Source organism: Podarcis vaucheri (assembly GCF_965113315.1).
Source record: "Podarcis vaucheri genome assembly, chromosome: 6".
NCBI lineage: Eukaryota > Metazoa > Chordata > Lepidosauria > Squamata > Lacertidae > Podarcis > Podarcis vaucheri.
In genome coordinates, this window is record NC_138764.1 from 10,773,669 (window position 1) to 10,832,267 (window position 58,599).

At 47.4% G+C, this 58,599-nt stretch overlaps 1 protein-coding gene across 3 annotated transcripts; it reads right to left on the reverse strand.

Moving 5' to 3' along the window:
* Positions 1-1,317: 1,317 nt before the first annotated feature.
* LOC309535690 (ADAMTS-like protein 2) lies at positions 1,318-45,145 on the reverse strand. 3 transcript variants are annotated; one of them, XM_082229053.1, is made up of 18 exons: positions 44,834-45,145; positions 39,031-39,173; positions 35,607-35,682; positions 31,846-31,948; positions 30,583-30,728; positions 28,890-29,013; positions 23,210-23,290; positions 21,836-22,011; positions 20,184-20,595; positions 18,545-18,968; positions 17,050-17,156; positions 15,257-15,383; positions 13,077-13,290; positions 9,952-10,107; positions 8,712-8,882; positions 6,335-6,511; positions 3,140-3,284; positions 1,318-2,578 (listed from the first exon to the last, which is right to left on the reverse strand). In XM_082229053.1, exons 1-18 carry the CDS (start codon positions 44,918-44,920, stop codon positions 2,460-2,462), a joined length of 2,988 nt encoding a protein of 995 aa, XP_082085179.1. In that variant the 5' UTR covers positions 44,921-45,145; the 3' UTR covers positions 1,318-2,459. The 3 variants fall into 3 exon arrangements, with proteins under 3 accessions (XP_082085179.1, XP_082085181.1, XP_082085180.1); XM_082229055.1 differs by having other exon boundaries at positions 39,031-39,168; positions 44,834-44,931; XM_082229054.1 differs by lacking the exons at positions 1,318-2,578; positions 3,140-3,284; positions 6,335-6,511 and having other exon boundaries at positions 8,718-8,875.
* Between the last annotated feature and the right edge of the window lie 13,454 nt (positions 45,146-58,599).

Here is a 58,599-nt window from a genome sequence, read left to right on the forward strand (position 1 = left end):
CTCAGGTATCAAAGTCCTCTTCAGCCACAGAAGGGAAACTTAAGTGTGCAGCATCAACTGCTTTGACTGTGAAGCCTTTGGACAGACTAGATTTGGTGTAAATACTTAGGGCCTGGCCTCTTCTTGCCTGAGTCAACAGAACCATACTTTCGACCAGGTCTACTGTAATTGCAAGGGATGCGGGTGGCGCTGTGGTCTAAACCACTGAGCCTCTTGGGCTTGCTGACTGGAAGGTCAGCGGTTTGAATCCCCACGACAGGGTGAGCTCCCGTTGCTCAGTCCCTGCTCCTGCCAACCTAGCAGTTCGAAAGCACGTCAAAGTGCAAGTAGATAAATAGGTACTGCTCTGGCGGGAAGGTAAACGGCGTTTCTGTGCGCTGCTCTGGTTCGCCAGAAGCGGCTTAGTCATGCTGGCCACATGACCCGGAAGCTGTACGCTGGCTCCCTCGGCCAGTAAAGCGAGATGAGTGCCGCAACCCCAGAGTTGGCCACGACTGGACCTAATGGTCAGGGGTCCCTTTACCTTTCTTCAATTGTCAACTAAAGCTTACACTCCAGTTACACCAACTGCCCTCCCGGATTTGGGAAACCCACTTCTGGATTGGGGTAATCTCTTTTGTTCAACATAAACCTGGCAGACTTAAAATAAGCCAAACACTGTAACAGACTTGCATCTAAACAGGTGGTGCAGACATGGGCACGTCAAGCTGTGTTGGAGAAAGCAAGTATGGCCTTCTCACCTGAGGTTTCCACATGATCGTCAACCATGTCCTTATTGGCTTACTTCCCTTTGTACAAATTCCCACAAATCTTTCACAGGAATGATGGATACTGGCAACTGAAAGGAAGAATGCACAGCCTCCGGTCTGTGGGGTTGGGATGAAACAATGCTTGCAAAAAAAGTGAGGCGTTTCTGTAGGGGATCCTTCCAAGGAATATTTTTCAAGAGGCCTCAAAGAGGGATGTTAAGCTGCTTGTAGATGCCCTGTGTTCTCCCGATGACCTCTCCCAAGGTCACAGCTTCATCCTTGGAAAAGCCCATCTCAAAAGGCTCATCCTTATCAAGAAGCGTAGTTGCGCATGTCTTGAGCCTACCTTGGGGTGCGAGATATGTCCCCATCATTCCAGGCCAGAATCCCACCCAGCAATTTCACAGAAACATTGGAAAGCTTCTCCCCTTCCCTCAGATTCCCAAGTTAGCCACCTCCCCACTCCTGCTGCTTCTTGTCACGGACGCGCAACTTCCATTGCGCGGGCCCTTTCCATCTACCACAAGTCTCCTCACATTGTGAAAGCACAGATGTGTTTTTTCCCCCTCTCTCTTTATTGTAAAGTGATCTAAAAAATTTTTTTGTAGATTAATCACAGACAACCTGCTATATCTATAGGATGGAACATTCAAAGCATCCCCCTTCTCTCTCCCCCTTTTGTTTATTCATGCTGTGACATAACTTTCCTCCAAGCATATGTCTGCACATGAGATTTCTGTGTACCAAGTTCTAAGACTGACGCTGGGCAGAAAACTTGATGTACCCTAACCAAAGAATGTTTTTGAGCAATGCACTGCTTGTCCTGCGCTGTATGGGTTGCGCCTCTCGCCACCATGAATTCCAAACTGCCATGCGCAACACCAGAGGCATCGTATGGGTGGTATAGATGGATACTACGCAGCTTGCAAAAAGACTGGGTTGTGCAGAATTGTTGCACTGGCACCGCTCCGAAAAACTCAGAGAGCACATGCTCCCGTTTTCCTTTTGGATTCATGAACTCTCCAGGTGGCCTTCAGCAAAGAAGGAAAGTCCTATCAGGTGGTACTAGCTACAACAGCTAAATTAAATGTCTCTGGAGACCCAGAGCAACAGCAAGAGGAAGTCATCATGTCCAGTTGGTGAGCTTCCCAAAAGGAATCTGTTGCCCAATGTGAGAAGTAGAATGCTGGACTAGCTGGACTTTTTGGTTGGATCCAGCAGGGCTGTTCTTTACATCTGAATGACTGCAAAATGCTTCTTACAATCTGATGCACTACATAAATGCAAAGGCCTGAATTCACCTAAATGCCAATATCAGCAGAGGACCGCCTACAGGCTAAAGGAATGGGAAGGGGTGGCAGTTTATTAAGCCCCTGGTGTTCCACAATATGGGGGAGGTCAAGGATTTTAGCATTTCACGTAGCATGATAAAGTACCTGCGAGGGGCACTCTGAAGTCTGATAGTTACATGTTGGTACTGTGGTATCTAGAGACCTGATGTCTTTTTTTGAAAGGCCGTGTAAACAGGGTCCTTTTGACTGCTACATGAAAAAAAAGACTTGCTAGCTGGCTAGGATGTTCTCTAGAGTTGTTGCAAGTCAGGAACCATGGCTTCCGGTTTAGAATGCAGATTTCATTAAAGTCTTCTGGCGCTTAAGGACATTTTGTTCCTTGTTCTGGGCAGGGAAGTTGCAACAGCCAGATGTGGAATCAGGGGGACTTGCTCCTGCAAGATCTACAGCAAGCCTTCCTGTAGTACCAGTGTGAGCAGAGCTTCACTTTTAGGACCAGCACACAGTTAGCTGTCGTTTTGTCTTCACAGTCTTCATCTAAAGAGTGGAAATAGGACAACAGGCGTCAGTAAGAGAGTTGCTTGATCCTTCCCTGGCCATCCCACAAGGACTAGGCTAATTTATTTCCAATATGTGGCTGACTTCAAATTTATACGGGGACTGTGGTCTTCCTTATCTCTGCAGTTCTTGGCCAACATGCACCCTTTATTCCATTCTCTTCCCTAGTTTCCCTCCTCCTCCTCCAATCCTTTCCTCTGGCCTTCCCTTCTGCTCATTTGTCAAGACCACCATTCCACAAATCCTGCCATCCTGGACCCAATGTTTCACCACTGCCCCATGCTTTTCCAGGCACCTGCCTGCCCTGTCTCTCTCTCTCTCTCAGAGCTAAACCGGTCCTCCAATGGCAACCACAAATCCTCCTACTCGCATCACCCTTCTGTGACATCACAGTCGGTCAGCCAATTGTTAGCAGAGCCAGTCGTCGTTGCCGTTCTGCTTCTCTGCCTCACAATCCCCACGTGTATTACAAAGCAAAAATAGCTGTGACCCTTCTCTTCTCTCTCAAGACTGAGCCCGCAAGGAAATTGTCCCCCTTACCTGGGGCATCTGTGGGACACAACTGGAGCTGGCATGTCTGCTTGGCTTCAGGCTTGGAAGCTGACTCACAGCCTTGCCCCAGGACTTCTCCTTGGTAGCATTTCACCTCACGAAAACGCAGGCCTGTGCCACAGGTCTTGCTGCACTACGGGAGGCACAGGGGGGCGGGGGTGTGTGTTAAAAATCAAGATAACTAAATGTTCCCCAGTGGCGGGAAAGGGGGATACGGAGTGCAGCGTTTATAGCAACAGAGGCGGCATGTCAAAAGGGATCCCTGGAGGCTGTCCTGAAATGATGGAAAGCTCTTGCCCTAAAGGGACTTGCTCTCTCGGCTGAATTCTGGAGAGCTGGCTTAAGCTGGCAAAAGGCTGTTGTAGCAAAGCAGCACTGTGAAATGTAAATTAATATTTGGAGCAGGGGTTCAGTGTGCACAGAAGCCAGGGTGGTTTGCAATGTGGGCCTGATCAAATCAAATCTGATTGTGGCCCGGGAATGACTCTAGCCCAGGGGTAGGCAACCTAAGGCACGGGGGCCGGATGCGGCCCAATCGCCTTCTCAATCCGGCCCACGGACAGTCCGGGAATCAGCATGTTTTTACATGAGTAGAATGTGTCCTTTTATTTAAAATGCATCTCTGGGTTATTTGTGGGGCCTGCCCGGTGTTTTTACATGAAACAAATGAAATGCCGTGAAAATCCTGCTCTTGAGTTTGTTTAAAATCATTTAAGATTTTTAATTTCTTTATTTCCTTCTGAGGAAACTGATTAGTTCAGTGAAACGGGTTTTGTAGCTGGCATCTCGTTAAGTCTTCCTTTAATTCTTGTTAATTTTTTCCCCTTAAACTTTTTGATTTTTGTTATTTAGTTTAACTCTATAATCGATTACTTCTCGTTTCAGGGATTTTCACGACATTTCATTTTCTTTGTGTAAGTTCTTGGTTCCGTGACTGTCTTTTTCCCACTGGTGTTTTTACATGAGCAGAATGTGTGCTTTTACTTAAAATGCTTCTCTGGGCTATTTGTGGGGCATAGGAATTTGTTCCATTTATGTGTATATATATATATATATATATGCAGGTTTTGGTGTCTTCGGGTGTCTTCCCGTGTAAGAGTCGGGGTGTCTGTCTCTTACACGGGAAGACACCCGAAGACACCAAAACCTGCATTCCTGTACCCGTGAAAATCTACGAAAGCATATATATATATATATATATATATGCAGGTTTTGGTGTCTTCGGGTGTCTTCCCGTGTAAGAGTCGGGGTGTCTGGGCGACGTTTCGACGAGGTCTCACTCGTCATCTTCAGGCTGGTGCTTTCGGCTTCTTGTTACTGGAACAGAGCTCTGTTCCAGTAACAAGAAGCCGAAAGCACCAGCCTGAAGATGACGAGTGAGACCTCGTCGAAACGTCGCCCAGACACCCCGACTCTTACACGGGAAGACACCCGAAGACACCAAAACCTGCATTCCTGTACCCGTGAAAATCTACGAAAGCAAATATATATATATATATATATATGCTTTCGTAGATTTTCACGGGTACAGGAATGCAGGTTTTGGTGTCTTCGGGTGTCTTCCCGTGTAAGAGTCGGGGTGTCTGTGCGACGTTTCGACGAGGTCTCACTCGTCATCTTCAGGCTGGTGCTTTCGGCTTCTTGTTAATGCAGGTCACATTTTAGCACTTTATACATGGAGTGGATGGATGATAGCGTCTGGCTCCCAAGACAAGACCGTACGATTCTGGGATCTCAGAGTACCTAGTTGTGTTCGCGTTGTTGGAACAACTTTTCATGGAACTGGTAAGGTTGCTGATGATGAAGCCAAGAAAAAATCCTTGCCATGGTTGGCCAGTAGAGTTGCTGCTTGGAAAATAGCGAGTTCTTATCTAGAGAAATGGTACTGATTTCATTTATGGGATTTCTCCTTGCAGGCAGTGCTGTGGCATCAGTAGCTGTAGATCCTAGTGGTCGTCTTCTAGCTACAGGCCAGGAGGATTCCAGCTGCATGCTGTATGATATTCGTGGAGGGCGAACCATTCGCCCTCCACGAATATCATACAGCATGCAGCTGGAATCCTCCTGGCCTGTAGCTAGAAGACGACCACTAGGATCTACAGCTACTGATGCCACAGCACTGCCTGCAAGGAGAAATCCCATAAATGAAATCAGTACCATTTCTCTAGATAAGAACTCGCTATTTTCCAAGCAGCAACTCTACTGGCCAACCATGGCAAGGATTTTTTCTTGGCTTCATCATCAGCAACCTTACCAGTTCCATAAAAAGTTGTTCCAACAACGCGAACACAACTAGGTACTCTGAGATCCCAGAATCGTACGGTCTTGTCTTGGGAGCCAGACGCTATCATCCATCCACTCCATGTATAAAGTGCTAAAATGTGACCTGCATTAACAAGAAGCCGAAAGCACCAGCCTGAAGATGACGAGTGAGACCTCGTCGAAACGTCGCACAGACACCCCGACTCTTACACGGGAAGACACCCGAAGACACCAAAACCTGCATATATATATATATATATATATATATATATATATATATATATACACAGTGGTGCCCCGCAAGACGAATGCCTCGCAAGACGGAAAACTCGCTAGACGAAAGAGTTTTCCGTTTTGGAGGTGCTTCGCAAAACGAATTTCCTATGGGCTTGCTTCGCAAGACGACAATGTCTTGCGAGTTCCTGCTGGTTTTTTCCCCTCCCCCACTTTCCTAAGCCGCTAAGCCGCTTATCAGCTGATCCAATCAGCAGATAAGCCGCTAAAAGCTGCTAATAGCGCTAATAGCGCTAATCCGTCAATGGGCTTGCTTCGCAAGACGAAAAACCCGCTAGATGAAGAGAATCACAGAACGGATTCTTTTCGTCTTGCGAGGCACCACTGTATAGTTCAGTCCACCACATGGTCTGAGGGACGGTGGACCGACCCACGGCTGAAAAAGGTTGCTGATCCCTGCTCTAGCCCCTTACTTAAGGGTGCTCCTTTTGGTGATCTGTCAAGGCTGGGTGATGAACAGGATGAGGGTTCCTCATCTACCGAGTGGATGAGACCCATAGTGGGTCCATCAGCTAAGAAGGCAGTTTCTCTAGGGCCTGTAGAGGGAAGTGAGGGGCAGAGGGGCTCACCTACCCTCTTTTCGTCCCCATCGTAAGCCCCACCACAGAACTGCCCCCCTTCCTCTACCTGGGACCAAGCGGTGGAGAACCACGTGGAGCAGGGTCTCTTGAAGCAAGACGCCTGAACTTCTGGCTTGGGGAGAGCGTCGCAGCGCTTCTCAGGGTACTCCTTGTAGAGTCCATTTTCCAGCCCCACACACAGCACTGTCCGCATCTTGACGCCTCGGCCACATGTCGCATTGCACTGGAAGGGAGGAAGAGGGGTTTCATTCAGTCGTCAGCCTAGAATCTTGCATGGGGTTATGCTGGGCAGTTGCCCCGTGGAATCGCCCATCATGCTTCTGACTGATGCCAGTTACCAGCTCAAGACGTGCTCTGGCGAGGCAGGTGTTGGAAGGCAAAGGTACAGTTGCCTCGTTTAAATCTAGCACATAGCAAAAGTTAACTTTTATTGATTCGAGACTCGATCTATTCCCATTTTCATTATGTCTACCCTTACTGCAAGGATGCAAGTTATTTTATTTTCATTATAAAATTTCCAATCCACTCAGCAAATATTTTTTAATAATGATTTTAATCAAATCTTCCAAGTTATTACCCAACTCCAATAATATAAATAGGGGTGCTTTGCATTGCACATTTTCATTTGACTTCCCACCCCACCTTTGTTGATGTTTTTATTCCACCTTAATAGCTGTACCCCACCAAGGACTCAGCTACACTGGCAAAGAAAAAAACACTTTGTGTGTGTTGTTTGTGCAGACTACCACTGGGACGCCAGATGGCGCCGTGGAGTTCCTTTTTTGCCAACCCGATTTCTCATGCAAAGTTTGCAAAGCATTTAACCGAAACACTTCTTTGATGTGTCTAGATCCGTTCTCAGTAAACTATAGGTTCTGTAGTTTTGCTTTCTGTTTTGTTTGCTTTTTTCATAGCTATACCTCTTTCTTCACTAAAAGGAAAAACGGAGCCAGTTATCTCAAGAAGCATGAAATATAAACAGCAGTCTCTCTCAGCAAGCCAGTGGGCTGATGGGTAGGGCTGGCTTTGGCGGGGAGGGGGGAGGAGAGAGGATGGCAGAAAGGGAGAAATTAAAGCACATCTAATACATATTTGGACACGGGTGGCGCTGTGGGTTAAACCACAGAGCCTAGGACTTGCCGATCCGAAGGTCGGCGGTTCGAATCCCCGCGACGGGGTGAGCTCCCGTTGCTCGGTCCCTGCTCCTGCCAACCTAGCAGTTCGAAAGCACATCAAGTGCAAGTAGATAAATAGGTACCGCTCTGGAGGGAAGGTAAACGGTGTTTCCGTGCGCTGCTCTGGTTCGCCAGAAGCGACTTAGTTATGTTGGCCACATGACCCGGAAGCTGTACACTGGCTCCCTCGGCCAATAAAGCGAGATGAGTGCTGCAACCCCAGAGTCGGTTATGACTGGACCTAATGGTCAAGGGTCCCTTTCCTTTTTAATACATATTTAAAGCACATGACATCCCTCAAAGAATCCTGGGAACTTTAGTTTCCCCCTCACAGAGATACAATCCCCAGCACCCTTAACAAGCCACAGTTCCCAGGATTCTTTGGGGGATGCAATGTGCTTAAAATGTGTGTTAGATGTGCTTTAAATTTAAGGTGTGGCTCTGCCCAGAAAGAAATTCAGTTTTTGCTCTGACGTGCAGCTACCCGCAATAGTTTACTCCCAAAGCAATGCAGCCCTGGATAGGCGGGGGAAGCGCCTCCCCTTTAGCTTAGAGGCAGGCAGATGGTTTAGCAGAAAAGCAGCCTATGAGCAGCAGAGACTGAGGAACCATCAGTAGCTGTACAGTGCCAGAAGGGATACCACTGACTGCAGGGGGACTGAGAGCTGTGGTGACCTGCCTTATGCCCCCCTGCAGATGTGGTGATGGTGCTTGGAGCCAAAGCCATATTGATGCTAGTGAGGTTTCTCCTTAACTATGGAAGCTACCTCAAATCCTGGTTTCAAATCTTGGTTAGGAGGGAACCCTAGTTGAGGTTGGTGAATCGGGGACCAGGGAAGGGAAGAAGGATGCAATCCCATGGCTCGCTGTCATCTGCTTATAAAAGGGTGGTTTATTTTTAAAGTTGCTATTTCTCCCCCTAAATCTTGTTTTGTGGTGTGCTGATTTTATGCAAGATTTATCCCCCTAAATCTTGTTTTGTGGTGTGCTGATTTTATGCCTTGTGTCCTTTTATAGAAACTGGGGGGGTGGGGGTTATAAGAGAAACAATGAACCCTCCGCCTTGACACCTCTGATACCCTACAAAGAGAAAGCTCAAGGGAGATCAGAAGCAGAAGGCAACGGCAAAGCACAGAACTGAGTTAATGGTTAGTCAAGAAACACACGCAACAGTAGGCAAACCTATTGTGGGTGGTGTTGGCAAGACCATCCTGTTCGTATGGAGGGCGTGACCAAGCGCGGACTCACCTGGTCCCATTCCTGCTTAACCCAATGCGCAGGGCAGTTCTTATCTCCACAGGGATAGATTGCTAGAGGCTTGGTGTTGGGGTTGCACAGGGAGTCGGAGATCACCTTCCTCTCCAAATTGCGACACGTGACAAAGCGGCTCATTCGTCCCTCGCCACACAAACCTGAGCACTTGGAGAAACAAAGAGGCCTTTCAATGTAACAGTGGCTGAGCATCAGTCTCTAATCAGGAAGGCATTGGGGACATCTGTAAGACTTTGGACACATTTATGTATTCCATGCAGCCACAAGTACTATGGACGGGATGCAGAAACTGCCTTCTTTTTTTTAAAAAAAGTACCTAACTAAAGTTACCAGATGTCCCCGTTTCCCGGGGACAGTCCCCGGGTTTACAAACCAGACCCCATACAAAATCTATTGAAGTTGAAAAGTGTCCCCAGATTAATTGGGGGGGAAACCTTAACCTAGACCTCACAATTGCAGGATAATTTCTAAAAATATGCATGCAGGGTCTGATCCAGGTACAGGGCTCCCAGGCTAAGAAGATCTTATTACATGAGCACTGTTCCACGGCATTTGATATTTTCATTTACATACATTCATTCAAAATAAGATGGGTTTATGAAGCAATTCTATATCCTCCCACCAAGCTGACGAAGAATTCTACGAAACAGTAGTCAATATTTGGAATCACTGTTCAGTGTTGGACATCATATTTGCTGAATACACAAAGCTTCACAGCTTGTCTTTCATCGTAGAAAATCTGTTACCTCGCTTCATTTACAGATATTCAGAGACATTGAGACTAAAGATTTTATTTTGTACATGTTATGGTTCGAAGGAATTCTATAAGGATTGTCTGTTGCGTATGTACATGGTCATCGTGTTGCCTAGACATTGCTGACGAAGCTTCCCAGAAAGACAGTTGTTGTGCTTCTGCCAACCTTGCCCAAAAACGTATACAGAAAAAAGCTGAAAGCATACTCTCATTCCAGGGAGGCAGCAAGTCTGACCGGGAGCTGAGTTTGCGACACGCTGGGATCCTTTGCCAGCCTATTTTCTTGGTTATGCAAGCATGCAGCAAAGAGACAGGAATTGGTATGAGTCGCCGGCTGCCCACCTCAAAACCCACAGGCTCCACACGGATGACAGACCTGTCACCTCCATGCCCTCTTAATCCGACCCTCTAAGATGGGGAGGGGAGAGGAGGAGAAAATAGAAAGAATGTTCTGTGACTCACCGGCCCCCAGTCAGAGGCAGTCCAATGCCAGTCGCAAGGGGGGCCTGAGCATTCCCGCTCACCGACAGGCCTCAATGACTCACTGCACAGATTGGGCTCTACAGAGCAGCGCACCTCCCTCTTCATTGTCCCCGGGCCGCCACATCGAGCAGAACACTATAAAGATGGGAACAGGGTGATATGGGAGAGGGAAAATGAAAAACAGCGTCAAGGATGCAAGCCCCAAGTAGGCAATTATTCTTCTGTGGACAAGCTTGTTCCTTCGTAAACAGTATGGGATCACCCTTTCCACTCAGGAAAGCGACCTAATATTCCCAAAGTGATTAATATCGCAAACAATTTATGTCAGCTCAGGGTCAACATGCATGCCTTCCTAACAGAATCATCTGTCCCGAGCAGCAGAATTTAAGTACGGTTTAAAAAAACAAATGGTAACAAATTTATTCACAGTATAGTTTATTGTGGGGAGGGGAAGTTGGGTTGTTGTTGTGTTTTGCCTCAGATATTGAAATAATAATAATATTAAATAACAATAACTATTATTATTATTATTTCTACCACACCCATCTGGCTGGGTTTCCCCAGCCACTCTGGGCGGCTTCAAACAGGAGGTTAGAAATACCGTATTTTTTGCTCTATAAGACTCACTTTTTCCCTCCTAAAAAGTAAGGGGAAATGTGTGTGTGTCTTATGGAGCGAATGCAAGCTGCGCAGCTATCCCAGAAGCCAGAACAGCAAGAGGGATTGCTGCTTTCGCTGCACAGCGATCCCTCTTGCTGTTCTGGCTTCTGGGATTCAGAATATTTTTTTTCTTGTTTTCCTCCTCCAAAAACTAGGTGCATCTTGTGGTCTGGTGCGTCTTATAGAGCGAAAAATACGGTACATTAAAACATAATTCTAGATACAGGTAGGTAGCTGTGTTGGTCTGCTGTAGTCCAAACAAAATTTTAAAAAATCCTTCTAGTAATACCTTAGAGACCAACTAAGTTTGTTATTGGCATGAGCTTTCGTGTGCATGCACACATGTATCTGAAGAAGTGTGCATGCACATGAAAGCTCATACCAATAACAAATTTAGTTGGTCTCTAAGGTGTTACTAGAAGGGTTTTTTATTTTATTAAAACATCAGTCATTAAAAACTTCCCTAAACAGGGCTGCCTTCAGATGTCTTCTGAATGTCAGATAGTTGTTTATTTCTTTGACATCTGATGGGCGGGCGTTCCACAGGGCGGGTGCCACTACCGAGAAGGCCCTCTGCCTGGTTCCCTGTAACTTCGCTTCTCGCAGTGAGGGAACCGCCAGAAGGCCCTCGGCGCTGGACCTCAGTGTCCGGGTTGAACGATGGGGGTGGAGATGCTCCTTCAGGTATACTGGACCGAGGCTGTTTAGGGCTGTTTAGGGCCGAAACGTTTGGGTCTGGCCTTGCTTACATGAACTGGTACCATAATCCCTCAGTTTCATGCGGTGAGGCATTCGGCTGAAACTCGTCTTGGAAATGAGCCCCCTCTGCTGTGGAAAGTTTCACCATTTCCGCCAGGAGGTTATGCCATGCAAAAATCCCAGCATGTGAAATGTGAGGGTACCACTGGAGTAATAAAGTTAGGGTGTCACTCAGGTTTGTGTGTGTCCCAACCACTGCAGCCAGTTTCCAGCACTTTGCACCCATTAGCACTCTGTATCCTCACACAAGGCCTTCAGAAAAGTGTGCCCTCCAGCCTAGAATTCCAGCCCAAAGGAATCCAGCCAGCTTTCCAGTGTCTGCCGGATGCCCAACTTCCAGCTGACCTGCAACCGTGTCCTCATCTGCCCAGGTCCCAACTGGACTCCAGCTATAGCCGGCCTTGGAGCTAGGCCAGAGCCCAATACTCTACATAAATACAGTGGTACCTCTAGTTATGAACTTAATTTGTTCCGGAGGGCCGTTCTTAACCTGAAACTGTTCTTAACTAGAGGCGTACTTTCGCTAATGGGGCCTCTTAATGCCGCTGCGCCGCCGGCACACGATTCCCGTTCTCATCCTGGGGCAAAGTTCTCAACTTGAAGTAACTTTTCCAGGTTAGCGGAGTTTGTAACCTGAAGCATTTGTAACCTGAGGGGTTTGTAACTCGAGGTACCACTTTAATAGTTGCTGTGTAGTCTAAGATATCACAGTTCTAGCCCCTGCCCCCCACCCTGGCAAGAGCATACTGGAAATTATGGTCTAGATTTCAGATTACAGTGGTACTTCAGGTTACATATGCTTCAGGTTACATACGCTTCAGGTTAAGAAATAGTGCTTCAGGTTAAGAACTTTGCTTCAGGATGAGAACAGAAATCGTGTTTCAGCGGCGCGGCGGCAGCAGGAGGTCCCATTAGCTAAAGTGGTGCTTCAGGTTAAATACAGTTTCAGGTTAAGAATAGACCTCTGGAACGAATTAAGTACTTAACCCGAGGTACCACTGTACTCAGAAAAAGCAAAAAGGGGCTGAACATGTCTTTCTTTTATTCCTTAGATGGGGAGGGGGCAGGCAGTACAGATGGATGATACGCCAGTAGACTAAACTTGCTTTTCCTTGGCTTTCTGAATACTTGTGCTAACAACTTGCAGGGTTGAATTGTGGAGCCACTGAGCACTCATTCCGAGTGAAATGAGACATTAGGTTATTACCACCACTGATTTATTAATTGTTTGCTATGCACTGATGTGCAAGGAGCAGTCCCTGGGTGGGGAAATATAGAAAAGGTGCCATAAGGGGCTGTGAACATGGTTGAAACAGAAGCAGAAATGCTTGGAGTGCTTTACTCTTTCCTGGGAGTTTGTGCTGTTGAGCAACGAAATTTACTGATGGAAATAAAAATAAATGAAAACAGATAACACCAGTTTGACTCTCACACTTGAGCCCACCCTGCTTCAAACGATAATAATACGCTAAGGCTGCTATCTTCCTTAAAACGGATTTCATGCCCGTGATTCTATTGCGGAAGATGAAGGTAATCAGGGTTAAAACATCACAATTCTCTTCTTTTCCTCCCCAAGTGCCTAAAAAGGACCTTTGTCTTTGCGCTTGCAGAGAGGCTCGCTTAGCTATTTCCCCCGGCCCATGCTGTAAACCTTTTTTTGCTTCACTTGCCAAAGAACCACATACCTCAGACCACTCTGACAGCTCCCACTGTGGTCCACAAGGTTTGTTCTTGCAAGATTTCCGCTCCATGGGCCTGGCTAGCCCAGCCGACTCGCACATGTCATCGTAAACAGAGCTGTCAAAGCCCGGAGCCAGGATCTTCCAGCAGCGCACCGTTCGGTACTGATAGCCTTCGCTGCAGGTCCTGGAACACTCGCTCCACCGACTGGTCTCCCACCTCCACGCAGGCGCCAAGGGCGAGAGAGAAGAGAGAGCAACCATGGCTTAGTCTGAGGGAACTTGGAAGGTCAGAGCAGTAGAATTACCCGAGTCAAGAGGGAGAAATCAGAAGAGGCTTCCAAGCTTCCTAACTGCATGAGGCTCTATAACAGGAGTCGGCAAGGCTTACCGGGCATGGGCTGGATCACTCCCGCAGAGATCCTCCGTGGGCCGGACTGGCGCAGCGTGACGCCGGAGATCATGTCTGCACGTCTGCGGCGCTGGAAATCGCTTTTGCGCATGCCCAGACGCTGAAAATCATGCCTGCACAGAAGCAGTTTCCAGAGCCACGGAAGAGAGCCCCCGTGCCACGCTGCGCCGATTTAGCGCAGCACGCAGAGACTCGCCGAGCAGGAAGCTCGGTTCGGGGGCGGCTCAGGGGCTGGTTAACCGGCCCCCATGGGCCGCTTCCGGTCCATGGGCCTTAGATTGCCAACCCCTGATTTATAACCACACAAGAGTGAAATGCATTTCCCACTAAAAATATCAACTGTACAATTCATTATACAGTGGTACCTCGGGATGCGAACGGGATCCATTCCGGAGCCCTGTTCGCATCCTGAATAGAACATAAGATGAGACTGCGCGTCTGCACATGCGTAGGTTACGTTTTGCCACTTCTGCGCATGCGCGTGACTTCATTTTGTGCGTCTGTGCATAAGCGAGCGGCGAAACCCGGAAGTAACGCGCTCCGTTACTTCCGGGTTGCCGTGGAGTCTAACTTGAAAATGCTCAACCTGAAACACATTCAACCCAAGGTATGACTGTATATCATTTCCCAGTAAGCTTTAACCTTACTGCAAGACCAACACATGTGCAGTGGCGTAGCCCAAGGTATGACTGTATATCATTTCCCAGCAAGCTTTAACCTTACTGCAAGACCAACACATGTGCAGTGGCGTAGCGTGGGTTGTCAGCACCCGGGGCAAAGCAAGTAATTTGCGCCCCCTAACCCGTGGATTTGCGCCCCTAACCCATGGATTTGCGCCCCCTAACCCGTGGATTTGCGCCCCTAACCCTAACCCCCAGATGTTGCGCCCAGTGCGGCCGGGGCCCCCCCTGCACCCACCACGCTACGCCACTGAACACATGTGATAAAAAGAACCTTCTTTTTACATAATGAATTGAAAAGGATGTTCAAAATAACGTTGTTGTTGTTTTTAAAGAAAACCCAGAAGCTTTTCTTTTGGGAATTATAGGGACAGAACTACCCAAATTGTATAGAAATTTATTTAGGTATGCTACTACACCAGCAAGAATGCTACTCGCCCCAAAGTGGAAAGAACCAGACGTCCTAACAAAGGAAGAATGGATACAAAAACTTACGGAATATGCAGAAATGACAAAACTTACCGGAAGAACAAGAAATCAAGATAACAAACTTTTTATAAAAGAATGTAGATGGTTTTTTGAATATTTACAGATAAATTTCAAACAGATAAAAGCATTGGCAGGATTATTGCAATAACCTGCAGTTTCATAAGAGTATATATTTAAAGTAGATAATTAAATGAATTTGGATATGCAGAAGATATTTAAAAATAAATTAAAGGAACTGCAGAAAGAGGGGGAAGGAAGTCAAGTTTAGAAATTTAAAATTGATTGTAAAACTAATAAAATGTATTAACTTGAAAAGTATAAATATAAATTTTATATATATAAACTCTGCAAGCTGATTTTGGTTTACCAATTAAGTAAACAACCACAAAGCAGACCCGTTATAATGTCCTGCAGTTGTTTATAATTTCCCCAGCATTTTGCAAATGTAAAGTTTTTGCATTTTGTAAAGGAAGACAGAAGACCATTACAGTTAACCACCTTCCACCAGCCTCAAACTACAGATTTCATATTCTGGTTCAGGATTAAGATTGCACACCTACAATCCCACCCCAGTCCCGTTCTGGGAACTGGCTCCTTCCACTCACCTAGGCTGGCAGTCTCTGCCTGTGCAAAACTCATGGGTGGGCTCAGGGCGCGTCAGGGCGTCACAATATGCTTCTTCCACTTCCACGCCGTCATAGCGGACGCACATGGCGTAGGAGCTGCTGATCCCTGGGTGAACAACCAAAAGTGTTTCTTTTTAGTCCCTGTTCGTTAAATGGCCCCTAGCAGCTTCCCTGACGGCTGCTAAGCAGCCTAAGCGACTGATATTTTCCCAGTGCCACAACCAGCACTTTTCCAGACCTCATCTGATGGGAAAAGATGGCTTTGCCTCCACAGGGAGACCCTCATCCTGTCCCCACAATGCCCATCTTGCCAGAGGGACTTTGTAGACCTCTGTTTTCCAGAGAAGATCCAGAAACATGGGAGGGCAAGCTACTCGCGTTTCCTTTCTCATTTCATCTCATCTCTGGAGAAGAGAAGGTTAAGGGGTGATATGATAGCCATGTTCAAATATATAAAAGGATGTCACATAGAGGAGGGAGAAAGGTTGTTTTCTGCTGCTCCAGAGAAGCGGACACGGAGCAATGGATCCAAACTACAAGAAAGAAGATTCCACCTAAACATGAGGAAGAACTTCCTGACAGTAAGAGCTGTTTGACAGTGGAATTTGCTGCCAAGGAGTGTGGTGGTCTCCTACTTTGGAGGTCTTTAAGCAGAGGCTTGACAACCATATGTCAGGAGTGCTCTGATGGTGTTTCCTGCTTGGCAGGGGGTTGGACTCAATGGCCCTTGTGGTCTCTTCCAACTCTATGATTCTATGATTCTTCCTGAAGGGGCTCTGAGCAGCAGAACTGGACAGCATCTTAAAGCTGCACAGTTAATGCTGGGATATGAATAAAGAATCAAGGCTGTGCAATGAACAATTACGTGATTAAATTTAATGCGTATCAATTAATTAAAAAATACGATAGTTTATTGCCCATGTGCACTGTGGCGGGTTAAATGCTCCAGGGCAGCTGGAGAACAAACGTGCTAAAAAGTCAGTCATTGTGCCATATGAATGCACAGAGTGGCTTAGAACGGGGAAGGGCTGCAGGTCATGTGTAGGAATGTCTAGGTTCAGCTACCACCAACCCCAGGGACAGGGCAGCAGGGAGGTCCAGCGCCGAGGGCCTTCTGGCGGTTCCCTAACTTCGAGAAACAAAGCTACAGGGAACCAGGCAGAGGGCCTTCTCGGTAGTGGCACCCGCCCTGTGGAATGTCCTCCCACCAGATGTCAAAGAGATAAACAACTACCTGATATTTAGAAGACCTCTGAAGGCAGCCCTGTTCAGGGAAGTTTTTAATGTGTGACATTTTGATGTATTTTTAATCCTTGTTGGAAGCTGCCCAGAGTAGCTGGGGAAACGCAGCCAGATGGGCGGGGTACAAATAAGAAATTATTATTATTATTATTATTATTATTATTATTATTATTATTATTATTATTAGGCAGCACTGCCTGTCCATGCAAGCAGCAGTAGACTAAATGGACCAATTGGTTGTGCTAGGAAGGGCTGATGGGAGTTGTAGTCCAAGACAGCTGGAGGGGCACTAACTTGTGAGGGGCTGCTCCATGCGGAATTTGTGGCTGAAGAGTTAAGAATGCAGAGGCGAAGTAAACAGTCAACGGATACCTGAATGAACAGCAGATGCATTGCTGTCAACCTACAATTCCAGACTTATTTCTAGAGAAGATCTCTCTGGGTGCTAGGAAATGAGGCACATTCAAGCAGAAGATTGGGTCACTCGCGAGAATTGCTCTCGAAAACCATCACCTTCGCAGCAAAGCTACCTGATGTGCACGTTGAGCTGCAAGGGGCGTAGGCCGATACCTTCCAGCGATACATGTCAGCCAGGCTGATGTCGTCGTGGCCGAGGGGATTCAGCTCAAAGTCGTTGCTGCAGGGAAAAAGGAGCTTGCATGAACTCACAGGTGGACTGTGGGAAGGAAAGGCCATCCTTTCTGAGGTGACTAGGAATGGAGCCCAGGTGTGAATGCAGGCATTGCTCCCCCAGAGTCTAGTGAATACCAAATCTGACGCATTTCAAAACTCAAGTGCTGGTGGCCTGTCAAGCATGCCTTTCTTTAGGCCAGTAATTCCCAAAGCATAGACTCAGACAAATTAGCATGCCACAAGGAAGGCATAAATAGTAATAAGAAGAAGAGTTTGGATTTGCTATCCTGCTTTATCACTACCCTAAGGAGTCTCAAAGCGGCTAACATTCTCCTTTCCCTTCTTTCCCCACAATGAACACTCTGTGAGGTGAGTGGGGCTGAGAGACTTCAGAGAAGTGTGACTGGCCCAAGCACTAGCCCTAGCAGCTGCATGTGGGGGAGCGGGGGAGCGAACCCAGTTCACCAGATTACGAGTCCACTGCGTAAGCAGGGGAAAGCTTCAGTGGGGCCTCGCAAAAGAGGCTGCCCACTGTGCCCCTAGGTGGGTCCCTGCTCTGGCTTTGCAGTCTTCCCATCGGCCTTCACTGTGACCAACAGAACTATCGTTGGTGGGTGGGTAGCCCATCTGAATCCTGGGGTTTGGGGTAAGACCGAAGTCAACATGCTGGTGTGTTTGTCAGCCATTCAGATGATTCATATGACATCTATCTTCTGTGGGATGTGAAACACAAGAGCAGTCAAGTACAACATTCCTAGAGTGAAGATGTTTACACATGGGGAGGAATGTTTGTCCAGCCAGCAGGTAAACTTCCTGTTTCCTTCTGGGCTGGGACAAACTTCCTCTGCATGTGACTGGAGGTGGGTGTGGCCTCACCTGTGCAGGTAATGACAAAAGCACAGGGCAGGGCAGCCATCTCTCTCTCTTTGACTACATGTATCGAAGAAACAACATCTACTGAGCCAAAGATGCCCTCTTGGCTTCCAGCCAAGAGAGGACAAAGGGACTGTCTTCTTATGAGATAGATTCCAAGTGTATGTTACTTCATTAAGCTAAGTCTGCCTTCTGGGATCTGATTGTGAACAGAATGTGAGTAAACTCTTTTTATACTTTTGTAAAAGACTGTGTCGTCTCTTATATTTTATGAGGGAATAAGGGGGAAATACCAGAACAGTTATGATAGAGGCTTTAGCGAGCCTGAGCAAACGCAGCCGCTGCAAAGCTTAAAATTAAGGGGAATGTTACTCTGCTGAAATTGTGGAACTTGTTAACACAAGTTGGATAAGGATATAATCAGACAATATATCCGCTCCTGCATCCCTGAACATTCCCACATCTTCCCCCTAAGAGGACATTTGGTCCTTTGCTCCAGGAAACGTTCGTTCTACTTGCCTTTCAGTGCCAGGAGCCTGAAGGGATTCTGACAGAAGTTTGCTCCCCAAACTGGCCTGAACGCTGGTGCTGGAACTAGGCTTGGACGGCATCGCCACGGCCGTATCGTTCGCTGCGTCGTCCACCGCATGCGCTTCCGCATTCGCCTCCTCCATAAAGTTCTTTTTTGCAGGTGGCTTGTGCAGCCCTTCGGACCACTCGACCAAAGGTTCGCCCCAAAAGCCCACCGTCGAGTTCTTCCTCCCCAGCTTGATCGCTAGGTAATGCAATTCCCTGCAAAAAGCAGCATTCTGGGGGTCCTGGAGACACAGTTTCCTGAAGAGACGTAGTCTGGATGGCCCCATCCTGCTGGCCTCCTGGAGCTCAGGCCTCGCTGCACCGTGGGGAATCGCTGTGCTGATTGTGAGGTGATTGAGTCTGAGGGCTTAAAGAAAACACAGGATAGCGACCAATCCAGTTTAAGGCATTTGTTCCTCAAGGGACATGGGGAAAAACTCGCTTCCCCTCTTATGCTCACAAGACAAATCTCCTGGTGTGATTTGGCATGTGGGCAGTGCAGTCTAGCATCTGGTAGAAAGTTTAAACAGGACACACTTTCGGTGCTTTAAAAAAATGAGTTTCCAGCCCTCATAATTTCAGAGTTGTCACAACTACAGAATTTTAACTTTCAGGGTTTAGGGATGATTTCAGATTTTGGCAAGCAGGTGTGTGCGTAGGGTTGCCATGTGGCCTCTTTTTCCAGGACACGTCCTCCTTTCCAAGACACGTAAAACAAGTGTCGTCCTAGCGATCCATAGTTAAAAGTCGGCAAATGTGTCCCCTCCCTTTTTTTGCTCTTCAAAATGCGGCAACCCTAAATCTCAATGTTTGAATTTCCAAAAAATTTAAATTCTCATAATAGCTATTAGCTATTCTTGTTTTTACACATTGTCCCTTACAGCCCTTCATCAAACCACAATTGTCCCCTTACCACAACACAGCTGCTTATTATTATTATTATTATTATTATTGTTATTATTATTAATTGAATTTATATGCCACCCTATACCCAGAGGTCTCGGGGCAGTTCACAGAACAAAATCAGAATATAAAACCACAAAATAAATAATCAAAATAAAAACAACACCCAAATCCCCCCCAAAAAACCCCCCACATTTTAAAAGGGTGTAGGATGTCAATTGAATCAACCAAAGGCCTGGTTAAAAGGGAATGTTTTTGCCTGGCACCTAAAGGTGTATAACAACAGCGCCAGGCGAACTTCCCTGGGGAGAGCATTCCACAGAGAGGGAGCCACTGCAGAGAAGGCCCCGTTCTCGTGTTGTCCCCCTCCAGACTTCTTGAGGAGGAGGCACATGAAGAAGGGCCTCAAAAGATGATCTCAGGGTCCAGGTAGGTTGATATGGAAACCAAGCAAACCCACAATGATTACTTACTTCCTCCCCATCCCCCGCAGAAGGTTCGGGATGTATGGGACAGGAATAAGGCATTACATAACTAAGAATAGCAATGCAAAAAAGCACAGGTTTTCAGTAGGCAGGACTGGGAGGGCATGACTACTCTGCCCCACCCCACCCCACGCTTCATGTGGGGGCAGAAGGAATCCAACCCCGCAAATATAGTGGCAAGAAAATATACCAACCCAGATCTGTTTCTATCTTTTCGTCATCACCTGCTCCGTTGGTGTGGTAGACCTGTTGGACTTGGAAACCAAACTTTTCATCTTCTGCCCCATGCTTCCAGCCCCAGTCCTTGCCTTGCGCAGTTGAGTTGAATGGGAAGAAGCCCTGGCTTTTGAAGGCCCCCCCTCCGTGCTCCTCCCCCCGTGGGAAAGGTTCCCCGACGTCATCCGGCGCGAGAGATAACCAAGTGGCGTTGAAATCTTGGGAAATGGGCGGGGCGGCGTCCTGGCGATTGCGGCTGGGCTCCGGCAAGTGAAGGTACAGCGTTGGCATCTTGATGGCGGGGGGGACGGTTTGAAGAGCAGGCGACAGCGCCCTGGGCACTGTGTAGTCGTAGGTCACATGGGGGACTTTCCCATTGAAGTTATAGTACTGGGTTCAACAAGGAAAAGGAAAAAGCAAAGGGAAACAAAATTAGTCCATCGGCACTAACACTTGGGCATAGTAGTAATAATAATAATTTATTATTTATACCCCGCCCATCTGACTGGGTTTCCCCGGCCACTCTGGGCGGCTTCCAACTGAATATTAAAAACAATACAGCACCAGACATTAAAAACTTCCCTAAAGAGGGCCGCCTTCAGTTGTCTTTTAAAAGTAAAATAGTTGTTTATTGCCTTGACATCTGCTGGGAGGGCGTTCCACAGGGCAGGCGCCACTACCGAGAAGGCCCTCTGCCTGGTTCCCTGTAGCCTCACTTCTCACAGTGAGGGAACTGCCAGAAGGCCCTCGGAGCTGGGCCTCAGTGTCCGGGCTGGAAGATGGGGATGGAGACGCTCCTTCAGGTATACTGGGCAGAGGCCATTTAGGGATTTAAAGGTCAACAACACTTTTAATTGTGCTTGGAAATGTACTGGGAACCAATGAAGCTCTTTCAGGACCGGTGTTCTATGGTCTCGGCGGCCACCAATCTAGCTGATTCAGTCCACATGAAGGTAATGTCATGGACCGATGGGATGTAGAGGAATGGTGGGAGAAACTAGCTGGGGAACCAACAAGCGAAGAAGGCTCAGAGCCCAGGGATTGGTGGTGGGACAACAGAGTGGTCAGAGGGAGAAGACTGGGAAGATGAGGTATCAGAAGCTGAAGGAGTAACAGGGCTCAGTGAGCAGGGAGAGTCTGTGGCAGACTGTGTCCAGAAGCAGGAGCAGGGGAGCAGAAGACAGAGATGAGTCAGCCTGGTGAAGAGTCACAAGTCTCTCCCCTTCCTGCTGCAACCGGCTCCCCGCCCCACCTGTCTCACAGAACCAGAAGCGGACTGAAACGGGCGGAGCAGCAACAAGCTGCATGCAGGTGCAGTCTCTGATTGCTTGGGAAAAGCCCTGGAGAGGAGGGGACTTAGACAAACCCAGGACTTTCAGACTCAGCAACTGATCTATGGGGCAAAGGTACTCCACCGTGCACATGGTGTTCTTGCTAATAAAGAGTTCATTCCAACTTGCACAGCGTGATTAACTGCCACCTCGCTCCTGACATCTAATGCGATTTGATAACTTTGCCTCAACCCACTGTTGCGGATCAGGCCCCCAAGCCCCCTTTAACTTTGCGCTCCCATTCTTGGGGCTCACACAAGGAAGAAGAAAGCAATCTTTTTGTAGCCTCCATCTCTTACCATGGCGTTGAGAGACTGGTTGGTGGGCCCCTGTGCAATAATGTACTCCAGGCCGTCGGAGTGCAGGCTGGAAGGCCGGCGGTATTTGAACACAGTGCCAGCTACTCGGAAGTTCTGTGGGTTGTCGATAGCCGAATTCCCATTGAAGAAGAAGCGCCCAGTTTCATCCGCTAGCGCTAGCAAGGAGACAGAGAGGGGATGAAAGACCAAGGAATCTTCCTTGCAGGTGCTTGCAGGGGCTAGGGCACAAGCCTATTGCATCCTTCCCAGCTGCCCCCCACCTGGAGGGCACTGTGAGAAGGAAGCAACAGCTCACAGTGCCCTCCCAAAAGCAGTGCTGGGCTCCCAGGGGTCAGGGCATCCTTCTCAGCTGCCCTTCAGCTATAGGGTCATGTGCCCCCCCAAAAAAACCTGTGCCCCGGGTGATGGCCCCCTCAGCCCCCCTCCCTCCATGCTATGCCGCTGGATAGAGGCTCTCCCAAGTTTTCAGATCTCAGGAGAAGCTCTGGATGTGCTAGAGATTACAAAAAGTGTAACTCAATGGTAGCATTTGGAGGCATGTGCCCTACTACTTTTGTTAAAATATTGTACCAATATTTGTTATATCTGCCATGTGCCCAGGAGTGGGAACCATCAGAGTAGAGGGACTAGGTGTACTCCACAAATGTATCTTAGCTGTATTTCCCTCCTCCTTCCCCTAGACATAATCTAGGTTAAATAGGAAAGGGATTTAAAAAACAAAAAGACAATGCATGCGTTGAGAGAGTTTTATTAAGATGTCCCTCTAACTAAAAACTTGCTTGGTCAGAACCAATTCATTTGTAGAATAATGTTGGATTAAAATTAAGAGGTTTCTAGCTGTAATGGGTTAAAAGAATATGAAAAAATGGGTTCATAGAAGTAAAATTTAAAGATCATAAAAATTTAAGAATAAAGATTTGGGTAGGATAAAGAGGGAAACAAATTGCTGAGCTAATAAATTGAATTGGAATACAAAAAAGAGAGGTACGAGGGGGTCCAAGAAACAAGTAAACGAAAAATAATGGCTGCATTTTTTCTTTTTCTTTTTGTTTTTTTGTTTGTTTTATCCCTTTTTTGTAATGTAAAAATCTTATTTAAAAAAAACAGAACCAATTCATTTGTTTAAAAGTTCTTGATAAAAGGCACTGCAATTTTAAGGCTTTCCTCTTCTTTGACGCCACTGAAGCTGAAATCAAAGGATAGCATTTACTCTGAATAGATTGGTCAAGAACAAAAAAGCCCTCTTGTGAATGCTCTTTAAGGCTTGCATGCGGTAATTAAGTCAGTTAAGCACTCTCCTTGCTGTGCTGCGGGACAAATTACCCCAGTGGAGGATTTCTGTCCATCGCTTACCTAGGATATTCTCTGTTTTCCTCCGCTCTATAATGAGGATGTCTGTAGCACCAGCGGGGATGTTGGTGATGAACACATAGCCTAGGAAACAGGAACCAAGACAAATCAGAAAGCGAAAATCAGGGGAACTGGCATTGCTCCATGAAGCAGTTTCTCTGTTTCCACTAGGTCACAGGTGTTAATTTAGTTGAATGTGTCTGGACCATTTCACACACTGCACAGAGGCAAACCCAGGTTTGCCAAAGACTGGATGCTCAATAAGGCACTGCAACCAGTGACTGAATAGCGGTACCTGTAGGATATACAGTGGTGCCCCGCAAGACGAATGCCTTGCAAGACGGAAAACCCGCTATACGAAAGGGTTTTCCGTTTTGGAGGTGCTTCGCAAAACGAATCTCCTATGGCCTTGCTTCGCAAGACGACAATGTCTTGCGAGTTCCTGCGGGTTCCCCCCCTTTTTCTAAGCTGCTAAGCCGCTTATCAGCTCATCCGATCAGCAGATAAGCCACTAAAAGCCGCTAATCCGCTAATCCGCCAATGGGCTTGCTTCGCAAGACGAAAAAACAGCTAGACGAAGAGAATCACAGAACGGATTCTTTTCGTCTTGCGAGGCACCACTGTACATTTTTCATGCATTCCTTTTTTAGTTGTATACTTACTTTAGCTGTATATTTAGACCATCTGAGGTGTATGTATGCCTCGGCCCAGTATACCTGAAGGAGCGCCTCCACCCCCATCGTTCTGCCCAGACACTGAGGTCCAGCGCCAAGGGCCTTCTGGTGGTTCCCTCACTGTGAGAAGCAAAGTTACAGGGAACCAGCCAGAGGGCCTTCTCGGTAGTGGCGCCCGCCCTGTGGAACACCCTCCCATCCGATGTCAAGGAAATAAACAACTATCTGACTTTTAGAAGACACCTGAAGGCAACCCTGTATCGGGAAATTTTTAATGTCTAATATTTTGCAATTTCTTGTGTGCTGTAAGCAGCCCAGAGTGGCTGGGGAAACCCAGCCAGATGAGCAGGGTATAAATAATAAAATTGTTGTTGTTGTCGTCATCTGCATGGTGAAAGAGAGTGGGGAGGCCATTTCTCCACCATGAGAGGGTCCAACATAATGTATGAACTGGCCTAAGTTACTGGGTAAATCTGCCAAGGTGTTCTATTCCAAGGATTCTAATTCATGAGCCTTCTAAAATGTGTATATATGAAACATAGGAGGCTTGCAAAGCACAGATAATAAATAGGTAAGGCTAAAGGACCCCGGAATGGTTAAGTCTAGTCAAATTTGACGGTGCGGTGCGGTGCTCATCTCTGCTTTCAGGCCGAGGGAGCCAGCGTTTGACCGCGGACAGCTTTCCAGGTCAAGTGGCCAGCATGACTAAACTGCAATGAGTGCCACAGCTCACAGAAATACCCTTTACCTTCCTGCTGCAGCAGTACCTATTTATCTACTCATGCTGGTATGCTTTCGAACTGCTAGGTTGGCAGGAGCAGGGACAGAGCAATGGGAGCTTACCCCATTGCACAGATTTGAACTGTCAACCTTATGACCTGCAAGCTCAAGAGGCTCAATGGTTTAGACCACAGTGCTACCCACTACTACTACTACTACTACTACTACTAATAATAATAATAATAATAATAATAAACTCATCCTCAGCTGAAAATTGTTTCAGCTTTAGCTGCCATAAATATGCATATTAATATTAATATTAATATTAGGGGGATGGGAATAGGGACAAAGACTATAAAAAATGCTGATGAGTTGATTGAAAGGTGTAACATTTCTATCTCTTGACTATATGGCTGTCCCAGCTAAACTTTTGGAGAGTATGCACCTTGAGGTGGATAATTTCAGAAAAGCAAGGGCTACCTCTCAGTGACAGAGCAAGTGTTTTGCATGCATAAGATCCCGGGCACCTGCAGCTTGCAAGTCTGGGGAAAACCTTTGCTTGACTTCATAGAGAGCCTCTGCTGGCCAGAGTGGATAATATGTATTGTGCTGGATGGGTGACTGGCCCAACATAACAGAGGGCAGCAACATATCTATTCTTCATTGCACATCTCCCTAGGATCCTGTTTCCCAATTAGCCCCTTCCTGTTTCCCTGCGGAATGTTTCCTGTCATCCAGCATGCAGCTCAGAGACCTCGCTTATTGCAGGATCCGGGATGCAGGAATTTGAAAATAAGCGAATACTTGTCCTTCAACAGCCTGCACAAGATACCACTGGCCTGCAACTGGAGAAATCCTGCCAAGAACCCAGAAACAACACAGCACTTTGGGTCTTGAGGCACCAGGCCTTCCTGAGATTTCTTTCCCCCCCTCTTTTTTCATGGATAGCAAAATATATTTCAATTTCTGTAGTACAGTGTAGATCACATAATCCCTTGCAAGTAACAGAATAGGTCACAACAGACAGTTAGATACATTTAGGAATCGGCTAACAATTCTATATCACACCATCAACAACCTTCCCTGACCCACAATGTTCTCCCTATTACAAAAGATGCAAGTGAGGCTTGGGAAGACCATTCCAGTGTCAGGTACAGTTTGTCCTCTTCTCACCACCATCTGTGCAAGAAAATTTTTCCATTGCTCACTCTGAGAAAGAGGAAAACTACAGCCTTGCAATCCAGCATCTCCCAGGTTAACAGGATGCCTCCTTACAATCAGTTGTGTAGATCATTCACAAGAGATCCGCAACCATGTTGTGCCCATTCAGTTTACATTCACAGATTCAGTCCCAAAGCATGAGGTTGATTACAATTAGTATACTGATCTTCCCACACGTCCCCCTTAGAAAAAAGTACACGTATTTCCCAAAGACAACAGGATTTATTTGATAAAATTCTCAAATTATATTCTGAAGCTGGAGGTTTGGGGGGGGGGGTCTCTTTAAACAAGCAGCAGAAAAGGACGCAATGTGATGAAAATTATTTGGGTGGATCCCGGCCATCTTATAATGACAATTACAATGCCATCATAGACAATTTAAAAACAAAAGCAAAAAGCTTTTTGGAATGGATGAGTCGACCATGTTAACACTGATTTAGCAATACTACAATCTGCACATATAGTTTGTAATGTTCTAGGAACAGAAATCTCCCTCACACCTCTATCTAGAACCTGCAAGTGAGTAGCCTCTAAAAACAGTGTGTTTGTTAAGGGTACTTATCAGACTCCTTCAGAGCTTACACAGGGTGTTGATCCAAATTCAGATGCTCATATTTCCTCATCTTTCTCCAAAAGTGGATACTGTTTCTGAACAAATGCAAGCTGGCTGAGGATGTGGGAAGAGGGATTCCAACCTGGAAATAGGGTGATATGCCCTAAATATAATTTTTTGGGACGTGTGATTTATATGGCTTCTGTGTTGGTATCAGTTTTGTGTGCCTTCATTTAAATATAAAAGGCAAAACAATTTCAATCTGCGGATTTATTTTAACACAGAAATAAATGTCGCTGTGCAAAGGGAACAGTACTCTACCCCCATCTAGTGTTGTGATGATCATTGGAAGAGTCACCGATTTGTGAGCCTGACTGAACAAACAGTCTCAGCTGTCCGTGTTTAAAGGACAAGGAAGGGGGGGGATTTCCTGGTTTCTGTGATTCCACTTCTGCAGAGGCCACTATCTCCAGCAGAATCTGGAGTCCTCCATTTCATCTGTCTCTAATGTTTCCCAGTCCACTCAGAGGGAAAGAAAAACACAGGTAGGATATTTTGCTCACGCAACATTGATTCACTTCCATGCAGTGTTTTCTAACCAGCCTTCTGGCTATCCTATGCCTCCGATCCAAATTGTCCTTTACTTCCTTTCCTGCCGATTCCCATAAACTCTTTCACACTTACACAAAAATCTCACATTTGGCAAAAGCACAAACACGAAGTGCGGAGTAAAGTCTGTGTGCTTGCAAAAGATCTTATGGAATTGTTTTAAAAACAGAATCTGAAGGTTCGTTGAGATCACCAACATTAATTTATTAAATTAGTATACCACCCTACAGGGACACGGGTGGTGCTGTGGGTTAAACCACAGAGCCTAGGACTTGCCGATCAGAAAGTCGGTGGTTTGAATCCCCGCAACGGGGTGAGCTCCCGTTGCTCGGTCCCTGCTCCTGCCAACCTAGCAGTTCGAAAGCACGTCAAAGTGCAAGTAGATAAATAGGTACCGCTCTGGCGGGAAGGTAAATGGCGTTTCTGTGCGCTGCTCTGGTTCGCCAGAAGCAGCTTAGTCATGCTGGCCACATGACCCGGAAGCTGCACGCCGGGTCCCTCGGCTAATAAAGCGAGGTGAGCGTCGCATCCCCAGAGTCAGCCACGACTGGACGTAATGGTCAGGGGTCCCTTTACCTTTACCTTTATACCACCCTACAGCCATAGATCGCAGGGCATCAGATATTAACATCCTGGAAGTGAGCTCTCTCCTAAGGCAGAACTGCACATCACGTACAAACGCATTTAACAAACTCTTCCCAGCCATCCCAAATCAGCTTTGGAAAGTCCAGAGGTAGGAAAGGGGTGCAATAACCCTTCCTCTGCCTCCTGCTTTTCTGCTGAAAATGTCCACCAATGCTGTAGCTGCTTCCCCCCTTCTCAGGACTGTAGGTGTGTGTTTGCAAGGTAAGCAACTGGAACCCCTTAGGGTGGGAAATGGTGACAATCCCCATAGCTTCCGTAGAAAAACAACAGGCAGGTGAAGGATTAATCGCCACATCCCATTCCACTGCTTTAAATTACCCCATTCTGAAACCGCTTTTCCTAATCAGAAATTGCCTTTGGGGGTTTTGTCATGAACCTTTGTATGTACAGTGGTACCTCGGGTTAAGTACTTAATTCGTTCCGGAGGTCTGTTCTTAACCTGAAACTGTTCTTAACCTGAAGCACCACTTTAGTGAATGGGGCCTCCTGCTGCTGCCGTGCCGCCAGAGCAAATTTCTGTTCTCATCCTGAAGCAAAGTTCTTAACCCGAGGTAATATTTCTGGGTTAGCGGAGTCTGTAACCTGAAGCGTATGTAACCCGAGGTACCACTGTAATGTGTAGTTCTGCACTTAAGCTAACGTGATTTCTCACTTCAGTTCTGCACCTTCTAGCACAAAGACTCAAGGTAAAGGTAAAGGTAAAGGGACCCCTGACCATTGGGTCCAGTCGTGGCTGACTCTGGGGTTGTGGCGCTCATCTCGCTTTATTGGCCGAGGGAGCCGGCGTTTGTCCACAGACAGCTTCCGGGTCATGTGGCCAGCAGGACTAAGCCGCTTCTGGTGAACCAGAGTGGCGCCTGGAAACGCCGTTTACCTTCCCGCCGCAGTAGTACCTATTTATCTACTTGCGCTTTGATGTGATTTCAAACTGCTAGGTTGGCAGGAGCAGGGACCGAGCAACGGGAGCTCACCCCGTTGCGGGGATTCAAACTGCCAACCTTCTGATCGGCAAGCCCTAGGCTCTGTGGTTTAACCCACAGCGCCACCCGCGTCCACACAAAGGCTCAGTAGCAGCCAACTATATTTTATGTTAATTCTTCAAGCTCCTTCTTGGTTGTTGCTTTGGCTTCAGGTATGGGGTTGGGGGAGGGGAGCTCCTGCTCTAGCCTAAGCGATTCTTCTGCCAATTTCCTGAGGAGAAGCAAGAGGGGTACCAAGACGCAGCGTAGGAAATAGCTTAAGTGCTATTAGCAAAGTGTACCTAAATGCGAGATCCCCTTTCGGAAGCTACCCGAGACGCGGTAGCAAGTAGTTCCATCCCCTCCGCATACTTGACACCGATCCATCACCTGGGAAGAGTAGAGGCTGCCATCACACCCGATTGGCTGGAGAGAGAGAAAAGTGGGGGCAGACTTAAGAGTGCGAAAACTTTCCGTGAGCCTAATCCATACCCCAGACGAGAAGCCATCTCTTCTGAACCCCTTTAATCACTTTCAAAATTGAAACGCGCAGATCGCTGTGCGTTTGCTCATGTTCCATCCTTTGTACAAAAGACTGTAAGAAGAGCCCATCTCATTCAGCGTGCTGCTCTCACTGTGACCAAACTGCTGCCAGTCCGGCTGCTGCCAGTGGCTGCCACGGCCAGTTGCCCAGGAACGTACAAAGACAAGGAATGTTCTTACCATCCACTTTTTATTTAGTATTTACAGAGAGAGGCTTTATAACCCAGCCTATTGGGTAATGGCATTGTCCTGAGTGAATCTCCACCCCCCATCTCTCCCACTTCCTCATTCATCATTCTCTTTTAATATTAGAAATTTTATTTACAACATACCATAAACCCCCACACCCCCAATACAGAAATCCACCCTCATTAAACGTGAACATAACATACAGTAAGCATAACATACAACAATACAAACAACCAAATAAAAGACTTCCTTTATCCTGTATCTGGCCTCCTTATTTACTTCTTATAAGCTGTTTCCTTTATGAATAATTATTAAGATTTTTCTAATTATAACTTGAATATCCACAAAGTCTCCTGCAGACATTAATCAAAACAAGTCCAGGTATGAATTTTAGGGCACTGTTTTGTGAAGTATTCTCTGCATTTTCCCCATGCTTTTTGAAACTCTTGTCTAGTGTGATCTCTAATTGCCTCTGTTAATCTAGCCAGTTCATTATACTGTTTGTCTTGCCTTTCCTTTTTCATTGGCACAATTTCTTTTTCCCACTTTTTAGCAATTAGGATCCTTGCCGCTCCTGTGGCATAGAGGAATATTTTCTGATCTTTTCTTGCTATACCTGTGTCCGTTATCCCTAGTAGAAAAGCCTCTGTATTTTGCATAAAGTTATACTTAAACATTTTTTTAAGCTCGTCATATACTATATTCCAGAAGTTTTTTATTTTTTCACAGGTCCACCAAACATGTATAAGTGTCCCCTCTGTTTTACCACACCTCCAGCACAGATTTGTTTTTGTCTTATACATTTTAGCTATTTTGGTAGGTGTTAAGTACCTCATTCATCACTCTCATTGTCTCTCCTACAGGTGCTGCTATGTGCCCTCCGTCTTTGAGCTCTTTGCTCTCCTACTTTCAAGGCTTGCCAGGTTCTGGGAGATGGAGGGTCTGGAAGGCTTTCTGATGACACTGTGTCCGTCAGCTGTCGCCCCCTGGTGGTGCTTCCTCCTCCTCCTCTCCCATTATTTCCCAGCTTTTCCCCTCATCTGCCTCCGAGCCGTGACATCCCTCAAACCCCTGTTGTAATTCTAAACTGACAATGTCCCTGGCAATGCCTGTGGGAAACTCGCAAGCAGGGCATAGGCTCCCCTCAGCCCTTGTGATTCCGTGCAACTGATATTCAGAGGCATACTACCTCCAACAGTGAAGGAAGAACACAGCCATTGTAGGTCATTCCTGAGTCCAGGAGGTGGGTTTACCGTGCTTTACCTCACACTTCCCACTGATGCAGACCCCTTGGTAGGCCCTGTCCTTGCACGACGTGCCATCCTGGGCGCGAGCCATCAGCTGCCTTTCTCCGTTCCTGGTGGTGCACTGGAGATCGCATGGCTTGTTAGAGATGCTGGTGTAATCATCTAGAGCAAAATCACAGGGAAAAACTGGAACACAGGGTGACATGGCAGCGGTCCAGGAGAAGAGAGGCAGAAGGTGCTCTCCTCTAAGAACCAATGGGATCAGGCTGACTCTGCTGGAGCTTTGTGCAAGCTGGGTGCTAAGGTCAGTTAAATGATTTTAACATCCACTGCCACCCAACTGAGACATTGGGCGATCCTGGGTGAGGAAACCTATTGGCTGAATTTATGCTACCGACGTGGTTTTCACCATCGCTCCCGCCTCAACACTGCTTGTTGTAGCTCCTCGAAAGCGTAGCAAGCTTTATTGTGGAATGGCTTTTTCATGGACTAGAACCCACTTTACTCAGAACAGTGATTACTCACTGATGGGAACACATTTTCCAAGCTTTGAAATCCTCTCCCATTACCTGAATTGCATAAGCTGTGGGTTAAACCACAGAGCCTAGGACTTGCCGATCAGAAGGTCGGCGGTTCGAATCCCCGCAACGGAGTGAGCTCCCGTTGCTCGGTCCCTGCTCCTGCCAACCTAGCAGTTTGAAAGCACGTCAAAGTGCAAGTAGATAAATAGGTACCGCTCCGGTGGGAAGGTAAACGGCGTTTCCGTGGGCTGCTCTGGTTTGCCAGAAGCGGCTTAGTCATGCAGGCCACATGACCCGGAAGCTGTACGCCGGCTCCCTTGGCCAATAAAGCGAGATGAGCGCTGCAACCCCAAAGTCGGCCATGACTGGACCTAATGGTCAGGGGTCCCTTTACCTTTACCTTTAAGCAAGCTAAGGCGGCTGTGTTATCACCAGTGACTGATGTTGGAAATGGTCACAATCTTGTTGAAGAATTCCATCTGAACTTTAGCCTACCACCGTTTCTCTTGCATTTCGTACCATTTTGGCCCCATCATTAACACTTTCTGTCTAATCTATATATCTAACCCTGTGTGTCGTTGCATGCTGCGGTTTCTACTCTACAAAAAGTTAGGTCACAATGAATCTCTGTCTTTAAAGTGCCAGGGGACGTCTGCTGTTTCGCTCCAAGAGTCTGACGGATTGAAGACTCCACCAAGCCTTGTAATCGCAGCCACTTCATCCGAAAGCTTCTGCTGAGTAACGTAGCGAAGGCAAACCTGGGTAGAGAGGCATCCACTGATAGTGCTGCTTTCCAAAGGCCTTGGCGTTGAAACTGGCGCACTGGTACTGCTTGAAGCTGGCGGTGTTGGCAGGACAAAGCTGGAGGGAGAGAGAAACTCAGCTCGTCACGGAATCCCCTATCCTCTCAAGGAAAGGCAGGCCAGGGTGGGTCTCACCATAGCTGTCAACTTACAGATTTGAAAATAAGGGGCCAGCAGCCTCAAAAATAAGGGATCAGCAGCCTAAATAAGGGATTTTCCAGGCACAGGTATGTTCAACTTCTGAGCCCCTCCGAGCCAAAGGCAGAAAGCCCAGCCAGCAGCCAAACGAAGCCTCAAGCGGTGGTTCCCACAGCGCAGCAACCCGGCAAAGGGGATGCAGCAAGGGAAACCACCGTCACCTCTCCGCTGGGAAGCGCTGAGCAAAGGCGAGTCCCCTGGCGACGCGGCCGATTTGATTGGCACAAGGCATGCAAGCTCCACCCCCAGTCGTTCTTAGACTCCTTATTGGGTGAGCAACGCAGCCAAGCAACACAGTTGGAGCCTCCCTCCTCCCTGGCCAGCAGGGAGAGGAGCGGCTTCCTTTGAAACCCGGGAAATTTAAGGGACATCATCAATACGGGACAGCAGCGGGACACAGCGCTGGGATAAGGGGCTTTCCCGTCAAATAAGGGACAGTTGACAGCTATGGTTCTCACTGTATTTGCAAAGGCTCTGAACTTCAAGATGTCAAGCAGGTGGGGCTTTTAAGATCTCCAGATAAAAAGAAAAAGACTCAGGGCCAAAGTAGGACAAGATGCCAGCAATGCAATTGCAAGATCAGCTTTTTAAAAGCAAGCCATTGTTGGGGGGCGGGGGCGGTCTGGATCCTGGCATGGCAAGGAGGCCCACTGTGGTCTTGATCCAGATGGTACCCCTGACTGAGAAGCAGTTTCCATATGTACCGGAGGGGTGAGTCAGGTTTTCTCTTTCTCTGCTATGCTAAATTACCTTACAGAGTTGTTAATGCAGATCACAGAGGACCACGTCGGCCACACATGGCTTCTTAGAAGGGTGGGATAAAAATTAAACAAACTCCTTTATTTCTGAACTCCCTAGAGCAGCGGTTCGCAACCTGTGGGTCCCCAGATGTTGTTGGACTACAACTCCCATCACACCTGAGCTCTGGCCTTGCTAGCTAGGGGTGATGGGAGTTGTAGTCCAACAACATCTGGGGACCCACAGGTTGAGAAAGGCTGCCCTAGAGCCTATGGGTGCCAGGGCACTCACAAATGCTTCCTGTAGCACCAGGGAAACAACCCCTCAAAAATCCAAAACACTTGAGACGGCTCCTTCTTCCCACTAAGCTAGGTTTGACTGGCTCTGCATCGTCCTGAAACATGCCCATGTTTCACTGGGGAGCAGGATCAGACCACCACTTTTGAACAGAGGGCAGGTGGAAAGTGCTTATCTCTGCAAACAAATTTAATGAGTGGGGCAGCCCAGCCAGATTGGCGGGGAATAAATAATAATACAGTAATGTGTGTGTGTGTGTGTGTGTGTGTGAGAGAGAGAGAGAGAGAGAGAGAGAGAGAGAGAGAGATGTGGGCGGGGAGGGCCACAGTATTTTGTGGTCCTGTCTCTTTTAGCTGTGGCAGCTACCGTATTTTTCGCTCTATAAGATGCACCAGACCACAAGACGTGCCTAGTTTTTGGAGGAGGAAAACAAGAAAAAAATATTCTGAATCTCAGAAGCCAGAACAGCAAGAGGGATCGCTGGGAAGTGAAAGCAGCAATCCCTCTTGCTGTTCTGGCTTCTGGGATAGCTGCGCAGCCTGCATTCGCTCCATAAGACGCACACACATTTCCCCTTACTTTTTAGAAGGGAAAAAGTGAGTCTTATAGAGCAAAAAATACGGCATTTTGTGTTCTAACATGGGCCCACAGTGCAGCCGTTTTGTGACGGGCGGCCCTTTCTCTCCCCCCCCTCCAATTGTGCCCACTTCTTTCAACCATCATGCATTCATTTCCTGTCACTCTGTCTCTCATGAACACCCATTGACACAAATACATAAGCACCCACCCTCTCTCTCCCCTTCATTCATCCACTACCCACTCATTCATTCATGTTCTCTCTCTCTGTCTCAGTGTAGGGGTGGCCATGTGGCCCCCTGGTTGCAGATTTTACCCATGTGGTCTAGGAGGATCTAACCTCACTATTCCTTTATAAACCCCCCCCCCACCCAGAATGCGGGGGGGGGGGAATTACTGCCAGATGTTCCCAAGAGTACAGTGGTACCTCGGGTTAAGTACTTAATTCATTCTGGAGGTCCGTTCTTAACCTGAAACTGTTCTTAACCTGAGGTACCACTTTAGCTAATGGGGCCTCCCGCCATAGCTGTCAACCTTCCCCTTTTTTGCGGGAAATTCCCTTATTCCAGTGCCATTTCCCGCTGCTTCCCGCTGCTCTCCCGGATTGTTAGATATCCCATAGACTGTCCCCAGGACAGGTGAAGCTGCTGATCCCTTATTTTTGAGGCTGCTGATCCCTTATTTTCAAATCTGAAAGTTGACAGCTATGCCTCCTGCTGCTTCATCCTGAAGCAAAGTTCTTAACCCGAGGTACTATTTCTGGGTTAGCGGAGTCTGTAACCTGAAGCGTCTGTAACCTGAGGTACCACTGTGATCTTTCAGTAGACTTGAGCACCCTTCTGAGGCTGCAGTCCTGGGAATAAGCCCCGCTAAACTCACGGGAACTCAATGGTGCTCACTTTTGAGTAGATGCATATAGGACCGAAGTGCAGCTTGCAGCCTGGCAAGCCCAATAACACGTTCTCAAGTTCCATACATATTGATGCCTCCATATAGATAGCAGTAACCAACCAATTGCTAGTTGAATTCTATTTGATTTCATGCTCATAGCAGCAGGGGTGGAGGAAGAGGGCGGTGGGGGTGGTCCGCCCCAGGTGTCATCACTAAGGGGGGGGGACATTCGGCACCCGCGACTCCCAAGCCTACCCCGAGCCATCAGGGGAAGGGGCAGAGCTGCGCTGCCTTGCTGGCGGCCTTCCCCCCTTCCCCCTTAATTTTGACAGCTTGGGGAGGCTTAGGAGTCACGGGTAGGTGGCGCGGCATTGTGCTCCGCTCCTGGGCTGCTTCGGGGGGGGGGAGACTTCCCTGAGCTGTCAAAAGGAAGAGGGAAGGGAGGAAGGCTGCTGGCAAAGTGGTGTGGCTCCCCCCCGTCGTCGCCCATGGGCGGCTTGCCCCCTGGGACACTCGTCCCATCCCCATGGCCCTGCCCCCAGGTGCACAGCATTTGCGCCGCTCCAGGTGCCAGTGGGACACAGGTGGCGCTGTGGGTTAAACCACAGAGCCTAGGGCTTGCTGATTGGAAGGTCGGCGGTTCGAATCTCCACGACGGGGTGAGCTCCCGTTGCTTGGTCCCTGCTCCTGCCCACCTAGCAGTTCGAAAGCACACCAGTGCAAGTAGATATATAGGTACCACTCCGGCGGGAAGGTAAACGGCATTTCCATGTGCTGCTCTGGTTCACCAGAAGCGGCTTAGTCATGCTGGCCACATGACCTGGAAGCTGTACGCCAGCTCCTTCGGCCAATAAAGCGAGATGAGCGCCGTAACCCCAGAGTCGGCCACAACTGGACCTAATGGTCAGGGGTCCCTTTACCTTTACCTAGGTGCCAGAGCCGCTAGCTCCGCCTCTGCACAGCAGTCCACAGAAAGAATCCATGTCTAAATAAGTATCCAGGAGACTTGCTCTTACCTGCTGCTGGCACAGTTGGTAGTGCTTGGACTGACCCAGACACATGCTACTATTTGTCCCCTGAGAAACTTGCAGCCTGCAAGAGAAAAAAGCAGTGGAAGTTTTTGCTTCCCAGCCTCAGGGGCCCCATAGCCCAGGCACAGGCAAACTCAGCCTGGAGTTTGTTTCGGGACTACAATTCCCATCATCCCTGAGCACTGGTCCTGTTAGCAAGGGATCATGGGAGTTGTAGTCCCAAAACATCTGGAGGAGGGCCGAGTTTGCTTGCCATAGCTTCTCCTTCCATACAAGGTTTGAAACGTCATCGCAACACCCGTAATAATTTCTGTTGCCCTTCTTTGTCAGTTTGCTACTGCCATCCTACACAACCCAGAAGTGGAGAGGAGAAGCAATCGTCTCCAAGACTGGGATGGGTGTAAGGACTCCCATTCCTGGGCTTCTATCTGAGTTCATTAGACCTGTCCCAGAACCTGCTTTCAGTCCTGGAACATGATCAAAGTGCCTCTGAACATGTGCAGAGTGCAAAGATGGAAAGATACAGCCTTGCCCACTGCAGAGGAATGGCTGATTTAAAAAACTTTTGCACTTGGCAGAGATAGCAAAGTTAACATGTTTAATTAGAGAAAAATCATTGCTGATGCTTCTTAAGGACTGGAAATTTCTCTTTGGACTTTTTGCGTGAAAGAGAAAATTAACTTGTAATATCTGGATTTGAACACTGAAAAAATACTGGTGTATAGAAGAAAGAATGGTTGGATTTTAATGAATGAATACTATTTTTGGCTGCAGGAAATGCTTTTATCTTTTCTTCTCTCTCTTTAGGTTTTTTCCTTTCTTTTCTTTTTGACTTTCTGTCCTTTTTCTTTTTTTATATGATGATATTATAAAAAGATAATTTGTAATGGCTATGTATTTCTGTTTATCTTTGAATAAGTATCAATAAATAACTCTCTTTTTTAAAAAGAACATGTGCAGAGTGCTATTTTCTCAGCAAAAGTAACCCCAGCCAGCACTCATGCATGCTGCAATTAAAGGTAAGTTGGGAATTACTAAGTGTGTGTCATCTAGACAGGCACGGGAAGTATAGAATCATAGAATCATAGAATCATAGAGTTGGAAGAGACCACAAGGGCCATCGAGTCCAACCCCCTGCCAAGCAGGAAACACCATCAGAGCACTCCTGACATATGGTTGTCAAGCCTCTGCTTAAAGACCTCCAAAGTAGGAGACTCCACCACACTCCTTGGCAGCAAATTCCACTGTCGAACAGCTCTTACTGTCAGGAAGTTCTTCCTAATGTTTAGGTGGAATCTTCTTTCTTGTAGTTTGGATCCATTGCTCCGTGTCCGCTTCTCCGGAGCAGCAGAAAACAACCTTTCTCCCTCCTCTATGTGACATCCTTTTATATATTTGAACATGGCTATCATATCACCCCTTAACCTCCTCTTCTCCAGGCTAAACATGCCCAGCTCCCTTAACCGTTCCTCATAAGGCATCGTTTCCAGGCCTTTGACCATTTTGGTTGCCCTCCTCTGGACACGTTCCAGTTTGTCAGTGTCCTTCTTGAATTGTGGTGCCCAGAACTGGACACAGTACTCCAGGTGTGGTCTGACCAGAGCAGAATACATTGGCACTATTACTTCCCTTGATCTAGATGCTATACTCCTATTGATGCAGCCCAGAATTGCATTGGCTTTTGCCAATAAGTAGGATAGCTTCGCTTTGCCTCCACAGGGAGACCCTCATCCTGTCCCCACAATGCCCATCTTGCCAGAGGGACTTTGTAGACCTCTGTTTTCCAGAGAAGATCCAGAAACATGGGAGGGCAAGCTACTCGCGTTTCCTTTCTCATTTCATCTCATCTCTGGAGAAGAGAAGGTTAAGGGGTGATATGATAGCCATGTTCAAATATATAAAAGGATGTCACATAGAGGAGGGAGAAAGGTTGTTTTCTGCTGCTCCAGAGAAGCGGACACGGAGCAATGGATCCAAACTACAAGAAAGAAGATTCCACCTAAACATTAGGAAGAGCTTCCTGACAGTAAGAGCTGTTCGACAGTGGAATTTGCTGCCAAGGAGTGTGGTGGAGTCTCCGACTTTGGAGGTCTTTAAGCAGAGGCTTGACAACCATATGTCAGGAGTGCTCTGATGGTGTTTCCTGCTTGGCAGAGGGTTGGACTCGATGGCCCTTGTGGTCTCTTCCAACTCTATGATTCTATGATTCTACCAAAAGCAACTACCAAAAAAGAAAACCCCGCAGCCCAACACTCCAAACCCCTGAAAAAGCACAGCTTTCCTAAACCACCATCATTACTAGCCCTAGATCTATGGAGTCCTTTATAGCAGACTTCCTGATCTGAAGTCAGGAGGCTGCAAGGCTCATCTCTGAAGGACTGGAAGGACCATGGGCAGAAAGAAAGACAGACGCCTGCTTCAAGCGCCTGGCTTTGTGCAGCTTCTTTTCACAGTCCTGTTGCATGAACTCGGCGGGGCTTTGATGCACAAACCGACCCCTCCTTCCTTGAGCGAATACTGTCATTACATTCCATGGAGTGTGCATAGATAAATAGATTTTTTTTAAACAGGGTGACTGGAGCTGTTAGCTGGAGAGTTGGGTTTGCTGTTTTTCAGAGAGACACTGTGGTGCCTTGTTAACGGCGCAGTTTATTTCAAAGTATGTTTGAGAATCCTGCCATCTCCAGACGGAAGGCACCTCGGCATATCTGGACCCTAATTATGCAGCCAGCCAGCCCACATAAAAGAAGTTTTCCCCACCTTTCCTTTTGACGGAAGGAAAGAGGAAAGGAAGGGGTGGCCTTGATCTGGCTTCCTCCGCTCAGAAGTGCGTTCATGCAGAATAGAAAGGAGGGATTTGGGGGTGGGGGGGTGTTAGGCAAAGCATATTGAGTTCTTGGTTGGCAGGCCTCATTAGCGTCATGGGATCTGGAGTAGCAGGTTCAAAGAGGTGCCTCTTCAAGGCTCTCCATTCAGCTCTTGGGAGAGGAGGCAGGGGTGTCTGCAAAGGCCTCGCAAGCCAATTCTGGACGGGAATTTGAGTGGGCGGGCCGAGGACGAGAACGCGGCTGGAATTCGTGAGAACGAAATCTGTCATCGTCATTGTGCAACGCCTCCCCTTCCCTTTCAGCCGGGGAACCGGCTCAGGATGTGAGTTTGTTGTACCTCAGGAGGATGAATAGAGCAGCCCGCTGGGACCCTGGGAATACAATGATATTCAGAGGAGAAGGGGCGCAGAATAAGAAGGGAGAGGAAGTGAGAGGAACGGGGCCAAACACAGAGAAGGGGGACTAAGGGAGAACCTCGACTGCTGGCAACTTTTCCCTTCCCTTCTCTGCTCTTTTTATACTGCGGTGGCAACAACAGCTTCAGCTATTTGTCACAATGTTCGTGCCAAGCTGGTACTTACCTCTGCCGTAAGCAGTGCCTCTCGCGGGACATCACCCCCCCTCCGCAGGTGCGCGAGCAGGTAGACCAGGAGCCCCATTCTCCCCACCACTTGGTGACCTCTTCGTTCCAGGTACCGGCTCCTTCTGGTGCCTCCCTACTGTCCTGACAAAAACAGGGAATGGTTAGCATGGGGACTCCATCCCCGCGTGTTCTCCTAACCACACAGCTCTGCCGCTTTTCATATACACATGCTTTTTGAGCTAGCTGGGGTTTTTTGTTTTATTTTTGTGGGCAGCAAACGAACCGTCTTATTTGGTCGAGACTGAATCACGCCACTGGAGAACGCTTGCCGCATGCCCTGCGTTTTGCTTAATTTCGTGATATAATAATAATATAATAATAATAATAATAATAATAATAATAATAATAATAATAATAATTTATTATTTGTACCCCGCCCATCTGGCTGGGTTTCCCCAGCCACTCTGGGCGGCTTCCACAAAGACCACAAACACACTAATATATCATACATTAAAAACTTCCCTGAACAGGGCTGCCTTCAGGTGTCTTCTGAATGTTAGGTAGCTGTTTATCTCTTTGACATTTGGTGGGAGGGTGTGCCACAGGGCGGGTGCCACCACCGAGAAGGCCCTCTGCCTGGTTCCCTGTAGCTTTGCTTCTTGCAATGAGGGAACTGCCAGAAGGCCCTTGGCGCTGGACCTCAGTGTCTGGGCAGAACAATGGGGGTGGAGACGCTCCTTCAGGTATACTATTCATACTATTCAGGTATGATATATTTTGAGTGCGAGGACTTGCATTCCCCTGCTGTGGAGCTGTGGGTTTTAAAGTTTGGGTCCCATTTGCCCAAGGCTTTTAAAGCTGTATCATATCACTAACAACTCTCAGCACTTCTAACAAACTACAGTTCCCAGCAGTGGCGTAGCGTGAGTTGTCAGCACCCGGGGCAAGGCAAGTAATTTGCGCCCCCTAACCCGTGGATTTGCGCCCCCTAACCCATGGATTTGCGCCCCCTAACCTTTACTCCCAGATGTTGCGCCCGGTGCGGCCGCCCCCCCTGCACCCCCCACGCTATGCCACTGGTTCCCAGGACTCTTTGGGGGAAGCCATGACTGTTTAAAGTGGTGTGATACTACAGTGCAGGTGGGGACTTCAATGATTTCAAGATTTCAGTAAACAGAGAGTGGGTAGCCCTAAGTATGATTATATTGACATATTGTCCAACGGTAGAAAAAAACAAAAACAGATTGTCTTTTTCTGAAACTCCCATAATGCTTGCTGCTCTGATTCAGCTGTGGATTCAATTATTTGTCCGGAAGTCCAGAACTTTGTGCTGGTATTCTCAGTCTGCCCTCTTTCAGGCCTTGCCCAAGACATTTTGCTGCCTTCGGTGGAGAAATACGTACATGCCACATTGCATAGTACCCAATTTGTTTTGGCACCTGAGGCAGAAAATCTCAGTCACCTCTCCCACTCCCTGGCAGGAAAAGTGCAACAAACTATAGAAGAATCATAGAATCATAGAATCACAGAGTTGGAAGAGACCACAGGGGCCATCGAGTCCAACCCCCTGCCAAGCAGGAAACACCATCAGAGCACTCCTGACATATGGTTGTCAAGCCTCTGCTTAAAGACCTCCAAAGGAGGAGACTCCACCACACTCCTTGGCAGCAAATTCCACTGTCGAACAGCTCTTACTGTCAGGAAGCTCTTCCTAATGTTTAGGTGGAATCTTCTTTCTTGTAGTTTGGCTCCATTGCTCCGTGTCCGCTTCTCTGGAGCAGCAGAAAACAACCTTTCTCCCTCCTCTATGTGGCATCCTTTTATATATTTGAACATGGCTATCATATCACCCCTTAACCTCCTCTTCTCCAGGCTAAACATGCCCAGCTCCCTTAGCCGTTCCTCATAAGGCATCGTTTCCAGGCCTTTGACCATTTTGGTTGCCCTCCTCTGGACACGTTCCAGTTTGTCAGTGTCCTTCTTGAATTGTGGTGCCCAGAACTAAAACAGTACTCCAGGTGAGGTCTGAAAAAAATAAAGCTATTTTTTTTACCCTTTCCTGAAACCCAAAATCTACCAGAGGCACCCATCTCACTCTGCCTAATGGTAGAACTGGTCCCACATGGCACCTAGTTTCACCAATCCTACTAAGCCCATACAGATTACCAGATGTGTGGTGTAAAAAAAACACCCTACACACGATTCACACCACGGCAGTTTGGTTATCCACTCGGCTTGTCACTGGCTCAATGGATAAGAGTGACATTTGGCTAGCAATCTGCAAGGGATTATCAGCAATCCGAGACTTTGCTCCTACTTCTTGAGCTCTCCAAGAAAACATGGCAACTGGATGTACCAGTTTGCAATCCGTCTTTGTCAAAGTACACCTGCAAACGTGATGACTTCAAACAGATTGTAGGCATGCACCAAGGAGCCATGACCATCCACTGTTCCTAGCCCCATGTCCTGAGTATTTTGAAGTTTACATGCATCCTAGCCATGTTAAAAGCACGAATCAGCTCCAAATTCCTCTGTGTGGACAAAATGTGTTTGTCTTGGTCGTTCTGTCTTTCTCTTGTCTCCCTTCCAAAAAGCTCAATTGCGTCAGACAATGATGAGTGGGTAGAAGCCACTTGAATATAAAAGAATGGAAGAATATGTCCACAGTGCAGTGTCTGAAACTCCCATGGTTCTAGGCGCATTTTGCAACAGGGAATTTCATTAGCGCAAGCAGTTTCTGAGCTCTGGGCACAATCCTGCACCTGAGATTTCAGATTAAAACTGCAGTGTGGAAGGAAAGGAGGACCTCCCCACTTCCAGCCACTCTCTGAAGAGAAGAAGCCCTCTTAAGAATATATGGGGAGTGGGCAGAGGAAGACTAGATCATGTGAAAAATGAACATGTAATATTTTAAATGCAGTTCAATTCATTTTCAGCTTTGTATTCTTGTTATAAAAAAGTGTGCCTACACATTCCGTTGTTGCGCCCATGACCTCGGTTTAAGGTGCCATTTAGCTCCTAGCTTTCATATCTCAGTTTCTAACACTGCCACAGTGGGAACATACAGAGCACCATGATTAAGGTGAACTGCGTGCCAATATTGAACCAATATTGAGAAACCGCTTAGCTAAAAGATTGAAGAATCGCTGTGCAGCATGGGACGAGTCTTTCTAATCAGCTTTTTGTAAGGACAGATAATCTGCTGCGTGTATCCATCGGGATTGCCTCCACAGAGGAGGCCACCTTGCACTTCTGCGTGAGTCCCTGCTCTGAGCATGCCTCTTCCCAGAGGCACTTCTACAGCAGCAACTCGCACAGAGATGCAACAGAATACCTCTGCATGTGCGTTTGGGAAGGCAGGATCCGTAGCAAAGAAAATAGTTTGTGAAACAACAGGGAAGTGTGCATCCAATTTATTTCAGGCGAAGAGTGTGTCTCGGCTGCCGGCGGTTTGCGGCACGGTGGCAAAAGAGAACATAGGCCTCATTTGAGAGGGGGCGACAGCCCCTCCCAACCTAGACGCGGAGAGAGATGTCTCCCTCTGGCTATTCACAGTGAGGAAACGGCAAAGGGCTTCCTCACAAGCCTCTGAGAAACAGGGCCACAATGGCTGCGGTGACCCATGAAATCTGGGAGGCTCAGGCAAGCTGATTGAAGTTAGTGGGGGCGGGGTTGCCTCCCCCCGTTTAGAATAGCAGAGGTAGAGCTTGCTGGCCTGGCCTCTGAATGGGTGTTCTGTAATAATGAGGAGGATTTGACAGAGTTTTTACAGCTGCAGGGAGACAAGTGTTATTAAAGAGCACAGAGCTCTAATTAGAGCTTCTCTGTCAGGTCCCAAGGTGTGTCTTTCCCTCCCTCCCCAAATGAATGGCCCACACCTGCTGTTAATGGGGAAATGGCAGAGGGAAAGGAGGGGTGCTTAAGGCTAGTTTACCCCAGAGAGAGAAGGTCCAGGAAAATGGGGGTGGGGGTTTTCTGCTGCTTAAAAAACCCCCATCAACCTCAATTCTCTTTCCAAGGCAAGTGGTTTGTAGCTGAGGTTTCACTTTATCCAAATATCAAAACTTCTACTGCACTAGACTCAGCCCAGCAGAACATGCCCAACTGATGCGATTTAGAGTGGCTTATATCTGGACCACTGCTAAAGCATTCTCAGCAGCAGCAGCCCCACTGTGGAGCCCCTTCCCAAGGAAAGGTGGGCACTCCCCCCTGCTCACCTGCATTCATGAAGCAGGTAAATATTTCCAGGATTTGGGCTGATAGTGTTATATTAAGTTTTTCCACTCCTGGTTTTTAACGGCTATCTATAATTATTTGAATTGTTTCATCTAAACTGATTGTTGCGAGCTGTCCTGGGCGGGAAAAAAGGAGGTGAAAAAAACTGAAATAATAAATGAATAAAGAATAGCCAGATGCTAAAATAGGGTATGGTTGGACAGTGTTCTCGAAGCTACCAGCATGAGTTTGACCCAACTGCGAGAGGCAGTAGAAGACAGGAGGGCCTGGCGTGTTCTGGTCCATGGAGTCACGAAGAGTCGGACACGACTAAACAACAACAAAAATAGGGTATGTAGAAGTTGGAGCAATGAAAGTGCATGGGATTGATCCTGCATGTGAACTACGCTTCCTTCGGTAGAGTTTTCTTACCACAAGTGGCTGTACCAACCACACACCATCTAAGTCAGTCCCGGGATCCCATGTACAACAACACAGCAGGTACAGGAGCACAACGCTTTGGTTATGTGTGCATGCAGTCCAACCGCTGTTCTGCAGCAAGACTTGTCTGCAAGGGGGGTCCTGAGGGGTGGGCTTCTTAGTACAGCCACTTGTCTGGGAATCGCATGCACATAATGCAGTGAAAACATGGATACAGTGAGAAGTTTGCATAGCACTGTAGTCTTGGGTCCTCCCCACCTGTGAATTGCCCTCACTGCCACATAATGTATTTAGGGTCAGGATTTTGGACTCTCCAGATGTCAGCTCGCATTAAGGGCTACAGCTTCCTTTGGACTCTGTTTCCACACATTATTATCCAAACCAGGCTTTGCTCTTCTCCAAGTCTCTAACTCAAACGCAATACAAGTGCATTTTTTATTATAAAAAAAAACCCTCCTGGACGTTTTTTCCATCCGGCATTAACGTTATTCACACGTGAGCAGAAACAGCCGGAGAGGATCAGAGGCTGTTCTTCGTGCCATGTGTTAAAAACGCCTGCACTTCAAAGGGAAGACGACTTGGTAGCTGAAGCGGCCAAGGGGAAAACAAGAAGGGGGTCTCCGGAGCCAAAGGAAATCCTAGCAGGGGACTTTTCAAAGCATTTCGCTTTCCGGGTCTCCTAATCCCTTGGGAATCCAAAGCAGCGAAGGGAGTGGCTGGCGCAAACTGCCACCCGTTCCCCTCTTCCTCCTTAAATTCGTGATAAAATGATCTCTGGCTTGGAGAGGGGCTGGTTTTCGGGGGCGAGGAAGAGAGGGAGACCAACAACCAACAAAACAACAACAACAACAACCCGGGCGCGTCAGACTTTGGGGATACAGCGACTGGGAAAAGGAAGGCGCGCTGGGGCGCATTTCTTCGGTTCCCAGGCCCTGGGCGCGGTGGCCAGCGGCTGTGAGCCGACTGCGTTTGCCCTCCCCAGTCCCGGAGGCTGAGCCGGCCAAGGCAGCCAGCTGCCCCCTGGCAAGGAGCCTCGCAGAGGATCCCGCGGGGAGGGCGCATCAACCCTGAGCGCGCCCGGGCGCACGGCAGCCGGCGGCGCCCAGGCTCCCCGCGTCCCTGGCGGTGGCCACCAGCCCCCTTACCTTAGCGCCCAGGGTGCCGGCCAGCAGCAGAAGCAGCGAGGGCGCGGCGAGGAGCCGGCGGGCAGAGCAGGCGGGAGGCGCGGCCATCGTGCGCGCTGCTAGAGCTCCATGGGTAGCCAGGAGGCGGCGGCGGCAGCAGCAGCAAAGCCCCGGCGGCGGCGAGAGGAGCCGCCTGCGCGCAAACCTGCATGGCCGAGCGAGTAATTAATGGCTTTCCAACCTGTCGGGCGGCGGCGAGAGCGCGGCGCGCAACCCGGCGGCTCCTGGGCGGCCGTGATTGACAAGGCGACCTGAGAGCCACCCGAAGCCGCGGCAGCCAGGGGGGCGGAAGGAGGGAGCCGGAGGCGGGGGGAGCTGGGTCAGCCCCCGGCGAGACCTCGCTCGGCAAAGGGAGACAAAGGAGCCCGGCTTAGCAGCATCCTTCCTGCCGCGGATTCTGGGGGAGGAAGAAGAGAGCGCGGTGGGGGTCGCATCCTTTCCACCGGAGGGGGGGGTCCTTAACCATTCCCCCCCCCAGAAAAGTAGGGTAATAATTGGACTTTTCCTTGGGATCCGGCGCGCGCAGGCTTCCGAGTTTAACAGAGCTCTTTGTCACCAGCGCATCCTTCCCTAATTCTAAAATAGTGGCTCTTAAACTTTTCCTCCGCTGGCCACACTTCATAGAATCCTAGAGTTGGAAGAGACCACAAGGGCCATCGAGTCCAACCCCCTGCCAAGCAGGGAACACCATCAGAGCACTCCTGACATATGGTTGTCAAGCCTCTGCTTAAAGACCTCCAAAGTAGGAGACTCCAACACACTCCTTGGCAGCAAATCCCACTGTAGAACAGCTCTTACTGTCAGGAAGTTCTTCCTAATGTTTAGGTGGAATCTTCTTTCTTGCAGTTTGGATCCATTGCTCCGTGTCCGCTTCTCTGGAGCAGCAGAAAACAACCTTTCTCCCTCCTCTATGTGACATCCTTTTATATATTTGAACATGGCTATCATATCACCCCTTAACCTCCTCTTCTCCAGGCTAAACATGCCCAGCTCCCTTAGCCGTTCCTCATAAGGCATCGTTTCCAGGCCTTTGACCATTTTGGTTGCCCTCCTCTGGACACGTTCCAGTTTGTCAGTGTCCTCCTTGAATTGTGGTGCCCAGAACTGGACACAGTACTCCAGGTGAGGTCTGACCAGAGCAGAATACACTTTCGGAATAGATATTTGCTCACGCCATGCCAACTTCTTTTATCGGGAAGAAATAAGCAGAGGTTTTTAAGCTTTTAAGCAGAGGTCGGATAGCCATCTGTCATGGATGCTTAAGGTGAAATTCCTGCCATGCAGGGGGTTGGACTAGATGACCCTTGGTGTCCCATCCAACTTAAAGATTCTGTGATTATATGAAATACATTGGGAAACCAAAAGAAGCCACTCCTGGCAGTGCTCAAGTCTTCTCCGCCACTCTGTTCGAACTGCGACAATTCTGGATCACAACTAGGATTGTCTGCAGTGTCACTTAATGTTCCTGCTGTCCCTTAAAAAAATATTTAAACATCCGTTTTCTGAAGAAAAAAATTAAAAAGTGTTTTGATACTATATGAAGTGCTTGTTTTGTCCTTGAATCTTCCCACCCCGGTTGCCACCCTCTCATGCCACAGCAGTGTGGCAGCTGCTGGCCCATTTGAGTAACACTGTTCTGAGATCACCACCACTGGATTGGTGGATTGTTGTGGATTCAATTATTGTAGGACCCTGTTCAGCAAGAGAGTTCCTAGAAGACCGTTCTGAGAAGAGGACGAAGAGCAGAAAGTCCCCCATTTGCCCCTGGCACACACAGACATGACACACCCCTTCCAAAAGTGGCTGTGAAGATGTCCCATTGCTGTTTCCACCATTCAACACTCTCTCACGCAGAGACACTTCTGTTCTCTGTATTGACAGTTAAAGGGACATCTGGAATTTCTCTTAGCCAGATTTAGCCCCAGCCGGGGTCTTCAGTTGCTGATATCTGGGTAAGCTTCACTGAGATAATGCATAAGAAGCACTTAGAAGAAAAGCTATATATACCCTTTGTGCTTATGGTTCACCCGCTTCCTTTGCTCCCCCCTCCTCAAAACAGCCCTGTGAGGTAAGTTATGCCAGGCAACTACTGCATAAAATAGAGCGTGTCTCCCCCCCCTCACTTTTGTTGTATTTCTGCAAATGTGGGCCTGAACTGTCAACTTTTTATAGACGTTTGTACATCATGGAGAGAGCAGTCTTGTTGTCTGAGGAGCCCAGGACCTCTCTACGCACTGCCCAGTCTTGCGCCCCAGAGGAGTCACTTTGGTGCTACTAACACAGCAAAAACAATGTGGCAGTTTATGAGTTAACGGTCTCTGCAGCCACAGCAGGCGCTGTGATTCTCCAGGGGTTTGGCTTCACCTCCACAAATGCACTCCATTGTCTCTCGAGATAGGCAGATGCCAGCCAGTATTCCCAGCTGTTATGTACTGAGTTGAATAGGATCCAAAATGCAGCAGTCTGATTGGCCCTAGAGCAATAGGATTCAGAATGCAGCAGTCTGATTGGCCCTAGAACAATAGGATTCAGAATGCAGCAGTCTGATTGGCACTAGAGCAATAGGATTCAGAATGCAGCAGTCTGATTGGTCCACAGGAGCCACCCAATCCAGCTCCAGGTGGAAGTGAATCAACAACCTGATTGGCCTACAGGAGAATCCCGGAATTAGCCAATCATGTGGGGCCCATTGTGTAAATAATGTATATAAAGCAGACATTCTGGGGGAACTTTCATTCCTCACCACTATGAGCTGAATAAATCCACTCTCAACTCTGAGTATATTTCACCAGCATTAACTGGATGTTGCCAGGAACCAAAAGAAGAAGCTGGAAGCAGAAATATTTTGGCAAAAATATTGAAATTAGCGATATGGTTAAAAGAAATCTTGCCCTATGTGTACAGAGGACCACTGTGGTGAAGAGCTGTAGTTCAAAGGTGAAGCAACTGCCTTTGCAGGTCTCATGTTCCCTCTCCAGGCATGTCTGGCAGTGGCGAACCTACAATTTTGGGCCCCGAAGTTTGAAATGTTATGGGGACCACTCCCGTCACAACCAGCAACAAGCTCGGTGAAACCACTGTTATCTTCTTTGATGGGGTTGTTCCACAACAGATCAGCACAAATTTTCCGCACGTTTGCATTTTTGGTATCCACTTAAATTAGGGATGCCATATTTCAAAAAGTGAAAATCCGGACACAAAAGTTTTTGAGCTATTTCTAAGGATATTTGCCAAAATCTAGACTTCTGATATGGGTTGCCATAGTTGGGATTTTCCTGGACATTTCAGCATTTTCCGCCTGGACACTCTTTCTGACTGCCATTTTCTGGCTATGTTCTGGAAATTCCAGACATATGGAACCCTAATTTAAATACTTTTGTGAACTCATTGTTATTCCTCTAGGGTGTTGACCCCTGTTAAAAAGGGGGTGGAGAAATTAGCCGCAGCACAACAGCCTACTTACTGCAACATTCCACCTTTACAACATCTGTGCTACTGACTCTCAACCTTTGGGATTCTTGAGATATATGCAACCAAAAAGGAATCGTTTGAGCAGGGGTAGGCAAACTAAGGCCCGGGGGCCGGATCTGGCCCAATCGCCTTCTAAATCCAGCCCGCAGACGGTCCGGGAATCAGCGTGTTTTTACATGAGCAGAATGTGTCCTTTTATTTAAAATGCATCTCTGGGTTATTTATGGGGCATAGGAATTTGTTCATTTTTTTTCTTCTAAATTTAGTCCAGCCCCCCACAAGGTCTGAGGGGCAGTCGACCGGCCCCCTGCTGAAAAAGATTGCTGGCCCCTGGGTTTGAGTCATGCAACTCAAATTGGGTCTATTAGACCCCAAGATTTTAAGCAATATGAACTAAAGTTGCTTCTGGGGCCCTGAAGCTTAAGCTCCATTAGTTTGAAAGGAGATCCACCCCTGACAGCTGGGAACGCCGTTTCTCTGAAACTCAGTCAATGTTGGTCTTTGTTGGTTTTTAGCTCTTATCGGTTTTAATTATTAGTTTTTTTATCTATCCATTATCTGTGTTTAATCTTGTATTTTATTCGGATGTTTTATGCCTGTTTCCTTGTCCTCATTTGCCCTAACAATTATCGGTCAAAAATCCCAACTGCTATTTTATCTATATGGTTTTCTTAATCCTGGTCTGTGACCGTAATAAAGTTCATTCATTCAGTCAAGGTGGACAATCTTGAGTTGGTTGGACCAGAAGTCTTCTTCAAGTAAGAGCTAGACCATAAAGAAGGCTGATTGCCGAAGAATTGATGCTTTTGAATTATGGTGTTGGAGGAGACTCTTGAGAGTCCCATGGATTGCAAGAAGATCAAACCTCTCCATTCTGAAGGAAATCAGCCCTGAGTGCTCACTGGAAGGACAGATCCTGAAGATGAGGCTCCAATACTTTGGCCACCTCCTGAGAAGAGAAGACTCCCTAGAAAAGACCCTGATGTTGGGAAAGACTGAGGGCACAAGGAGAAGGGGACGACAGAGGACAAGATGGTTGGACAGTGTTCTTGAAGCTACCAGCATGAGTTTGACCAGACTGCGGGAGGCAGTGGAAGACAGGAGTGCCTGGCGTGCTCTGGTCCAGGGGGTCACGAAGAGGCGGACATGACTAAACGACTAAACAACAACAACGAATATGTCCCATGTTTCAGAAGACAGCCCTCTGAAAGGCTGTCTTGTCCTAGTTTGATTTAAAGACAAGAGAACCATAAGAAGGGAGAGCAGAGGCCTTAAAACTTCCCTCCGAAAGTTAACACCTGAACAGCATATTAAGGAGGCACAAAGGTCACCTGACGACACTCTCCTGCCCTAGGGTCAGATGTATTGGATTTCTTTGTAAATATTAGTACAGTGGTACCTCTGGATGTGAATGGGATCTGTTCCGGAGCCCCGTTCGCATCCTGAAGCAAACCTAAGATGCATCTGCGCATGTGCAGGTCATGTTTTGCCGCTTCCGTGCATGCATGTGATGTCATTTTGAGCGTCTGCGCATGCGCGAGCGGTGAAACCCGGAAGTAACGCGCTCCGTTACATCCGGGTTGCCGCGGAGCGCAACCAGAAAATATTTAAGCTGAAGTGTATTCATCCCGAGGTATGACTAATTATTTTGAAAAGTGCAGATAGACATATAAATTAGCATATGCAAATATATGCCCCTTTTCTGAGTAATGCATAAGTGCATGTAATCACTTGCTTATACCTGATGAGTGACACACTGAATGTGTGAACTAACTCCATGGGGAAATTCTTAATACAGGAATAACAAAAAGTGTCTGGGACAGTCTTATGCAGGGGTAGGCAACCCAAGGCCGGGAGGCCAATCGCCTTCTAAATCCGACCTGCGGATGGTCCGGGAATCAGTGTGTTTTTACACACTGTTTTATGTGTCCTTTTATTTATTTTATGTGTCCTTTTATTTAAAATGCATCTCTGGGTTATTTGTGGGGCATAGGAATTTGTTCATTTTTTCCCTTCAAAATATAGTCTGGCCCCCCCACATGGTCTGAGGGACAGTGGACCGGCCCCCTGCTGGAAAAGGTTGCTGACCCCTGGTCATATGTAAAGATAGTGACATGGCCAGCCAAGCCATCTTTGTGGCTGGAGTAACCCCACCAGATGGGCGGGGTGCAATTATTATTATTATTATTAATATTAATATATTGAGTTTACTTGGCACTGGATATGTGTGTGCATGTCTGTATTTTAATATAATATAATAATAATAATATCTTTATTGTCATTGCCCCCTTCGGGGACAACGAAATTACTTGACTGCTCCATAAAAACACTAATTAAACAATACAGTATAATACAGCAAGGAAGATTAGATGACTTTCAAAGTCCGGGCTTCCCATTCAGAGCCAAGATCGCTCTGGAGAAGAAGCTGTTCTTAAGACGGCTCGTTCTTGTCTTCATCGTCCTGTATCTCCGTCCCGACGGCAGGAGCTCGAAGAGACAGTGACCAGGATGTGATGGATCTTTTACTATGTCCAGTGCCTTCCTATGGCACCTTGTGGCATAAATCTGCTCTAAGGTGGAGAGTGGGCAGCCAACAATGCTCTCTGCTGCCTTAACAACCCTGCACAACCCCATCCTGTCCTGGGGAGTACAGGAAAGGCTCCCTATATGTCTCAAAGGGTCATTGGGAGGATGAATGAGATTATGCCACAAAGCACTTTGCACAGTTAAAGAATTTCATCAATGACTAATAATAGCAAAGGCTGGAAAGGAAGAGGGATCTGGTTGCCAGATGTAGCGCTGGCTGGTGCAGGAAGTCAGCCTAAGCCTCGCCATCTCCCCCTTCCTCCCCCAAAAGGTCTTGGCCTCATAGACACAGCAGAAAGAAAGATGAAAGATGTTTGTGAGGATCCTGCGCTGGAAGGAGGTGATACTGGAAACCATCCGTCTCAGGGATGTCCTGGAAGCCAGGGCTGTGCGAGAACAGCTTCTCCAAAGCTTGTTCCTAAACCGATAAATTAATTCATCTGCCCTATGCTGTCTGATACCAAGCAACTCATTTGCTCCATAAACCTCTCCCTGCTCCATTTTCCTGCTACAAATCCTCTCTTTGTTCTTCACCCGGTCCAGTGCAAAACCCTATTAAAATGAATGGAAGTGGCAGAAGTGTAGTCGTGTGCAGTGCATTTTAATGGAGCTTGGCTTGTGCCCGAGATCTTCTTGGTAGATTGTGTCTGTGGATCCTAAACCCACTGGCTTTTCCCAAAGGCTCCAAATATATATGGTCAGATGGAGTTCATTTATCTGAGTATCCCTGAAGATAGAAGGAAAACATCGCCATACCTGGCGTGGAGATATACCGTATTTTATTTTATTTTATTTTATTATTCTATTCTATTCTATTCTATTCTATTCTATTCTATTCTATTCTATTCTATTCTATTCTATTCTATTCTATTCTATTCTGCTAAGCAAGTAAAGTTTGGCTAGACTACAATCAAAGTGAGTGTTATCTGCAACTTCCAAATGCATTTGCCCCAACATTTCCCTTATCCCAAAAAGTCCAATATTTTGAAGAAGCAGGTTTGGTGTCCAATCTAAATTTGCTGGCAGGTGATTGAATTCCACCTGAAAATAGTGGCAGTCTGGAAGCATCCTTTGTGTTCCAAAATGGTTCACATCAATTGAAAGGGGCAGGCAGGCAGGCCCTGCCATGATGAGGCTAACAGACTAGAGCAGGGGTAGGCAACCTAAGACCCATGGGCCGGATGCGGCCCAATCGCCTTCTCAACCTGGCCCACGGATGGTCCAGGAATCAGCGTGTATTTACATGAGTAGAATGTGTCCTTTTATTTAAAATGCATCTCTGGGTTATTTGTGGGGCATAGGAATTTGTTCATTTCACACACACACCCCAAAAATAGTCCGGCCCACCAAATGGTCAGCCCATGGCTGAAAAAGGTTGCGGACCCCTGGACTAAAGAGACAAGACATACAAGGCAAAAGGGAATACAGGGGGAAATGGGAAGCTTTGCCTTCAAAGCCAGGCCAAACTGCTAAACTACTGACTTATTTGAGAGATAATTAAACCCTGCAACTTTATTCCAAACTAATATTTCTTTACCTTCGATGTCTACAGTGTGCATGCAAAGAAAATGCAAAGTTCTTTATAGCACAACCCTACACATATCTGCATTGAGTTCAAACTTGCTCTTCGTCCCATGGAAACATGAAACCTTAGTTTCATGGCAGGCTTCGTTTTGGACCAGTTTGGGCCAGACGCCCTCTCCTGCCATCCAGCTCACAATTACAGTTTTAGAGGGCTGTGTGTGTGCAGTATAGTCTGTGTGCAAGTTTGAAGTTATACACTGCTAAGAATATCTTTCCAAAGAAAATGAAAATAGACTGTGGTTCTTCCCCCCCCCCTTTTTTTCTCTTTCTTTCTTTAAAAACAGAAATCAAAGAGAGTTGCACTGCATGAATGCACTGTTAGGAGATCAAGAGAGCACAGGAGTCTCAAGAGCTTAGCTCAAGAAGGACAAAATATTTCCGAAAAGGGGCCTTCAAGACCTTGAACCAAGACCTGGAGGACTTGGCTCACTAAACTACACCACACCCTGCTTGCCAGATTTGTAGAGTTGGAAGTGACCAACCCTCTGCAATTTAGGAATCTTTTGCCCGAGGTACAACCTTGAGATTAAGATAAGGTTACCATATTTCTTTCAATGAATCCAGGGACACAATAAATAAATAAATAAATACTACACGTTTATATATATAAACACAATAAATAAACACAATAAATAAATACTACACAATAAATAAATAAATAAATACTACACGTTTGGGATGTTGACGCTGCAGCGATGGCAGTGGCAGAGGGGCGGCCGCCGCCTTGACCTCAACTGCCATGTTTCCCCTTCCTCCGAGGCTTCTATCTCCTTTCTCCATGAGCCTAGGCAGCCCCTGAGTTGTTGATTCTTCGTTGGTGTGGTGGGGGAGCGGTGCATGGTGGATCAGGCATGGAAGGCGGAGAAGAAGAGCCGAGAGCGGGCGAGGCTCAGGCAACGCAATGCCTCCTTTCCCATCGGAGCAGCCCCAATCCTACTCCTACTTGCGCACAAGCAGGAGGGAGTGGGGATCCCTCAGCTGGGAAGGGAGGCTTCACACTGCCTTTTGGAGCAGCCCCATCCCAACTTGCGTGCAAGCAGGAGGGGCCAGGGATCTCTCTGGCAGCGCAATGCCTCCCTTCCCATTGGAGCAGCCCTAATCCCATTCCTACTTGCGTGCAAGCAGGAGTGGGTGGGGATCCCTCAGCTGGGAAGGAAGTCTTCCCATTGCCTAACTGAGAGATCCCAGCCCCCTCCTGCTTGCACGCAAGTAGGAGTTGGGAGGCTGCTCTGATAGGTAGCATGAAGTCTCCTTTCACAGCTGAGTTCCTGGGGTCAGGGAAGGTGGAGGCAGCCCGGAAGCTGCATCTTAGAGACTCTGCACCACCATCATATGGGGACTTCCGAGCAGCTCCTGAAGCCAGCCAGAGCCAACTGCTCCGGGGTGCTAAAACTGCCGCTGCTGCGTTTCCCGGGGACATTAGATAAAATCTGGGGACATTCCGGGGATGGAATTTGTCCGGCGACTTATTCGCAAATCTGGGGACTGTCCCCGGGAAACGGGGACGTCTGGTAACCCTAGATGAAGAGTCTCATGCCCTGCTGAATGAGCTACCTACCCTGTACCATCTGATTTACGCTGATGGGCTTTCATCCCAAACCTCAATTCTTTCCTCAGTGTGAGGACTTGAAGCATGAACCTCACAAGCTCAGGCTAGTGAGCTGTATGAGCTCAGAGGCCAAGAGTCGTCTCTGGCCGTAAGGGCAGTATTATAGAAAGAAAAATTGTAATACTACTGACCAGACCATGGTTGTTTTTTCTTAATTTTACCTTGGAAATGCTAAACAGGGTGTGTGTCTTATCCGGGGAGGCTCCTTATGAGGTCCCAGTCCATCCCAGAAATCTGACTCCCTCTTCTCACTAAACTGGCTTTCTCTTGAAAGCAGAGGAGCCAAATAACCGCCTTCTCAATGCCTGTCTCAAGCATATAAGCCTGCAAGGTGCATTAGGATTTCACAGCAGCCGGCATCAAAGTTTATGGCTGCCAATCCGTGCAACCCCAAAGGACTGGAAGAGAGCATGTTTCTAATGAGTCCTGATGGGATTTCCTTTCCCCAGGGCCCATCTGGGCATGTTGTTGTCGTTGTTTAGTCGTTTAGTCGTGTCCGACTCTTCGTGACCCCATGGACCAGAGCACGCCAGGCACTCCTGTCTTCCACTGCCTCCTGCAGTTTGGTCAAACTCATGCTGGTAGCTTCAAGAACACTGTCCAACCATCTCGTCCTCTGTCATCCCCTTCTCCTTGTGCTCTCCATCTTTCCCAACATCAGGGTCTTTTCCAGGGAGTCTTCTCTTCTCATGAGGTGGCCAAAGTATTGGAGCCTCAGCTTCAGGATCTGTCCTTCCAGTGAGCACTCAGGGCTGATTTCCTTCAGAATGGAGAGGTTTGATCTTCTTGCAGTCCATGGGACTCTCAAGAGTCTCCTCCAGCACCAGAATTCAAAAGCATCAATTCTTCGGCGATCAGCCTTCTTTATGGTCCAGCTCTCACTTCCATACATCACTACTGGGAAAACCATAGCTTGAACTATACGGACCTTTGTTGGCAAGGTGGTGTCTCTGCTTTTTAAGATCCATCTGGGTATACACAGATGTAAAAGGTCTTCAGAAAGCAGTGCCCCTGTATTATAAACATTGGAACTCCTTGAGCTGCGCAAGAGAATTTAAATGGTACCTATAAAGTTCTTTGGGTCCATCATTCTTGGCGTTCAAATGTCTCTGATTTTAAAACACCGCTTGGGAGACGCCGGTCTTCCTTTCGCAGCAGGTTTAACTTTCCGCTCTCCCTTTCCTTGACTCCGCTTCTGCTTTCTGTTCTTCTCATTCTTGGGGAGATGTAGTTTCCAGAGCCGTCATTTATACAGAGCAAAGCAAGGAGGGACAAATTTCAACACTGTAAAAAAAAAAAAAAGGCAGCGGTACTGCTAAGGCAGGTTTTTGAGCAGAAGTCCAGGACCGTACTCAGAAGGAGGAACAGGAAGGTGCTAAAAGGCAGCAGGGCTGGCTTACCGTATTTTGAAACAAAGAGATTTGAAAGAGGTGGGTCCTTCTAATAATATTAAAGCCAGAGTCTAAAATTACCTAATTACCCTTTGAGAATCACTGTCTTATTCAGACAGCTTGAATGGTTTCAGCAGACTTTGGCAGACTTAGGCCCTAAACGATCCTATGTTCAGACATCGTCCACACCCTTTCAAACATATATTGGTAACTATACAGTCTTAGAAATCTTTTTAAAGTAAAAGCTAGGATGCATGCAACTTTCATAGAATCATAGAATCCTAGAGTTGGAAGAGACCACAAGGGCCATCGAGTCCAACCCCCTGCCAAGCAGGAAACACCATCAGAGCACTCCTGACATAGGGTTGTCAAGCCTCTGCTTAAAGACCTCCAAAGGAGGAGACTCCACCACACTCCTTGGCAGCAAATTCCACTGTCAAACAGCTCTTACTGTCAGGAAGTTCTTCCTAATGTTTAGGTGGAATCTTCTTTCTTGTAGTTTGGATCCATTGCTCCGTGTCCAATTCTCTGGAGCAGCAGAAAACAACCTTTCTCCCTCCTCTATGTGACATCCTTTTATATATTTGAACATGGCTATCATATCACCCCTTAACCTCCTCTTCTCCAGGCTAAACATGCCCAGCTCCCTTAGCCGTTCCTCATAAGGCATCGTTTCCAGGCCTTTGAACATAGGTTGGGTGCTAGCATTGATTGTTCATGTTCTGTGATCTGACTAGGCAAAATCTCCGCAATATCTAGTCCCTGTGGCACAACTGAGATGGCGGCTCTTGGTTTCCATTTAGAACAAAGCAAGTGGCTAGTCCACATGATTGCTGGCATATGTCTGAAGATGTAAAGGTGATGAATGCAAATAGATGTAAGGAGTCTCTGCTTCTCACTGCCCCTCCCCTTCAAAGCAAGGCTAGGATTTCAATTCCATTAGAAGTGTGACATCCTCTTACCCTTTCTCATGTAGATCAGCATTAATTAGTGCTGACATAGTTATATGTGCCTGCAGTTTGTTGGTAGATTTTGCTTGGGGGGAGGTCTCCTCAGTTATGTATCTCCTCTGTCCATGGGGCGAATCTACATACACTCGTTAGTTATAATGTAAGAAATGTGTTATAAAAATGTGACAGCAGGAGGTGATCTGCCTGCAATGTCAAAATGCATTGAGCATTATAAAACATTATTTAACGTTATTTTTAATAATGTTTTTACAGATCCATGTAGATCCAGCCATGCATGTATACTCAAGGAGTTCGGCAGTTTCATACACCACAAGGATCCTACAGAGCCAAGATGTGCAATGACCAATGTGTGCGTTCTCTGGGACCATTCTATTCTCCAGAGAATGACTGGGGTGGGTGGGTGGGTGGGTGGGTGTTTCACAAACCAACTCCTTCACAGGTGGTCAGGCTCTACAATAAAGGTTTGTATCATTTTGCAGTAAGGCCTTTAAAAAAGACCACATGTGTTTCAGGCTGCATGCAGACATGTGCGCCTACATATTTTATAACTTACTGCATGCTGTATCCAAAACGATGTAACGTTAAGAAGTGGATTTTCTCTATTTCAGGCAACCTGGGAATATTTATAGTCACTTTATGAGTGGATCTGTCAGCACTTTAACAGACTGACTGTGGGCTGCCAGCTGGCCACTTCCGTTGCAGAATCCTGATAAGATCTGTGTGGAAAAACAGGCCTATCCTCCCTTTTGTGGGGAAAGTAAAATATATTAAGGCCAACCCCAAATCGCAATGCGGTAAACAAACACTTGAGTTTCCCAAAATTCTTACGTGGGCTAGATATTAATCCAGGCTTCCTCAACCTCGGCCCTCCAGATGTTTTGAGACTACAATTCCCCTCCTCCCTGACCACTGGTCCTGCTAGCTAGGGATCATGGGAGTTGTAGGCCAAAAACATCTGGAGGGCCAAGGTTGAGGAAGCCTGTATTAAGCAAAGGAAATAAAATTAAATTAAACAACCAGCCTGAAGAAGAGTTTGCAGGAGCTTAAAATGAACCCGCCATTTTGTGATTTGGAGTTGGTCTTAAAATACTACTGCCTTACAATCCCTGTATGGGGTTCTTCCCCACATTGGACAAATTCTATTCCAATCTGTACTGTACTGTGGAGACAGCAACCTTGAACTACCTTAAATGACTTTTAGAGGATTTGGCACCAGCTTGGCTGCAGGTGTTGCTGGAAGGAGATTACAAAAAGCCATCCAACCGTCTTAGAAATTGCACTCTGGATTTGTGTAAGGTTTGCTCCTTAGCCTTTTCTTCTCCCATAGGCAGCAGGTATAGATTTTTCCTCCAGGAGTACTCCCGAAGCCTTTCTCATGGATGAGTACAGTGGTACCTTGGGTTACAGACGCTTTAGGTTATAGACTTCACTAACCCAGAAATAGTACTTTGGGTTAAGAACTTTGCTTCAGGATGAGAACAGAAATTGGGCAGCAGTGGGGGGCCCCATTAGCTAAAGTGGTACCTCAGGTTAAGAACAGTTTCAGGTTAAGAACAGACCTCCGGAACGAATTAAGTTCTTAACCCGAGGTACCACTGTACAGCTGCAAGGTAGTGGAAGTGTAGGATCAGAGTTTTCCTTCTCCTAAACCACTGATGAAAGAATCAACTGACCACCCCAGGCATACTAAACAACAACAAATGTAACTGCCTAACATTTGTTGTTGTTTAGTCGTGTCTGACTCTTCGTGACCCCATGGACCAGAGCACACCAGGCACTCCTGTCTTCCACTGCCTCCCACAGGTTGGTCAAAGAAGAGTTTGGATTTGATATCCCGCTTTATCACTACCCGAAGGAGTCTCAAAGCGGCTAACATTCTCCTTTCCCATCTCGTCCTCTGTCGTCCCCTTCCCTTGCGCCCTCCATCTTTCCCAACATTTTCCAGGGAGTCTTCTCTTCTCATGAGGTGGCCAAAGTATTGGAGCCTCAGCTTCAGGATCTGTCCTTCCAGTGAGCATTCAGGACTGATTTCCTTAAGAATGGAGAGGTTTGATCTTCTTGCAATCCATGGGACTCTCAAGAGTCTCCTCCAGCACCATAATTCAAAAGCATCAA

Bases quoted from the DNA above. Each gene is read 5' to 3' on its own strand.
- LOC309535690 (XM_082229053.1), bottom strand. From the start codon at position 44,920: ATGGCCGCGCCTCCCGCCTGCTCTGCCCGCCGGCTCCTCGCCGCGCCC. The intron at 39,174-44,833 runs GTAAGGGGGCTG...TGTTTTTGTCAG, and splicing joins CCGGCACCCTGGGCGCTAAG to GACAGTAGGGAGGCACCAGA. The intron at 30,729-31,845 runs GTTTGCCTTCGC...ATTTTGCTCTAG, and splicing joins GTGGATGCCTCTCTACCCAG to ATGATTACACCAGCATCTCT.